Source organism: Gracilinanus agilis, chromosome 1 (genome assembly GCF_016433145.1).
Source record: "Gracilinanus agilis isolate LMUSP501 chromosome 1, AgileGrace, whole genome shotgun sequence".
Lineage (NCBI taxonomy): Eukaryota > Metazoa > Chordata > Mammalia > Didelphimorphia > Didelphidae > Gracilinanus > Gracilinanus agilis.
This window is the reverse complement of record NC_058130.1, coordinates 48187242-48248740: the sequence shown is the minus strand read 5'-3', so window position 1 is coordinate 48248740 and position 61499 is coordinate 48187242. Positions and strand designations below refer to the sequence as shown.

The following is a 61499-nucleotide window of genomic DNA, read 5'->3' as shown; positions in this document are numbered from 1 at the left end:
CAAGTCTCACTCAGTAAACTCAGTAAACTCCAGTGACTCTAACACCTCCAAGATCAAATAGAAAATTACCTACTTGGCATTCAAAGCCCTTCAAAACCTCCACTCTAGTTTGTGTCTGTCTCCGTCCTGCCCTACTCCCTCTCCACCCTGCAAGGAATGTTCCTGCTTCTGATCTCTGCCCTACATCATCTCACTCCCACTCTCCTTGAGAGCAGAGACTTTTTACCTTTTGTATTGAAGTAGACACCTTTACAACTTCTTATCACAGAAAGGTATTAGGGCTTTGAAAAGTTTAGTGACTTGCCCAGGGTTACAGAGCCAGGAAGTTAGACAAGACAAGGAGACCTGAAATGCATCTTCCCAACTACAAAGCAGGAGGGTGGCACAGCTTATAAATAAAAAGGGAAAAGGAAAAAGTAATTCTATAGAATTCATCACATGTCAGGCACTGTGCTAAACTCTACAAATATCTCATTTGATCCTCACAACCCTGAAAGGGAGGTACTATTATCTCCATTTTATAATTGAGGAAACTGAGGCAAAGGTAAGGGACTTGCCCAAGATCACAGGGCTAACAGGAGACTGAGGCTAGATTTAAACTCAGGTCTTCCTGATTCCCGGTTCTGGTGTGCTGTGAGGTGCTTTGCAAACCTATAGTGCTTTGTAAACATTAGATATTAATATTTTGTTGTCCTAGGCCAACTCTACTATGCTGTGGCTACCCCTATAACCTATTAAACTGAAAAAATCTTGGATTCAACCTTGCTGCACTATCATCCCTAGACTTTACATGTTTGTCCATCCAAATATGGCTACTTGACACCTACTAGAAAAAAGGGCATTCCGTTTGGAACCAGAAGGCCTAGATTCAATTCCCAACTCTCCATCAGTCTGGCCAAGTCAAATGCCTTTATGCCTGTTTCCTTACCTATGAGGATGAAGTTCAACTAGATAATTTGTTCTGTATCTAGGATCAAATACGTGAAGTTAAATACTTAAAAATATATGGCTAGACCTATGAAGATACAAATGATACTGAAATTATGTTCAGGGAAAGTCGTTTCACAACTCATTATGATGCTCTTTGTGGCAGACAGAAGGGAGCTAGATAAGGTGGAGGAATGCATGCTGGACTCAATGTCAGTCTTCCATTCCAGCCCCACTTTTGCCATTAGCTGCATAAGCTTGGGGGAACACACCGTGATCCTCAAGTTTCTTCTTCAGCGGAATCAGGCTATTGAACTAGTTTGTCCTTCTGGTTTCCTACAGCTTTAGGACTCTTCAAAATGAGTAGCCACCACCCAGGAGGCCAGAAAGGCTGCAAGGGTTGGAGACCAATGGGAGCTCAGAACACTGGCCTGTAAACTGAAGAGGTCCCTACAAGAGGAATGATAGTATGCGATACAGTGTATGCCCAGTCTCAAGGGCTACAGAGAAGTGGCAGTAGGACAAGGCCACATTCTTCTGTTGATTCTGTTGTAGCCACTACATTCCCATAGCAAAGCATGCCTTACTAAATACCACATAAGTACACATGACTCCCTCTAGAAACCTGGTCTTATATCTGAAGCCCTTAACCCTGCATTTAAAGGCACATTCCCTGCTAGAATTACAGTCAGGGATTTTAAGGAGCATCATCATTCCTTTTTGCTGGATGCTTTATATTGTGACTTAACTGGAACTTAAAATTTATAGAGCACCCAAGTAGAATAGCAGCTATATAGATTAATGACACTGGGCCTACCCTCACTGGAGGACTCTATATTAAACTGTTTAGTTCTCCCTTCTTTCCCCCTTTATCTAAACTGTATCATTTTGAAATGAACATTGCAATGAATGAGAAGCCCCTTAGATTTCTGACTACCTTTGTGACCTTGGTGGTCAAATCACTTTAGTCTCTCAGGGTCTGTGTTCTATTCTGTAAAATATGAGAGTATGAGAGTTGGACTATATGACTTTTAGGTTTCCTCCCAGCTCTATATGCTCATTCAGAACTGAAATGCTGAAATACTTTTTCATATCTAATTCATAAAGGTTGGTTATTTCCCTTTAAAAAAAGAAATAGTGCTCTTTACAACTCCAACTATATTTTATCTCAGAATTTAGGTTCCAAGTCACAAAATATTGGTTTCTAAAATTGAAGCCAAGAATTATTTTCTAAAGTGGGTTATGTTAGCCATATGCTATTTAACCAGCAAAGTATTGTTTAAAAAAGGAAAAGAAAAAGAAACTAAACTGAGTCTCAGGTTAAGTAATTTGTCCAAGTCATCAAGAGGTAGAACCAGGGCTAAAAATCGGGTAATAACAATTGTCAGCATTTATAGTGTGCCTATATCAGGCACTGTGCTTCACCAATATGATCTCATTTAACCCCTGTAACAACTCTGAGGTAGGTGCTATTATCCCCACTTTACAGTTGAAAAACTAAAGTAAACAGAGATGTGTCTTGCCCACAGTCACACAGCTAGTAAAATGCCTGAGGCTGGACTTGAACTGAAGTCTTCCTGAATCCAAGCCCAGTGATCTATCCACTTCGCCACCTTGCTGCCTCTAAAAAGTTGAGTAAAGTTTTGTAGAGAACAGAGGGATAAAAAATAAAACCCTTTAGCATCATAAGACACAGGTGTTCTGCCTAGTACAAAACTCTTGTAAAGTAAGCTATGATTTAATTGCATCATGTTCATCATGAGTTAACCATGAGACAAGAAGTTAATTAGAATTTCAATACTTATCTAGCATTCCTTCAACAAATTACCTAAAACATTTAACTACTGAAAGCAGTTTCCAAAGAATATACCAACTGGAAGACTAGAATATCCTCTGCAAGGGAAGTGGCAGTGATTAAGGCTCTCCATCAGAGCCTTGTTAAAGTACTATCAGAAGACCACCCAAGTCCTCTCATTTGGAGTTCATGTTCACCAAAAGGTTCTCAGACAGGTATTTAGCTTACCAAGAAGCTAATAAGAGAATGAGGATATACCTGCTGGCCACAGGAAGACAGCCAGTAGGAAGGTATACCCTAACTGTAAACATATATCTATTTGAGTGCTAATTTCATCTCTAGAGCTTGGACAGCATGAATCCATTCCTTGGAGCTTGATTATCCCTGAAAGGAAGGTAAATCCCTAAGCACAGAAAAGGTAACACCCGGGACCCAAATTAACTCCACCTAGATTAGCTAGATAAGTTAGGACAGGCCTAAAAGTCCTAGCTATCTTGAATTCAACAAAGATTAGAATTCAGCCAACCAGAAGAGGGGATTGGTTGCTATAAAAGAAATTCTAAACAAATGAGATAAAATGTTTAGACACATTATGATCTATAGGGCTCTATACAAATACCACAGACATTTTTTCAATTTGCTGCAAAATGTTACTAATTTTTTCTTTTTTCTTTTTTTTTTAAATGTGAATGATAGGCTCCTTTGCACCCCTTTCTACAAAAATCCCAACGGTTAAGGAAATTGAAATAAAAATACACCAATAATTTCCTTCCTAACCAATAGTGCTCTGGTTCTATGTAAATGATAATTATTGTTAATGTTATTACAGAATGATGGGTGGATATAGTGCTTAGTTACCCAAGTAGCATTAATAGAGGAGGGCTTAAGTATGGGATTACTGGCCTTACTTTGAATGGTAAGAAGAAAGAGTTCACTATGGAATAGCAATGCATCATTCTCAAACACACACACACACACACACACACAAAAACAACTAATGATGGCTTAATACTTAAGCATAAACTTTTGCTGAAGGGCAAAGGTTTGTGTGCTAATCACTCTAGATGTGTGCAACAGGAATGCTATATAATTGTGACTTGCTGTAAATGTAAAATTTTTAGGAAAGGGTCAGGCAGGTAGCACAGTGGATAATACTAGGTCTGGAGTCAGGACCTGGTTTCAAATATGGCCTCAAGACAGGTCCTAGCTGTGTGATCCTGGGCAAGTCACTTAACTGTCATTGCAGAATCCTTGCTACTCTTCTAAGACAGAAAATAAGGATTTTTTTTTTTTTTTAAATATTTACGAGGGGAGAGTTTGTTACAAAAAGACCTATCTGAAACAGTTATGGTAGGCAACAACCCGAATTACTTAGTCCATTGTTTACTGATGGTATCACAAACTTTTGTCCATCCCCTTTGATATTCTGAAATGAAGCATTTTCTTACCTGTTTTTCCAGCAGTCTTAAAAGTTAGATTCCCTTTCACCCCTTTGTTATTCTGAAATGAAGCATTTTCTTACCTGTTTTTTCCAGCAGTCTTAAAAGTTTAGGTTAAATGTATTCTTTGGAGCTTGCAGTCTCCCTTCTACACTCCCTACCTTTGGTATTACAAGTCAGAGAGAGGGCTCAGGCCATTTGGGGACTAACTATTAAAGATCTCCACTATGGGTTAATAAACTACATAGAAAAAAAAACAATGACAATTTAAAAAATAGGCATTTGCATCCATCAATTATTCACGAACACAGTTAAAGTATTTTATAATAGACAAATATTTATGATTGTACCCACCCCTTTCATTTATGTTAAGGTTTAAATCTAGATACATGTAAATAATGCAGCCTCAGTGACTGCTTAGGTTTTTCTTTTTAAACCCCTACAAAGTGACAAGAAAATTAAGCTTCCTAAAATAAGTGGTTTACTTTTTTGCCTTGAGACAAAGTCTAAATTTTTCTATAGCTCACTTGGAAAATGAACCTTAAAAATGTAGAATTTTAGTAAGGAAATTAAGATCCACAACTGGTTAAGAGCTTAGAATAGTTGGATGGAGCACTGGCTCAGCCAGAAGTAGGTGTGTAAACTTGGGCAAGTCGCAACTTCTCCAGGCTTCGCTTTCCTCATCTGTAAAGGGAGGATAATAGCATTTATCTCAAAATAAATCCTCTGTGCAGAGGGTTTGGCAAACCTGAAAGCTCTACTCTTCCATGAGCTTTTTCCTAGAAATAATCACAGTCAGAACAAAAATCCAGGTTTCCCTACTGCTAGGCCAAAAGCTCTTCCTCTCTAGAGCACCATGGAGCCTTGAGATTTTAAGAATCTGCCTGTCTTTCTCAGCCCATTACCAGATGTATCTTCTTGATAAACTCATTGCCATTTCATTTCTCTAGTCATTTTTCTACTCCTATTCCCAAGAGTTAGTTGTGGATCAGAAACAAGTCAGTGCATGCCTGCACACTTAAAAGAGGCATTTTACACAATGGCTTGTTTTATGATTAAAACCTCTTTTGGTTTCCAAATGGTGATGGGCGTATAGTGTCTGATTGGCCTGAGATTTGACTCAGCAAATATATACCTAACTATGTACTGTAACAGCTGAGATTAAGAAATCTGCTGCTACTTAAAAGTATTAGCTGCTTCTCTGTTTCCCCTAAAAGTGTCAGGTGGAGATTTTCATTCTTTTAAATAGCAGTTGATAAGTGGCAACAAGTACTAAAAACATCCACTTTTAAATAGATGCCCATCTCTAAATAATAAACAAGAGACATATGTACTAGTTATTAAGAAATGCTTGCATCGATTGAGCCTTGTGAGGCTGGGTTCATCAGACAGGTAAGCTCTTGGAATGGAGCTAGATGAGATGATCTAGGGGGATCCTTAATCTTTTTTGTGTCACAGTGTTGCTGAGAGGAAAAAATATGATCTGTAAAGTTCTTTTCAAAACTCAAAACACTACATAAATGAAGTTATTATTACTACAGACCTCTGTGGCAGTCTGAAGAAACCTTTATCAAAATGGCTTAAAATAATTGAAGGAAATACTCAATTTCAGTAAGATTTGTGGGGAGAAAAAAAAGATTTCTCATCCAAGTCCAGATTTATACTCCTCCAAATTTATACATGGACCCACTGGGGGATCCATGAACCCCAGATTAAAAATCTCTAACTAGGCTAAACAAAACTGAGTTTACAAAGGAAAGCATTTTCCAATTCAAAGTCACAATTATAATACATATGGCAGAGAATAGCAATAGCCTGAAAAAGAATCACAGTTATCAGTTTGTTGGGTTATATATTTTAAAAGGTTTATTTCCATTTTTTATTGGCCTACAACCCAATTTCTTGGAGGGCTAACAATCTTTCCAACCCTGGATCTCTGGACCTTGTTGTGTTAACCGTGTCTTTACATCCTTTCTTCAATAAAGTCAGCATCTTCCATCATGATTCACATTTTGAGCAATTCAGCAAGTTAAAATTGCTAATGCAACCCTTGAAACGCAAGTTTATTGAATAAAGCTGAGAAAAGCAGTAAACAGACAAATGCATCCACCTAAATAAAAAAATTCACTTATTTACAAAGTTCAGTAACTATGTAAGTTTTCACATGCAAAGGTTAATGCACAGGGAAACAGTTGATAGTAGTGTCTGAATGCTTTAAAATGCTGAAAAGCAATGATTTCGACACAAACACTTCAGGTTCGGCTATAGGTCAGTTAATAAAATGTGACCTGGTCCCCACAGAGAGATTCACACATTTTAGTTCAGTTTCCTCCTTTTAGGCACAAGCAAGTTGCTAAATTAACTGTCGCAACTCATAGTTAACATTAAAGATGTTAAACTATAGCAGCAAGTTAATATCCCCAAATCTAACAGAACTCACCCAAAATCATCCAAGAAATAAGCAACATGCTTTAAGGAAGAAAAAAAAGGATAATTTCATAAAGCCCCAATATTTCTCTTTTTAAAAAATGCAAATGGAGAGAAACCAAGTAGTGTCTGTGCAACATGGTGCAGTAGTTTGTACAGAATATTAAGGCCATGGCAGTCTATAAATTAAAAGGGTTCTCATTAAAAGAAGTCATTGTTGACCACATTTTAAGTGTTCAACGATTTTGGAAATGCACTGTCTACATTTAAGTGCTGCAGAAAAAAAAATCACACACAGTGTGAGGCAACACATAAGCAGGTGTACCAGAGAGTTTTATCTCCTACAGTGGTCTACACATCAATATTTTACAAATGAACCAGGATTAACATGTGTCCCTTTAAATATACAGAGATCACTAAGCTACAAAAACACGTCCATTTTTAGTTTTAACCCACCCATCTCTACCATAGAAGTGAATCAATTATCAGGATCAATTAATCAGCTCTCTTGTGCTTAGACACCTCTGTCTCAGATGTCCTACAACCTGTACACATGGTGCATGATTATATTACAAAAGCAAGCAGGTCTGGAGTTGTCACAATAACCAAGACATCGGGGGAACCAGGCAGTGGTGCCAGGTTTGACATTAGTAACAGAGACAAAACACAACAGTTTTTATAGGTATCTTTTGTGCTAAGAGTCCTATTATGACTGGATATAAAAATTCAATAGATTGAGAGTCATGCAGCAGCACTGTCTTAATGACATGGAGATAGAAAAACATACAGGGGTTTGAACAAAATAACATTCTTCGTAAGTTTTATTATTTGACTGGAATGCTCTAAACCCTTGAAAATGTTTGAGAAAGTCAATTCCCATCCCCTTAAAAAAGTACTAAACAAAAAAAAAATACAAGTAATGATCTGGACAGATACAAAACAGCATGCCTTAGTTTCTCCCACATTATAACCACTATGTCCGTGGCTATTAAGCATCACCAGAAAGTGGTTCATTTCTAAAAATCCCTGGGTAAGATCTCACCAGTGGAGAAGAGCAATGGTGACACTGACCTCATTGAGCCTTTGGTGCCCCCCTTTCAGACAATTTCCATTTCTATGGCTTAAAAATATACATTTCACATGCATGTGTGAGGAAAGACCAAGAAACTAATAAGCTTCTATCCCACAGGAGTCAGGCTTAAAGGGTTTCTAAATACTGTAGGTGGAGCTAGAATCCTCATGCTGTCTCACTCAGAATCAAGCTACTGAAATCTAATTAAATATCATAAACACTTGCTGAAAATCAATATAAAAATCTGGCCAGAATGACCCAAACTGAAATATGCAATTTTCCTTGATTTAAGATGGTCTAGACTGCTTCAACAGCTCTGTGGGCTGTTGGGGCCAAGCCTTTTTGTGCTGACTTTATCATGACAACTCTAAGTGATGCTTTGTGACAGGTGAAGGATACACGTCTCCAGCAGTGCACAGGAGAAATTAACTCAGACAAAAGGCCGTTTCTTGGATGTAGGGAGGACCATATTTGGGTAGCACGTCAGAGGAACGGACGACAAGTCTGGGATCACAGCCAGCGGGATGGGGAGGGGTTCCAGGGGTTGAAGACCTCAGCTTCTTCTAGATTTCGAATGCTGAATAAGCCACTGAAGTGTGATGTCTACAGGGACAAAAGGAATAATGGTGGTAAAACTGCCCACAGCTAAATAAAACTCTTAAAGGATTCAATGCAAAGTACAAAGAGAACATCAGAATATAGCAGCAATTTCTCAATTAAAAAAAAGTCAAACCTAAGATTTAACCAGAACATCTGAACTCAACTCTTAGAATCATGAAGCAGAAGAGAAAACAACATATGAAATCTTAACTGGAGGCCCTTCCTAACTTTTGGCTCAAAGTCATCCTCCAAAGCCTCAGTGAGGAAGCCTAGCAGCTCCATGTCATCACTGCTCAATTTTCTAGATGTTTGCCAACTATCCTCTTAATAATATGTTATGGGATTTTGCCAGGAATAAAAGTCAAGTTCTCTAGCCCATAGTTTGGAAAGACCTATTCTTTCTCCTTTCTGATAAGTTGGGAAATTTGGTCTTTTCCAATCCTATAGGACATTTTTCACAATCTTTCAAATATCAAATGGCAGTATCTCAACAATCACATTTCCAACTTTCTTTGATACCCTACTAAGCAATTAGTTATGGTCTACTGGCCAGAGTTATGTTCAGAGATAATTCAAAACATATATAAAGTATGTTGAAAAGGGAGGGAAGAGGGCAAGGAAAACAGGAAACAGACTCATCAGACATGTTTATGTTCTCAATATGGCAGGAGGGCCTAATGTCAGGCCTTATGTTATTCCAGAGTCCAAATGCAGAATATATACATCCAACAGTAAATCTAAGCAATGAAGATGTGTCTAACAAATTAAGATGAAGACTCAAGTATTTCATTTTTCAAAACTAAGCACAATCCCTGCCCTTAAAAAGGCTGTGCTATCTGTGACACCAAGATCCTAAAATAGGATCCTAATTACTAAGCTCTCTCTAACTCACTGGCTCCATGGATGTGCTTGGGTTCTTCGAAAGCACAGGCCAACTGTTATGAGTAAACTTGACTGGATTCAAAAATATTTCTCAAGAACCCATTCAAGGGGGCAGCTGGGTGGCTCAGTAGATTGAGAGCCAGGTCTAGAAAGAGGTCCTAAGTTCAAATCTGGCTTCAAACACTGTCTAACTGTGTGACCCTGGGCAAGTCACCTAACCCCCATTGCCCTTCCCTTACCTCACTTCTGCCTTGGAACCAATATACAATATTGATTCTAAAACAGAAGGTAAGGTTTAAAAAAAAATTAAAATGCAAGAATCTGCATTCCCATTTATGGAACAAAACGAGTCACCTAGGATTTACTGAGCACCTGCAATAGCTACGTCCTAGATACTAGGCACTAACTCTATATCAACCAATGGGCAAAGAACCTAGGTTCAAATCCCACTCGCCTATGTCAGTCAGTCAATAAGCATTTTATTAAAGTGCCTACTATGTACCAGGCACTGGGTTAAGTGTTTGGGTAAGTCATTTACCCTTCATGGGCCTCAGTTTCTTCATCAATAAAATGAAAGGGATGAACAAGATAGATTCTGAGATTCCTTCCAGCTAGTGACTTCATCCTAGGATCTACAAAATGATGGGGCAGAACTCTATGATCACTAAGGTACCTTTCCAATTCCAGCTACATAAAAATTTGTATTCAATCAAGCAGAATATTAAATTGAACAGAATACTTCATGCCCTAACCATGCAGGAGAAACATAAAAGTTGAAATCTTTGTGATCAATAACTGATACATATAAGACAAAGTGAAAGTTGTGGGTTTAAGTATAGGAATGTTTTTAAAGGTCTTAAACATTCAACTGGTAATTATGCAAAGCTATCTATAGCCTAGACAACAGTCCAATGGGTCACTGAGATGGAAAAATGGAGAACTGGAATTTGATTAATTGAGGGATGGGGCAACACTACATTAGTAAAACGTGTGAATTTATCTATTTTTAAACTGTTTTTCTCCACATTTATAATCATTAAACAGTGGACAAGCCTGCAAGTTAAATGGGCCTCTAGCCTGGGAGAATAAGAAGAGTCATAAGGATATACATACATTCCTTTGGATTATAAAAGCTAGTAAGAAATAATACCCCAAGAATGATTTAATTATTTCAGAAATAAGTCATTATTGATGAGGATCTGGAAAATTGCTCCTGCTGACATTCTCACAGAAAAGAGTCAATCTAAATCTGGGAAAAATATCTACAACTATAAAATTAAAGCATGTTATTAAAGTATGCCAAAGTGAAGAATAAGGGTGATAATATGGTGACAAATGCAAAGAGACCAGCCATTATTCTGATACAGAAAAGAAATGGGAATTAAGAGTGTGTCTAAGAATGTTGATGTTTCTCTGACACTTGCTAGTGGCCCAAGGAAAAGAAATGTCCTAACCTAAGTCAACATGAGAACTTCAGGTAATGCATTAGCTATTTCTCAAGGGAAATAAAATGACATTTGTAAAGAAGTCTTTTAGTCAGTATTAATGCACCAAGGCCCTAAGTGAACTCAAAAAAAGTTTCTGAAATGTCAAAACTAGGGATCAGACAAACCTTACTAATGCTAATCTGACTTGTGATTAAAAATATAATGCAGTGGAAATTTGTGGGCTTAGATGGCTATCTACTAGCCATCAAATCTACTTCCAATTAGTATATCATATGCAAACATTAGTGTTAAATGAATGAAAAATGTATCTTCAAAAAACAAAGACTGGTACTATCTAGAGCAGTGGTTCCCAAACATTTTTTGGCCTACCGCCCTCTTTCCAGAAAAAATATTACTTAGCACCCCTGGAAATTAATTTTTTTTAAATTTTAATAGCAATTAATAGGAAAGATAAATGCACCTGTGGCAATCACCGCTTCCCTAGATCGCTGCAGCACCCACCAGGGGGTGCTTTGGGAAACATGATCTAGAGTCTAGATAGTACCAGTCTTTGTTTTTTGAAGATACATTTTAGTCTAGATTCTAGACTAAAATAATCATAATAGTAAAAACAACACAAATAGCACAGTATACTGTAATTTACAAAGGATTTTCACACAGATTATCAGGATTGATACCCAAAACAATTAAGGATAAGGAGGGAATGAGAGAAAAAAACTCAAACTTCCCTGAAGTCTACAAGCAAGAATAATAATCTCGGGATGATTTCTGAAATACTATATACAATGATCCTGTTTGTTTATTACATAATCCCTCAACAGACTTAAGTTTAAATGACTGAATGTCAAACACAAGCAATTATTCAAGTACTATACTTAAGTGGAATTTTTGGCTTTTTTGCTCCAAAAGAGTGTTAGAATATTACAGCAATATATTCAGTTTTAGCAAGTGAAAATTTTTTATAGTGCCTCCAAACTGGTCTTTATAAAATCCTATTTCAAAAGTACCATTTTAATATATAACACAGCTGGATACCAACACCAAAAAGTCTACAATAAACATCCTGCAACACTTAACTGCACAGCTTTATTGAGTTTATCTCTTTAAACAGTTGGAAGGAAAGTCTAATGATGTTATATTTAATGCCAAAGGGCTTAAAGTCTACTCTTCAATATGGGGGTGAAAAATGGTATACTGGAAGTCACTTAACCTATAATGAGGAAGGGAAAAAGTACAAGAACAAATAGCAAATAATTCTGTAAGAAACATTAGGCTTTACTTACCTATATTATCCTTTTCTTTGCAAGAAATTGAATAGCAGCAAATTTCTCTGTCCTGAATAGCAGAGAGATTCCTACAAGAAGCAAATTTTTAAAATAAATTTTTTTTTAAGAACAGAGCTATGTTAATCACCCTGTCTGGCCAATTTTTCTGAGGTATTTCTCTTAAAAAAACGTAACAAAGAGATAGACTACTCTTTAACCACCATTCAAACATGGGTATGGTATCTCTAATTGGCTAAGAATTTTCCTCTGCAAGGAGAGAAACACTACATGTGCAAATGCTGAAAAAAAACATCAAATTCTAAACAAAACAGTATACAAGAGGGGGGCAGCTGAGTAGCTCAGTGGATTGAGTCAGGCCTAGAGACAGAAGGTCCTAGGTTCAAATCCAGCTTCGGACACTTCCCAGCTGTGTGACCCTGGGCAAGTCACTTGACCCCCATTGCCTACCCTTACCACTCTTCCACCTATGAGTCAATACACAGAAGTTAAGGGTTTAAAAAAAAAAAACAGTATACAAGAGAACAAATCATGGAATATGAATAGAATAGCATGGTGCTAAAAGAAATGAAAGAATATGGGGAACTGAGAGAAATGAAGAAAGATTTTATATGAATTGATAAAGAGTAATGAAAGCAGAACTAGAAGGATATACTAAATTTCTAAAATAAATGACTAAAATAAACAAGACAGCCAAAGTTAACTTAATGGGATTTAAGTTTTGTTGTCAGTTAAAAAAATTTAAGTCTCTTTTCAAAAGAGAAGTAGGGAAGATTATTAAATATGGTCAATTTTGTCTAATTCATTTGCTGTTTCAAGGGGATAATTCTCTGATGAGGGAAGAAAAATATTGAGAAATGGCTTGCTAAAAATAGTTCTCAATAAAAGTATACAACACAAGTGAATTTTCGGTAGAAAAGAACATCTCATTCATATTCTCAGGTGCCTAGAGCTTCCAGCACTCATGAAACATACATTTTTTCAATTAGCTGTTTCTCATCCAAAGCATTAGGCAGGTCTCTCTTGTTTCCAAGCACTAGCACCTTTAAAAAGAAAAAGGGGAGAATTCAAGTGTTAATATAAGTACCTTAAGTATAGAGTCAATAAAAAATTACCAACTTTCACAGAACTTGATACTTAGAAATGTGAAACTAGTACCTATTTTAACTCTCATGATATATTATAAAGTATCCATGATCCTTTTGGGGGGGTGGAAGGGTGTAGTAATCATTCCACATTGAGGAACAAGTTTCCTACCAAAAGACTCTAAAGTTCTGTTCTCTTCTCTGCTTTCTGCTTAGTAAATAAAAATCAGCCTAGAAATATAATTATCAATAATTTTAAATCTACATGTATATGATGTATATGTATATATGCATGTGTATATTTTTATCTATATATAGGCTTATGTGTATGTTGGGACAGTTAAGCTTTAGTGGCAGGTAACAAATGACAAAAAAAAAAGTGGAAGGGAATTTTATCAAATGTGTTCAATTTTAAGTCATTTGCTATTTTCAGGGGATAGTTCAATGGTGGGGAAATAAACAAATATCACACATAACAAGCACACATATATACAAACATACACCCATATAAAATCCTCCTAACGGCTCTAATGTAAGAATAATCAGACAAATAAAGCAGCCAGTCAGAGCTGGAATTTTCAGTGAGAATACTGAGAACAATTTCTTTAAGGGTATCCTGATGGTTCTTACTTTTCCAGAACTCCACTCATTGCTGCTTCCAGACTCTCCCTATTCCACCATTACTCAGCAAACACTAATCCTCTGAAGTTCACTCTATTCAAATATACCACCCAATTCCATCCTGACATTCTAGCCATGATATTTCCTCCCTCCATTCTTAGGAAGTTCAGTGCCCAGCTCAGTTTCTCTACCACAACTCCAACCCTCAGAATAGGGAACCTTGAACATACATGCTGATGTTCCCTCAAATATTCCTAACTTCCCAGTTCCTCAACTTTCCCACCCCCACGATGTCCTCTTCCACTACATCTTGGCTACATTTAGACAGTCATACCTCCAATCTTGCCTTCACCCACCCATAAGTGTTCCTCTTTTATGATGAAGAGCTCAAAATTCCTTTATCTAATCATTTTTTTTTTACATTTTATCTCTCCTAAAACTATTCCTAAACCTATCGTTTTTTTTCCTCACAGTCACCTCTAATCCTTTCACCCCTCAGCAGTTTTCCAGATCATCCTCCCAGCTCTGGCTATACTATACTCCTTTTCCTTCCCAATCATGAACTATGAGTAGATCAAATCAACTCTACGCTAGCCTCTACTTTCAAATCTCTTATATTATCACATTAACAGATGCCAAGCCTGGATTACTCAGTCTCACCATTTGCCTCATTTGCTGCTAGTCACATGATACAGAACAGAGCTGGACAAAGTCATAGAAGTGCTAACTGAGTCCACTACAAAAATACATATTCTCGAGGGCAGCCGGGTAGCTCAGTGGATTGAGAGCTAGGCTTAGAGACAGGAGGTCCTGGGTTCAAATCTGGCCTCAGACATTTCCCATCGGTGTGATCCTAGGCAAGTCACTTAACTCCCACTGCCCAGCCCTTACCACTCTTGATTCTAAGACAGAAGGTAAGGGTTTAAAAAAATATATTCTTTAATCTCAACTGGGCTCTCAAATCAGCAAAGTAATCCTCCTTATAATGTTGTACAATCCAGAGCTGGAAGTGGCCTTAGACGCTTTGCAGGCCAATCCTCTCAGTCTACAGATGAGGAAATTAAGTCACTGAGAGGTCAGACAATGCCCAAATGCCAGAGATCTAATAAGTATTGGAGGCAAGACTTCAAGCCAGGTCTTTCTGACTCCAGGTCCAGCACTCTATTATATCATTCTCATCCTTAAACAATTTTCTACTCCACTCACCATAGCCACAATTCAAACCTTCTCTTCTCTCTTTAAGCATTCTACAACAGCCCCTTGGCAACCTCTGCAGTGAAGGACTTTACCCTCATACTTTTCCAAAAACTGAGGCAATTTACTGAGCTTCCTTATCTCTTCTTATTTCACACCTAGCTGACATCACTCTCCACCATCTCTTTCACTTGTCTCTGATGGACTCTTTCCCTTGCCACATGTACTCCAAATCCCATCAACTCCCACCCATCTTCTCCAGCAGACTGCTTCTACTAACACCTCCTCTGTAATCTCTAATTTCTCCTCATCTCTTGTATTTCTCCTGCAGTCTACAAACACACATCTTCCTCATCCTTCAGAAAAGTTCATTCCATCCTACTAATCCTGTTAACTAACAACTTCTCTCTTCCAATTTCCCAGCTAGACGCTTGAAAAAAGGAATTTACACTCAGGGCTTCTATTTGCTTTCATTTCCTTCTCTTCTAACCCTTCCACAAATCTTGATTCTGATCTCAGTACTCAACTGAAACTTTCTCTCCAATGTTACCAAGTTGCCAAGGCAAATATCCTTTCTCTCAAACTTGACCCCCTTTTAACTGCCTGTAGCACTTGATACTGTTGCCAGGAGCGCTTCTCTGGGTTTGGGAAAACTGCTCTCATCCATTTCCTCTGCTAGGTCTTCCTCAGTATCGCCCTTACTAATCCCTTTTGTCTCAACTCTCTTCCTTTGTGTTCTTCTCAGCATCAGGGATTCAGAGGCTCAATCCCCTCAGCCCAAACTCTGTCCCAAGTTCCAATCCTATAACATCAACTGCCTACCGGACATTTCAAACTTATCATGTCAAAAATAGAACTCATTATTTCTCCCAAAAAACCACTTTTCTTCAACACTTCCCCATTTCTCCAAAAGGCATTACTTCCCTTCAATTCATCCAGGTTCACAGTCTTGGGTGTCATCTTCAACTCCTTGCTCCTTCATCCTATATATCCAATCTCTAGTCTAATCTCCCTTCTCCCTCCACATCTCTCATAGCTGACTCTTTCTTTCCATTCACAGTCACAACCCTAAGGAAACTCATCAGCTCTTCCCTGAATAATTACTAATAAGGCTCCCTGCCTAATCTCTCTTCACTCCAAATCTCCAGAGCTTCCTAAGTGACTGGCCTAAAGCACAGAACTACCCAAACCACCCTCCTACTCAATCACCTGCAGAAGCTCCCTATTACCTCCAGAACCAAATAGAAAGTTCTCTGATACTGAGAGCTTGTCCCAACCTGATCCCTTCCAACACTTCTAGTCTTTTTCTATGTTACTCACCTCCCTGCAGTTGCCATTAAGGCCTATTTGCTGCTCCTCCCAGAGAATAATCTTGCTACTGTTTCTAGGATTTTGTATGGATGTTCCCCATCCCTCTTCACTTCTGCCTCTTCAGTTTTCCTGGATCCTTCAAGAACCAGCTCAAATCCTACTTTAGGCTGAAGGCCTTTCCCAGTCCCCTCCCCAGCTGCTAGTGCCTTCCCCACTCTGGTTGCTACTACACTATCTACTCTACAAGTAACCTATATACATACAGGTCGTCTTCCCCATAAGAATGGGAGTTGGAGCTATTTTTACCTTAATATATATCCCAATCTTAGCACAGTGCATGAATATTATTTGTTTGCTTAATGGCAAACTGTCATTTGCAACACTTAGTTATTTTTCATCCAAAATTTCTGTCCTAGACTACAGCAACTCATCTTCAACTAACTCCCTTCTCTCTTTTCCCTTCCAGGCTAATGGTGACCTTCTAAGCTACAGATAAAGAAGACAGAACAAAGATGACAAGATGAGGTGAGAGAAGCCACTTGATACTCAAATCCAATGTATGTGACTATCCTAAATGACTTACTTGCTCCCTTAAGCTCTCATCTCCTCTTACTCAAATATACTTACATCTTTTGTGTCACAGAATTTCATGTCTTCAAAAGTGTATAAATGGAGATTTTGAGCCTTTGGACTTCATCCCCCAAAAGTCCCTTGGTATTTCCCAAAATTCCCTTTAATTTCTCCTGAGCCTCCATGTTTGCATGATCACGTTATTGTTTTATAAGTTCAGTAGCTCCTCCTTCTTCCTCTCTTCTTTCACGAGTGGGCTGGGTTTAACTAACAGCTTTTCTACTTTAGTTATTATTAAATAAACTTTTAAAATATAATATTTAGCTTTTGCATATTAATTTTAATCCCTACATTTTTGGTGACCACTAAGGGACAGAATTCTAAAGAATTTTTTAAATCTTTGAGAAAAGAATAGATAGCATGGATAAGTTTTGCAAACCACCCAAGCCCACCTGCTTTCACACCATCATGGCTGAAGTTAGTTTAGTATCTTTTCACTCTATTTTTTATGTTAGTTTATTATTAATAAAACTTTATAAAATATAATACTTAGTTATTGAATATTAATTTTCATCTTTACAAAAGCAAAGTCTCAATATAGAAACTCCTCAAGCCCAAGCTTTTGCTATGAAAGCTAAGTCCCATCTAAACTGAAAGCTCTGAGGGCAGGGACAGTATTTCATTTGTTTTTACTGTCTTCTTTAGCACCCAAAGTGAGCATGCAAAAAATGTCACTGAAGTAAGCTAACAAAATTCTACCTGCCAGATCATCTGCTTTTTAAGCCCACAGCAGTTAGAAGCAGCAAATTTGATAGTAAGAAGTCATGGGTTGACAGCAGCCTGGTGATGAGGACCCTCTAGTGCTGTCCATCACGTTTCTCCTACTATCTTACAGGATTCCTATTGCATGTTGGAAGGTGGCAGCTACCTTCATCATTTCAATATATAACACCAGACATGAGTATGGATCCTTAAGATAAATACAAACCAGTCTCATTTCATTATGTTTACACATTGTATTGTAAGGAACAGTTTCTCCCCTTCCTGAAGCTCTATTCTCCATTGCAAATGCTAGTAAACTGTATTTCCTACTGATGAGAATCAAAAAGCAAACTTCTCACACTTACTGGAATGCCTTGTAACTGTGGTTTGTCCAGAAGATTGTGTAGCTCATTCCGAGAAGCTTCAATCTTTTCCCGATCTGCAGCATCCACCATGTAACTTTTAAAAAGTTGAGGGCAAGATTCCTTAATAATGACATCTAGGAGTCTAATTTTCTTTTAAAAATGGTCATAATTCACCCTCAAACCAAAGTATTCAGAAGGAGAGGGAGTGGAGAGGGGGGAAGAGACAAAGACCAAGACTGCCCAAAGAAGATGCCCAAAGTCAAGGTAAAAATTTAATCATAAAAAAGATTTAATTTAATAATAGTTAATGACATCTAGCATTTATATAGTGCCTACTATGTGTCAGGTATTGTGCTAAACCCTTTACAAATTTATCTCATTTGTTTTTTCACAATTACTTTGTTAGGCAGAAACTACTATTATCTCCATTTTATAGTTGAGGAAATTGAGATAGGCAGGTTAAGTGTCTTGTCTTAAGAACCCACAGCTAGGAAGTATAAGAAGAGGGAATGAAACTCAGATTTTCCTGACTCCAGGCCCAGCATTTTTTCTGCTGCAATGCGTAGATGCCTCTCAGATTTAGCACCCTCCAAAATACTTATGTATGCCCAGTTAGTAGCAGTTAAGGTCACAGTTGTCATTTAAAGTTTTTTTTCTTAAGTAAAAGGAAAAATTCAATATAATTTTTAAGCAATTCTTTTACTAAGTTTTCAAATTTCTATTAAAATGAATTTTTAAAGACTTTTAACTTGGAAGTCTCCACCCTGGATAAAAAAATAATAAAATTTCCATTGGACTTGTAAGAACCTTAGAAGTAGGGATTGTTGTGGTACCTAAGTGGCACAGTGGAGTATGAGGACCCAAGTTAAAATTTGGTCACAGACATTTCCTAGCTGTGTGACCTTGAACAAGTCACTTAATCCTGTTTGCCTAGCCCTTGTCCTTCTGTATTAAGAGCTGTTAGTAGGACAAAAACGAATGGGTTTAATAAAAGAATAAGTAGGAATTAGTTCATTCTGTATGTCTCCAGGGCCCAGAATAGTTCAAGGTAAGTTTTTAGGCACATAGTTAAGTACTTACTAATGCTCATTGATGGAATCCAATGATACAATTAATTTTTCCATAAAAACAAACTGAAAATACCACCTCACACTCACACACTTACACAATAGCATTGACTCCTCTACAGTATCGTTCCCACATGCTTCGGAATCGTGGCTGTCCTCCTATATCCCAGATCTTTAAAAAAAAAAAAAAGATAGTTTTTTTATGAGGAATATTTCTTTTTTTATATTTTATTTTTTCTCAAGTACATAAAAAAACAATTTCACCCTCTTTTCCTTCCCTCCCTTTTCCACCTCCCTGAGAGAGAGAGAGCAATCTGATACAGATTTTACATGTGTAACTGTGTAAATCATCCTTCTATAATAGTCATTTTGTGAAAGAAAACTTGAACGAACAAAAGTAAAATCTGTATTTTTTTTTTGTCTCAGTCTGCATTCAGATTCCATCAGTTCTTTCTTTGCAGGCAGATGGCATTTTTCCTCATGAGTCCTTAAGAATTTTCTTGAATCACTGTATTGCTAAAAATAGCTAAATCATTCATAGATGTTCATCATATAATATTACTGTTTCTGTGTACAATGTTCTCCTGGTTCTGCTCACTTCACTTTGCATTAGTTCATGTAGGTCTTTCAGGTTTTTCTAAAATCATCCTTCTAAGAGGAATATTTCAGATAATAGAGGGAGAAAAGATGGTAAACATTTCAGAAGCATTTCCCAGTTTCCATCTCACCCCCCCCCCAAAAAAAACTCAACAATTTATTACAAGTTATATGAACAGAGTAGAACATCAGATATAGTAGCTTTATAAGCCAAGATTGTAATGGGTTCTTGACCACTTGGGGCACCAAGAATTCATACTGTTACCATTCCCAAAACAGATCCTAAAAGATTCTGCCTTCTAAATAAAAAATAATCTCAATCATTTTGAACCTTAATTTTTTTAAATGACTATTATTAGGACATGCCACTGAAACCACATTAAATCATGTTCACATTAAATTAACAATATCTGAGTGTCCATTATTTCATTCACTCATTTAGATGTCCGTAAAAGTACTTCCAGATTTATTCAAGCACATGATACCTCCATCAAACATATAATGGGAACCTTGAAATTCAAGCAAAAACAAGTATTGATCTCCTAGAAACTGTATTTCTACAGGCTGTCCCACCACTCTGACAGCATATTTAACTGAATTTCAGTTTCCTGGCAGTTTCTTTCTCGCCAATGTTTATACATAACACATCTTTCCTTCAAAGTATTTTGCTTCTCCATAAATGTTAAAACTCCTAAGGCTTCTAAAAGACTGATTTCCCCTCTCATGCATTTCACTTCAACTCTATATTTGTCCCAAAAGGTGAGAAGCAACAAGTGTCATCTGAATCTCACAAATAAAGCAGCTACACATACACATAAGGTAGATGGATGGCCCTGGCCAACTTCCCAATCTGTACTCCCGAATTTTAGGAGATGTGACCACAAAAAGAAGAGGCAAACAAACTGGAACAGAGTTCAGATGAGAACATCATGTACCCTAAACAGAGTCAACTCAAATACACCTTAAGCATCTACTAGGTAAAAGGAAATGGGGGCAGAAAGATGACCAAGGAAATTGAAGAGAAGGGAAAAGAATAAAGCCATGTTCCAAGCTCTGTGCTAAGCACGTTACAAAATTATTTCCTTTGGTTCTCACAACTCTGGGAGGTAGGTGCCATTACTGTATCCATCTTACAGGTGAGGAAACTGAGGCAAAGAGCAGGGAACTGAATTGCCCATGGTCACACATCTAATAAGTGCTTAAAAAATACAGTAAGCCCTACTACATTCAACGAAATGTGTTATGGACCAGAGTTACAAGGACAAAAAGCTCAACAACATCTGTTCTCCAGCAGAATAGACCATGCATACAAGTGAGGTATCTACAACATAATAAAAAAAGGGGCTTGGAGATGGGTAGTGTGCCAGCACTCACACTGAAGGCCTCACCTGAAGGAAGGGAGGAGTCTGAGCAAAATCAAGGAAGAAGCACTAGTGATACAGGGAAGGGAGAAGGAAGGAGACCTGCAGAACAGCAAAAAATAAGAGATGGAGGGCACTGTCTAAGGACATCTAGCAGGTCAGCTCAATAGAGTGAAGGATTTGAAAAAGAAATACAAGTGGAAAGGAGTTGGCAGTGAAGCACTGCAAAGGACATTCTTGAGGATAAGACCTAGCTGCCAGAAGAAATCGTAGGGCGATTATGCTTCATGATATGCTGTGCAAAATGCTCTAGCTTCCTTTATGAATCTCTCTGTGATAGATATCACAGATGTAGAAAAAGCATACAGTGACATAGAGGTTCAGAAGGGGAAACAAAATTTTGGAGCTAGAAAAGAAAATGGAATTTGGATAGTGTCAGTGGGAAAACCAAATCTTCCAAAAGCATTTTACTCTTTTATCTGCCAAGCAATACACAAAAAGGGTCATTTTGGGACACAAGCATTAATTGATGCTGTCAAAAGAACTTGGATAGCTCCAGGAATTAGCACTGTGGCAAATAAAATCTGCTCAGCTTGCTCTGTGTGTGCACAATAAAACCAAAGCATACTTAAACAAAAAGCTTTTGATGGTCATCCACTAGCTCATACACCATTTGAGCATTTACAAACAGATTATATCAACATGCCCAAATCAGGAAATTTTAAATTTTGTCTGGTAATAATGGACCAACTAACTAGATGGCCAGAAGCTTTTCCATCTAGTAAAAACACATCAATCTTTGTAGTCAAAATTTTGTTGAAAGAGATCATTCCAAGATTTGGTATACCACTAAGAAGAGTAGATTCTGACAAAGGGGGCCATTTCACAGATTCGGTTCTAAAACAAGTTTATGAGAATCTGGATATCATGCCAAATTTTCATATCCCGTATCACCCACAAAGTTCTGGGCAGGTGGAGAGACTAAACAGGGAAATCAAAAGTATGGTTAGGAAATTATGTATGTGACTCATTTGAAGTGGCCAGAGATTTCACCTCTAGCACTATTCTATCTGCGCACTAGACCAAGAGGAGATGTGCATAGCTCACCATATGAAATGTTATTTGGACATTCACCATTGCAGGCAAAAAGACAGCTTATGTATATGCTTGGAGGAGATCTTGCACTTGTTGAATATATCACAGAATTACAAAACAAGGTTAGAGAATTACAAGAAATGGGAATTTTATCTCAAGGGGGTCCGTTAGATTATGCACTCTATACAATAAAACCTGGAGATTAAATAGAACTAGTGCAACACAACCTTTATGGGTAGGACCATTCAAAATTATTTTGACAACACCTTCAGCTATTCGTGCATTAGAGAAAGAATCCTGGCTACATTGCTTGCATGTGAAAAAATCAAAAGCAGCAGAAGAGATTTCATCAGACAACACAGCTTCAGTCAAAAAGATATCAGAAGAAATGATTCAAGAAGAAAAAACTAACTTAGAACAAAGAGCAAGATCAAGACAAAGGAGAAAACAACATAGAAGAAACAGAAAAGATGACAGCTGAAAGAATAATTGAACTGTAACAAAGACATTGCAGAAAAAAATCATCACTAAGAAGAGGAACACAGACTGATTATGGACATGAACTGTAAGATTTTTGTGCCATTCTAACATTACACACTTTCACTATAGTTGCAAACAAACACTACATAGTTATAGAGAGCCAGCTCTATATTTTTGGGGGTCCTGAGCAGCATTTAGTGGCGTCGGATTGAAAAGACAGGAAATAGAAACTGAGAATAGCCAGACTAGTGGTTAGCCCATAGCTGCTCCAACTTCATGGAGTTTTGAGTTTATTTTATACTGGTTTCAAACAAAGAACACAAAGAAAGAATCACAGCTGTGAAGGAGTTACAAATAATACACAACCCATTAAAGTCTAAAAAGTAGAGAGACAGACACAGGGTCAAGGGCCAAATTCCAAACACCAATTAGTAGGGGGTTAATTCTGGAAGCAGAAATATATTTCATAGAGATTTTTACTAATTGCATTGTGTCCCCTAGATTTACAGAACTGCACCTGGGCAGATAAGTTCTTATCTAACTTTGTCTGTGTCTGGCCTTGACTATCTAAGTAATACATTTTTTAGAGTTCAGGCTTCTTAATTATCAAGGAGAAAAATGGTTAACTCAGTAGCTGCTGGTCTGCTAAGGACTCAAAGCTTTCCAATAAGAATATTGAGAAAAGGTGGGAATCTAAAAATGAGTCAAAAGAGGAATCTCAGATTTTTACCTTAGATGGTCCATTCTGTCTGCTACCTGACATGCAGTGCAGAAAAAAATCATACACACAGTTTTATTTGCCAATGATTTTGTAATGGGATCCAGATAAAATATCTATTACAGATTCTATTTCTCTAAATGACTCCCAATAACCTCTTGGAGGGGTCAAGTTGTTTTTGGATTAGCCAACCTGCTGGTAACAGAGCTTTTCAGGGCTCAGGTGACCAGGACCAAACACAAAGACTGCTTCAACCTGGATTGGTCATGTAGGGAATCCAGATAACAGGTCCTATCCTGACCCTATTTCTCCAATTGGCTTTCTACACATAGTAACAACACAGAGGCAGAAGACAGTAGCAGAGGAGGTGACTTTAAAAGATTTAGTAAGTCTTCACTACAAAATAACATACACATATAGGACACATTTCTTACAAACTCTACAACAACATAACCAGGTGATGACTAGTTATAGAAATAAATTAATATAGATAAATCACCCTGGTAAAATAATAATTGTACACATTAAATTAATAAGCTCTTATCTCCAGGAACACTTCATATGTTCCTAAGGAATAACATCAAGAAAACATACATATCTTTCAAAAGAAAATCTTTAAGGTTTTCTTAAACCATCTTAAGGGGGGGAAGTTTATTTTCCTCCTGCAACATGTAAATTGTTTGTACATAACATATACACAGGTATAGAAATTGTATATATCTGTATATTTCTATAGATGTATATGTAGTTAAGTTGTTACAAAGTTTTGATTTTATTAGTATAATAAATTGACTGAGTTTTAATGTAGTTAATTTTGGTTTTCTGAATTAGCAATAGGATAAGGTCTTAGCACATTAAAGAATTCTGTTTGAATTGTTCAAATAATGTTTGTAAAATGCAGTTTGCATGAGTGTTGCATAGTTATTATTTTAGACTTTAGTTTTTTGTAAAACGTAAGTTAATTGTAATTGTATTATATTGTTTCAAAATTTTTCAAAAGTTTGCATTTTGCATTTTGAATTTCTGTAATTGTATGTTTTGCCTTGCATTTGTGTAACTATGTTTTCATTGATTATTTGTTTTCTCTGAAATTTTCTTTAATTTATATCCCTAGTACAGGTTAGCATAGATAAGTGTAACAATAAGAATAGGATAAGATAAGCATAAGATTAAAACTATTTTTTTTTTAAATTATAAGATTAAGTATAGCTTTAGAATTACACAGAATAGCAAGCTTATGGGAGAAAGCTATAAGGATGATATTAGAAAATAAGTATTGTTTTATTAGTTTAAAAATAAGAAGTAGAGAAGCTCCTTGAGGAAGAAGTGGTAAATGAATTAGAGAAGAGTTCAAGGAAATCTAAAGCAAGAGCAGTCTCTGCAAGCCAAGAGATCAGGTGCATCTTCATGGAAGAGGCAGCACCTGAACTGATTACAAACAGCAGATATCTGGAGGGTAAAAGAGGACAGAGTCAAGTTTCTACCAGGCACAGAGATCAAAGGATCATCGATACAGAGTTTAAAAGACCTCGGGAGAAGTCAGGAAAGTGACAGGAAACAGAGTTAGGCTGACACAGACTACTTGAACAAAGAGTAGTTTGAAGTAAGGCAGGAAAGGTAGACAAGCCAAACTGCAGAAGATCTTAGTTGATTAAGATGATTAATTGAAGAAATGAAGGGAATCAAATGAAGAAATGAAGGGCATCAATAAAAGGGAAGTTTGGGGTGGGGGCTATTTTTTTAAACCCTTACATTCCATCTCAGAATCAATATTGTATATTATAGCACCAAAACAGAAGAACAGTAAGGGCTGGGCAATGCAGGGTAAGTGACATGGCTAGGAAGTGTCTGTGGCCATATTTGAACCCAGGACCCCCTGTCTCTAGGCCTGGTTCTCAATCCACTGAGCCACCTAACTGTCCCCTTTATGCATGTTTTTTTAAAAGTTGTGCTGAGGGAGCAATGTATTCAGAAGCTGAATGAGAAGGAGGTATAGAAAATGGACTGGAGAAGAAATGGCCTAGAGGGAGGAAGTCCAGTAAAGAAGCTGTTACAATATCCTAGTAAAAAAGATATGAAAAAGTCTGAACTAGGATGATTCAGTAGAATGGAAAGAAGGGAACAGAATATTGCACAAAAGCAGAATAGAAAGAACTTGGTAACTGGTTAGAATTAAAAAGGTTAGAATAAAATAGGATAAAAAGAAAATTTTATCTTTTATTTTTAAAAAGAGCACAAGTTTTAGGACTGAGAAGATGGTGACAACAATAAAAGAAAGAAAAAATAGTACAAGAAGAATGAGATTTTAAGAGCTAAAGATGTTGACCCATTCAGTTTTGCACTTGAAATTTAAGATGTCAATGGGACATCCAGGGAGAGCTATTCAACAGTGAGCTGATGTGGAAGTGATTTGGTTTGGGGAGTCAACTCTATAGTGAAGCCAAAGGAATAAAGGTAATCTCAATCTCACAAAGGGATAAAGAAGATGAGGAGCAAATGAATTTATCTGCTGAGATTAATGCAAAGAAAATCTCCAGAACTACCACAGGCCTTCTTGAGATTCACTTTCCCATTCCACCCCAGATTGTTTTCCCTATTCCCCTGACTTATAAAAGAGAGGTATATCCTGCTCTTCTAAATTATTGCATTTAAGCATAGAAACATTTTAGGAGTATAAAAGTGGCAGTTAGGTTCTAGAAACCTACTATGATCTGGCAATTCAGATATCATTTATAAGACTGAAACTTGAATATATTTTCCAATAAGCAAATGATTTAAATATTAAGTTTTTGAGGTACAACCTATTTATAATTTGGAGACTTCCTAGGCTTAACACACACACACACACACACACACACACACACACACACACACACACGGAATCTAAGTACAGTACAGTGTGATTTTTACATACCTTTATTGTGACGTTACCTTTAGTTACTTTCCTCATGTTAAAGCCCACTGTTGGTATCATATCTTCACTGAACTGACCTGACTGAATAAAAGGAAAAACATATATTACACAAATTTGAATTTATATAGATAACTATAGCATTAAAGCCTAACCCCAATAATTCTGCATCTGAAGTTGTTCTTGGTAATACACATCAATGACATCAGTCTGGTTTCAAAAATACTTTGCATACTCACTGGTTCAAGAGTACATGTCATTAAAAACCCACTTAGACAAGGAAAGGAAATATTCTAGAGATCAGCTCTCGTCTTCCCCAAACCTGACCTGGGACCAGGTACAAAATCCTACCATCGTGCTAACATGCCACAAGAGAAACAAAATAGCTGGTAGATATATGAATGAACAGGCTCTCATCTGATTGGCATTATTAATAACTGACATCAGCCAAAGCCAATAATATTCATTATGTAGCTATGGAGACATTATGTAGACAAACTTTGACAAACTGCAAAGGGCTCCATATTTCAGAGTCAAGAGACCTGAGATCAAGTCCTGGCACTTATTAGTCAGGCAGGTCTCTGTAGCTACAAAATGGGGAAAATGTCTAAAATGTAAAATGCTAAAAATCCCAACAAGTCCCAAGGGCACAATCAATTCCTTGTTACCAGTAAAATCTATTAGAACAAACTCTCAAAGATTATTCTAGTTTTTTGGTTGTATCATCCTCTGGCCAATTCTGAGGAATCATTCTCATACTTCCATTTTCTAATTATAAAGAAAATTTTCATTTTCAAAGCACTTCCACATACATCTTATTTGGGTCACACAACATGCTAGAAATGTAAGAGAAGAGGCGACTCCCATTCTATAGTTGAGAAAGATCCCCAGGGGCAAGGCACCCAAGGCCAAAGGGCTGATAAACAGCAAAGCTAAGACAGGAATCCAAAGGTTCTGTAGGAAATCAGTGCTCATACAGCCTTCCACTACAATAACTATGGTAACTGGTCTTGATTGGCATCCCTGTATCAAGTCTCTGTTCAAAGTTATCATTCGTCATGCCAAAGTGATTTTCCAAAAATATAAGTATATCCATATTAATTCCTACACACAAACTCCATGGGCTTCTTATTGTCTCTGGATCAACTAAATATTCCTCTGGCTCTCTGGCATTTCAAGCCCTTCACAACCTGGCCCACTTACCTTTCCAGCATTATTATACAACAATTCTCTTCATTCATGTTATGATCTAGTTAACAGATCTTCCCACATGCTACTCCATCTTCTGACCCTACCCCAACATGTCTCTATACAGATTATATCCCATTCCTGGGATTCTCTCCTCATGTCCACATCTTAATTTCTTTCAAACATAACTTCTAACAGGATGTTTTTCTAGATTCCCAGTTGCTAATGCCTTCCCCCCACCCCCCACCCCCACAAAAAAATACTTTATTTTAACAATGTGGATAACATATACATATTTGTACATTTATGCATGCAGGTATTTATGTCTCCTCTGATAGAATGTAAGCTCCTAGAGGGCAGAGTTTATGGGCATGATTTATCTCTGTATTCCCCAAACCTAGCAGGTACATAATAATTGCTGGTTGATTAACTGGATCTGTAACTGAGAAAAAGGATAAAGAAAAAGGCCTACATAGTTCTCACTTATCTAGCCATATCAGGGAATGCTTCAGATTTAATGATATCTCAAGGAAAAGTATGACCAAATATGTGGTGGTTAAGCATAAAGGATAAAAACTGGACAGTCCAAGTAATTCAGTGATACAAATGAAATACAAAAAAAAGTCTAGAAAAAGGTCTCTAACACTCTATATTAAAGAATACAAATAACCCATATATACTGCAACAGCAACTTTTATAGTAGCAAAAACTGGAAATAAAATGCATGTCCTCCAACTGGGAAATTGGTAAGCAAATTTATGGCATACAAATTGAATGGAATATAATATTCCACAGATAGTAAAACTGTATGAAATTTCCCATGGACATGGGAGGACTCATTAACTAATATAAAGTTAAGTAAGCAAAGCCCAGAAAATGTATGCAATGATTACAATAATATAAATAGGAAGATGAACAGCAACATCAGCAAAATCAAAATTGAACACAATGTAATTATAATTATCAAGTTTAGTCCCATGGAATGAAAGAGAATATATTCAGGAGGAACATACAGTATATTGATAAGTTGGTTAGCTTTACTGATACTTTCTTCTTTCATTTTTATTCTTTTCTTTACTGAAGGAAATGAATATTTTGGTAGGTAAAGGGAGGGATATACTGGGAAATAATGATAAAATAAAAACAAATGATGAATTAATTCTTTTCTAATAAAAAAATAAAGAACATGGTCAAAAATCACTAGGTTTGCTAAGATATGTAATTGACAGATGGAAATCCAAACCAATGGAGAAAATTCAGATGTGGTAAGATCATAGATGTATTAAAATACTATTCAATGTCATTATACTTTTGCTGTCAGTATGGCTGTATCTGGTGGCTACCCTCTACCTTTGTAGAATGTTGTATTTATCTGAGAGACCAAGATATTCATTAAACACATTTATCAGAGCTGTGTCTAAAACAAATTGTGACTAAGGATCTGGAGACTTAACTGCCTTCTCAGTTGTCCAGAGCTTTTTTACTTTCTATTAAATTAGACACATACAGAAACAAATCTGTTACTGCACAATGTCATATTTATCAGTCAAATGACATTCCTGTTTCTCATTCCTGTTGTAGCCAATTTGCCACTGGGGAAAAAATTGTATCAAACCCTTTCTCTGTGTAAATTCTGAAGCTATAAATACCTTATATGCCAATAATTTTATTACTGAGAAATAATTTGGTTTCATAATATGAAAAATTAATATCAAACTGTGATATTTTTGTAAATTTTTTTTCCCATTTGCTCCCTTCTCAGGGTCAGGAAGAAACAATCTAATCCTAAGAAAGTTTCTCCTCCTAGGATATGAAATGGGTTTGGTTCTCCTCTCTATTTTTAAATCTTGGTTGGGGATGACAGGATTAAGGGCAGGACCAACCAGCCAATGAAAAGCTGATTAAGAGTGCTCTAGGCAACCATTTTGGACAGTCCTGGCAGTAAATGTTTTGGTATTTTCTGGGTCCCGCTTTTTCCAAAGATAAAGCAATGGGGAGGAGTCTCTAAATGAACTTCCTTTGTGGCTGTTTTCCAATCAGAAATGTCCTGGGAAGGGACTGAATGATGATATCACAAGGGATATATGAGACATGTACCAGAGAAAGCTATGCTCTCTCTCTCTCTCACACACCTTCCTTTCGACTGTGCTCTCCTACCTAGTTACTATAGCCTTTCTCTCTTTCTTCTTCCTCCTTCCTTCTCTCCCTCCCTCCCTCTCTCTCTCCCCCACCCCCACCCCTTCTCGTCCACTGGTGTTCTTGAGTATTTGTTTGGACTACAAAAGGAGTCCACTAGATTTCCTTGTGTTGTCTTTTAATAAAGTAATTTTAAAATTTAATATATTCTGTCTCTGAACTTGCCTAATCATGTGGAGAAGTAAAGTGATCTTAAACTTCTTTTTGTTTGTATCCAGAACCACGTTCCATCACCTTATGCAGTCAAAATTATTCTCTAGTCTTCAAAATCTATATGTGAAATTAATTTATTGTTGGTGGATCTGGATATGGTCCAGTAGCTTGACAAAGCAATTTGGAATTATATGAGCAAAATTATAAACTTGATCATACTCTTTCACAGTCACCTCATTCCTAAGTTCATATCCTGAAAATGAACTAATTTTTATAAAGATACACACAGTAGGACTCTGAAACACCAAAAAGCTGGAAGAATTATATGTCCAACAATTTGGCAATAATTTTAAAAAATTTAACATATGAATGTCATAGAACATTACTGTACCATAAGAAATTATGAAAGTGAATTTTTTTAATGCAGAAAGACCTTGCATAAAGTAATGCACAGTGAAATACAGCCAAAATAATATACAAATCTGCACATGAAATATCAAGAAAAAATGTGCCAAACACAACATACGATAGTACTAATTAAATTAACACACACACTTTTAAGAAGAACTTACAAAAATGAAAGGCTTCATGTACTATCATCCACAACTGTTTGTTTATATTGTTTTTCTTAAATTTTCAAGATATATAGCTTATTTCAGGTTTATGAATTTTAGGGTTGATTACAGATGCCAACATAATCTACCAACTTTTTCCATTATACTATTAGTATAGAAAATCTACCCTTACCAACTCCCCTTGAAGCATCTGGGAAATAAGTGAAGGAAGAAAATTTGCAAGTTCTGATCCCTGGGTGCCTCCTACCATAAAATCATTAGATAAATTTCCTCCCCTGACCAAATGTCATATGAAAAATAAAGGTGACTTTGAATTATCTGCATTAACAATAGCATGTACAAATATAAAAGTTCAAAAGTAACATATTTGTTCTTGCAAAGCACCATGAATTTATTAAATTATTTCAGAAGCTTGTGGTGTAGTGGAAAGGGTGGGGGCTGAATCAAGAGAGCTGGGTTCAAACCTCAATTCTCGACAGGGATAAGTCTGGTAGCCCCTGCCAGGTCACTCACTTACTTGTTTTATATTTGTTTCCATGGGCTATTTTTTTTAAGAAGATGTTTAGGGTACTCTTATTATTAAAAATAATTTTATGACAAAATTTAAGCTGAGTTGAGATTGTTCAATTATTAAATTTATTCCTCTGATATTAAGCTGTTAAATTACATTAAGTAGATTAAAATTCTCATGATTAAAACTTTTAAAAAAGCAGAATGGTCAGGAGAAATTCCTCTAACTACTTATTAAATGTCTTTTCTCTGTCATATTTGACCCTTTGTAGCCCCATTTTGAGTTTTCTTGGCAAAGATCTTGGAGTGGTGTGCCATTTCTTTCTCCAGCTCATTTCACAGATGAGGGAACTGAGGCAAATTGGGTTAAGTGATTTACCCAGGGTCACATAGCTAGTAAGCATCTAAGGCCAGATATAAACCCAGAAAGAAGAATCTTTCTGACTCCAGGCCTGGCAGTCTATCCTCTATGCCACACTTCAACTGTCCCAATTAAATGCATGACTGCCATTCAAATTACACTATTCTTGGCTGAGCTAGTTAATACCTGTGGCTAACTAACAGCAATCTATCTACCTTAGCAGCAAATTCCTTGACAAAGAATTTCTCCTTATAGCATCAAATTTCCCCAACTTAAAGCTTCAACTATAAGTCAACCTATTAAGAGTGCTCAAGAAAGTTAATTTTAAAAGATAATCTAATGCCCTAATGCATGCTTCATACTGTACTACATTGAGTACACTTCTCACCTAAAGAACTAACATAAAAAAATGCAACTAAAGTCTGAAAAGCCTTAATGATGGTACAAGAGTCACTTTTAGCATTAAGACATTTAAATATTGCTTTATGTTTTATCAAGTATTTTATATTCATGTTGAGACTCAAAGGTTAAATTTCTTGCCCAAGGTCAAAAAAACTATTAACTTGCAGAACTGTGACTAACCCAGATTTTTGGACTACAAATAGAATGTTTTTCTTACCCTGTTAAAGTAATACTCACATTCAGATCCACTGGGATGTTTCTGGTACTTGACTTTGAATACATCTGATTAACATCCCTCCTAAGAAGGATTAAAGACAATATAAAGGTAGTATACCTTTCATGATGTTTCATTTCAAGCAGCAGGGTTGCTCTTTCTAATGTAGAAAGTGTTGTGTTAAACAGATTACTAAATTAAAGTACTTCACTAGAGTTTAAGCTCCAATTTTTTTTTTAATCTCAGACCACCAGAAATAAATAAGTGCTCCATAAATTTGTGGAATGAATACCTTAAACCAGTGATGGGCAAACTTTTTAAAGAGGGGGCCACAGGAAAGGAAATGTTCATCTGTCAGTCTGTTTCTAAGGCAACTCTTTAGAAGTTTCATTGTTTGTATCCTACTCATTGTATTTGTCGTATTAGGAATAATGTCACGAGGCCAGATAGAACATTTCAGGCAATATTATTGTGCTCAAAGGAATAATAAACTGGAGGAATTCCATGTGAACTGGAAAGACCTCCAGGAATTGATGCAGAGTGAAAGGAGCAGAGCCAGAAGAACATTGTGACCAATACACTGTGGTAAATAGAATGTAATGGACTTCTGTACTAGCAGCAATGCAATGACCCAGGACAGTTCTGAGGGATTTATGGAAAAGAACTCTACTCACATTCAGAGGAAGAACTACAGGAGTGGAAACAGAAGAAAAACAACTGCCTGAACGAATGGGTTGAGACGGACATGATTGCGGATGTAGACTCAAAACTACCACACCAATGCAACTATCAACAATTTGGAAATAGGTCTTGATCAATGAATGACACATGTTAAAACCAGTGGAAATATGCAGCAGCCATGGGGGGGGGGGGTGAAGGGGAAAGTAAGAACATTTATTATGTAACCATGTTAACTTTTCTAAAAAATAAATATTAATAAATGTTTATTTAAAAAAAAGAACATTTCAGGCACCTCCCCCCAAACCCTATGGTTTATAACAGGTCATTTACATTTTTTTCTTTTGGACCAGACCATTGATTCACCTTGTAGTAAGGTCCTGCAGAGGGATTACCTCAAATGATCAGATCAGCTCTTACTCTGCAATTTACAGTTTTAGAAAGCTGCTTAAGGGCACTAAGAAATTTTTGGTTTACTATTCACTACTCCATACTGCCTCTCATTTATTCCTTAATAAAAACAAGCCTTTTTAATTATTAGCATTTTTGTTTTCTAAGCTGGTCATCCCAAGTCTTAAAACAACTCTTGCAATGAATTGTCAATGTTTATCAAATTTGAATAAATCAGCTGTCCCAGAACTCTGCATTCCATCCATCTTCACCTCTGTGACTGAAAAATCAGTGCCACATTCCTGGAATACACTCCCTCTTTTCCACCTTAAAATCTTTAGCTTCCAGCAAAACTCAAAAAAGTGTCACAGCCTCCTATTGTTCTGAACTTTTCTGTCTGGAGGAGTGGTGAACCCTTACTTGGTAGAAGCTTATTGAACTAAAAAGAAAGGAACAATGAGTTGGAATTGGAGAACCCAGTCAAATTCCAATTCTGCTACTTCCTACCTATATGGTCTGCAGTAAGTCATTTCATCTGCCAGGGAGCTCAGTCTTCTCATGTATAAAATACAGGAGTTGGTGGGAGGATTTCTAAGGTCCCTAGAAGTTCTAAAACCTATATTTATCTAAGAATTTAATTTCAGATTCAAGGAAATTATGTGTATTTTCACATGTTAAAAAGCAATTTCATCATTTATGATAAAGTGTTCTGATAATTTGTCAACTGTCTCTTGACAGTAATCACACATTAATAACTGCTAGTGTGTGTAAGCTATCTAAATGTTATTTTTAGCATGGTCAATCTTTTCCTGCTATTTCAATACCATTTCTGTAGAAAGGTTTTTTCTAGGACAGAGGAACATTTAGCATATGATTGGTTCCTAAATTATGAGTCCATAAAAAAACTATTACATGATGGGCTAAACTTCTGGGGATGAGCTTCTACACACAATTCAATTAAACAAGCATTGCATTCCCCTCATTCTGAGGCAAAAATAAAAATTTTGTATTTTTACTGAAAATACAAGAGATTGGCATAAAGGAGTACACACAGGTATCTGACTGACTGGAATAACAAATGACTTGTACTACTCAAGGACCTCCCATTTATTAATATTCCTCAATCCTGAGTCCTTAGCACAGTAAAATATTACGTATTTTGTGAAATCATGATTTTACTCTAAGAGGTAGATATAACATTAAGTTTTATTACAATGAATAGATTATTTTTGATAGATTACTTACAGCACACAAATATACAATATGTGTAAAATTTAAACACCTTATTTTTTTCAATAAAAGCTAAGCTATCTTGGTCATACATCTGTTTAGTGAAATAAATAGCTCACTAATAAACTCCTAACGCTACAAACTCCCAAAGATTTAAAATGTTTATATTCAAAATCCATGGACTTTTAACTGCAATATTTAATTCAAATATGTAATTATCGGCAGGTTAGCGGATAGAGAGCAGAAAAAATATGCAATATAAAATCATGTCATCATGATATAAAACAACCATTCACTAATCTCTGAATAATAGTACTACAGAAGTGGTTTTTCCCCTTCTATCATGAGTACTATCTTATACTGCAACATGTAGGAAAACACAAATTCCAATTAAAATTGCAATCTGTACCATGGCTATGGATTTCAAGCCAAAACCAAAATAAAATAGAAGAAAAGCAGCCTCGGATTGAGTTCTTGTCATATATGTGTGTGTGTACAGAAGCCTTCAATTTTTATAGCTTTCACTATCCTCAATCATAAAAATCTGACAAGACTACTTCATTTGAGAAGTATTTACCTTTGTCTCAGAGCTAAAAGCTCACAGGAGGGGTACAAATTTCCCTAAGCTCTGCCTTTCCTTATTTATTTCCATTTCTGTCCAACAGCCTTTCAAGGTATTCCCTCCTAATTTGTGTACATTGGAGTAAGGATAGCTAACTTTTTTTTTATCTTAAATACTCAGTTCCATGAGTTTACATAGCCTATTTCAAGACGACACATGATTTTAAGTACAAATTCATTTTGTTTAACTGACTGATGTTTGATTTCATCTATATTTTATACAATTTTTCTTTCAATGCCCTCAGACAGTAGGATACTTTGTCTTCTCCTAAAAGTATTCCATTTGAATCAGAACCATTTATACAATGACAAGGTAAAGAACAACAACTTTTAAAGATTTAAAAACTCTAAGGGGAGCAGCTGGGTGGTTCAGTGGATTGAGAATCAGGCCCAGAGACAGGAGGTTCTGGATTCAAATCCAACCTCAACTACTTCCTAGCTGTGTGACCCTGGGCAAGATACTTAAACCCCAATGCCTCTAGGCCTTACCACTCTTCTGCCTTAGAACCAATGCCCAGTATTGATTCTAAGATGGAAGGTAAGGGTTTTATCAAAATAAAAAAATTAAAAAAAAAAAGAACTCTAGGACAGCTAAGCAGCATAGTGCATGGAGTACCAGGCCTGGAGTCAGGAGGACCTGGGTTCAAATATGGCCCAACACTTCCTAGCTGTGTGGCTCTGGGCAAATCAGCTGCCTAGCCCTTATTGTTTTCTGCTCTTCTGCCTAGGATTCTAAAACAGAAATTATGGATTGGAAAAAAAAAAAAGATTTAAGAATTTCAGACATTGCAGTGACCATTCACCCCTTGGGAAGTACAGAATGAGGCAATGAATGAATTTGTTTTCTTTAATTATACTTATTGCAAACAAATAGGGAAGGGGTGGGCAGCTGGGTAGCTCAGTGGATTGACAGCCAGGTCTAGAGACAGGAGGTCCTAAGTTCAAATCTGGCCTCAGACACTTCCCAGATGTGTGACCCTGGGCAAGTCACTCAACCCCCATTGCCTAGCCCTTACTACTCTTCTGCCTTGGAGCCAATACACAGTATTGACTCCAATATGGAAGGTAGGGGTTTAAAATTTAAAAAATTAAAATTAAAAAATAAGGGTTGGCTTTTTACTTTGTTTTGTTTTTTGAAGGTGTGAAGGAGTAATAGGAAGGAATGGGGGTAGGGATATTGATACAAAAAAAAAGAGCATCAACAACATTTTAAAAATGCAAAGGTAAGAGAAATTCAGAAGAAGACAGAAAAATAGGGCTGTTTTGGGAATGCCATGTTCAACTGAAAAGGTACACTTTTTAAAAAACAAACTATTCATAACAAAATTCACAGATTCATATACAATTTCCAAATTCTGTTCCTTATGTATGGAAATTGAATGTTTGCTGGTTTGTCAAATCTAAAATTATAAAAAAATGAACATTTTTTTAAAAAGAAAAATGAAAAAACCTCAAATCCATGAATAAGCTGTAATATATCTAATACACAAACTAATTCGTGGTCTTTTCTAACAACTGTGTACCAATCGAAGAATGAGTTGAAAGTAAAATAATATAGCTTATAAATAAGGTCCTCTTAGCCATATAAGGGAAATAAAATATGGTACCTGACCATGGGCTTCAAATAGTCTCACTTAAAGCTCCCTTAAAAAACTTTTGTGAATTTTCAATTACTACTCCCATATATCTAATCTTGTGCCAGTGATTTTTAAAGCTTTTAAAGGTAAGCCATGTTTAAATTTAACCTTCTTATTTCTTAAAATCACACAAAATGTTTCAAAAAACTGTTTTATATGGCTATCTATGCTTCAATTATAAAATTCCAAAAAGCCAGTATTTTCATGAACTGCATTATGATTAGAAATGCCTGCCTTCACACCAATCATACTTCCCAGAGTTAAAAAGTGGTATCCAAAGCTGTCTCTGAACACTTATGATTCCCTTAATCTGACCCAGAAGACTAAGAGTAAAAAAAAGAGATATTCTGTAGACCAGACCCATCAAACTCGTGGCCCCAAAATACTGAAGAATATCACAATTAATGTATACCTGGATTGCTACATGTAACCTGAAGGACTGCTAGGTCCCACGGTGGTAGAGAAAGCCAAGTCAAAATGGAGAGGATGTGGGTTCAAATCTGGCCTTAAATACTTCCTAGATGTGTGACCCTCATCAAGTTCACTTAAACCCCAATTAAACCCCTTACTGCAAGTCTGCCTTAGAATTGATAAACTATAAAACAGAAAGATTTCTTTAAATGCAGCCTGAATCAGACTAAAATGTAATTTAAAAAAGCTTAATAAAATAAAAATATAATAAAATACAGATGACATTTTAGAACTAAAGATCACACACTTTTATTTGAATATATTTTATGATTCTAAAAATGAATTAATTTACTTGTTTACATGTTTACTAGTTCTCATTTGACATTATTAGTATGATGATCACTGATCTTAAAAGAATAAATGTTCTACTCTCAAATATCTAGTTTTTATTGGTAATTTTGGAAGTGTCAAGGTGATGACTGGTGGGAATAGGTGGGGGAGTGGGGAATCAGCCTGATAATCTGATGGTTAGCTATGAGGAAATTGAGCAGGGTGATGGTGCTGGGAGGACAGGAAGGAGGCTCCATTTGGTACATATGAAGGATACTGGAGATAATTTTAGACACCTGGAAAGCAACAGTCAGAGCCTTACATATTAAATACATGAGCAAAGTGGGAAAGCAATCCCAAATTTGCAGCTCACAGCCAAGTTACTCTTTTTCTAAATCACAATCTGTTTTGGGTAGAAAATGTAGAAAAATGCTTATTATAAAGAACTTTGTGACATTTGTAATATTTGAAATGTACAAATGTCCATTTTCCTTTGCATAGTAACTTTATTGTAACACTGTAAATTATATGTTTTCATTTGACTAAGTACCTTGTAGCACATGGTGCGTAGGTATGGATCCTCCTGTGTGCAGAACTGAAGCACCAAGGTGGGGGAGGGTATAAACCTTCATTTTTAGCTCAAAGTTTCATTCATAAACAAAACAATGTCCTAGAATTGGTATGGAAACTGGACAGATAAACGGCTGTTATTTCTAAAGAGAAGCCAAAATCAATAAGCATGGGGATAGCTCTTCCTCTTTTCCCATCACTCCTCTCTCCATAGTAGGTTTTGTCCCTTTCATGAGCACCAATCTCAGAGAAGTGCCATTCCTCCCCATTCGGAAATACAGGCCCTCTCAGCAGCCTAGTAGAGGAAAGCTTCCTGCTACCTATTCATGTAAATTCTGACCTCGAGCTTTGTTATGCACAGTTTGTGCAGCTGATCTCTAATTTTGAACAGTGAATCAATGAAGCCCAATCTGTGTTAAAGGAATGTATATACGCAGGAAACAATATGTTGTTATTTTTATGTCCAACAGGTCTTCACTACAAGTAGAAAGGGGTTAGGGTCAAAAGAAAGAAGAGTCCTTACTGCAATTCTATATAAGGTGAGAAAATTATAAATTTGTTTGTCACTAAACTTCTTCATATCATCAAAAATGTTTAAACTTTTCCAAATATTTATCATGAAAAATGGTTACAGGAAGAATTAATGAAATTGCAACTGAATGGCTGGCTGCTTGTGCCAATTCTCTAATACCTGGCCTGTTACAGTAAAAAAAAATCAGTGGAAAACAAATCAAAATTGGAAGACTGTCTGACTTTTTGGCTGCAGGCCAGGTATTAGAGAACTAGCACAAGTAGCCATATTTGAGAATGTAACAAATGTAACAAATGTGAATTAAGAATTCTTTGATATTCTTTCTCAATGCTATTTCATCAGGTGAAGATATTTTTAACATATGTGAACTTTTAGAAAAATATAATCTTTCATCATCAAAACTAATGTGTAGCATAGCAATGGTGAAACAGAAATCACAGGGAAGACAAAGGGATTTGTAGCTCAATTACTGACTAAGCAGAATGAAACTGGTCCTAATAATAAATTTCATCATGTCCATTGCATTAAACACCAGCAAAGGTGTGCTAAAAAGGAGTGAAAATGGCCTCCATTTTCCTTGAAGTTTGTCACTACCGCTATTAAGAGGTCTAATTTCGTTAGTTGACAGTAGATCTTTTTTCACTCACTCCAGACAGCCATGGAATAACTAAATCATTAAATGCTAATCAAATGCCAAATTACAGCATCTTCAAGATGCTATATAGATAGCATTTACTCATTAGCCATCTACAATCACACCTGCTACCACTACAATAAGTGTAGTGTGGAATAAAGAACCTGAGGGATAAGGAGATTTCCTAGGAATTATTAATTTTATGGGATCAAAAAATTTTGGAGTTGGAAGGGTCTCTCTGGGGGCCATCTGATCCAATTTGTAAATACAACTATAAGATACATGACAGAAGTTTTAGTTATTTGGCTTCTAAATAAAGACTTTGAAGAAATCCTATACCACTTTTTTGACAACTATCATTGTTGGGAATTTTTTCATGAAGTCAAGTCTAAACTTATCTCTTTCCAACTTTTATCTATTATTCCTAGTTCTGTCCTCTAGGACCAAAGAGAACAAGTCTGATTAATCCCTCCTCCATAGTGTTCTTCAAATACCTGAAGACAGCTAACACTTCCACCACTCCCCTCCCCAATATCCCACTTTTCCAGGCTAAATATGACCTAGTTTCTTCAACCAATTCTCAAAATACATGGACTCAAGATCTATCTTTGACCATCCTAGTATCTATGACCTCTTCTGGATACTCCAGCTTGTCAAGGTCCTTTTTAAACTATGGCATCCTGAAACGAACTCAGATAAGGCAGGGACTTAGGACTATCAACTCCTTAATTCCTGGAACCTCTGCCTCTCAATGCATTATTAGTTTTTTAGCTCCAACATCATACTATTGACTTGTATTGAGCTTGTAGTCTACTAAAACTTTCAGATCTTTTTCAAAACTGTTGCTAGTCATGCAGTTGTAGAACTGATTTTTTTTTTTACATAAAATAACCTAGTTAAGTAGGTGATCAACAAAACAGAGGGTGTGAAGATGGGGCATATCCCACCTCTAAAGCCAATTATGAGCTTGTCTCTAATACTACATCATTCCTTTCAACAACTGTCCATTCTGTACCTTCCTCTTCACCTTTAGAATATCTAAGGTGTTGGACCTTTGAGACAAGAAGCATTTAAGTTAATTTGATCCAGGTACCTCCAGTGTTCCCCACATCTGCCAATGATCACAACAATGGTAGGCTCAGCACTTGAGCTGCTAATAAGTCAATCTCATCACATTCTCTTTCATTTCTCAAAGAGGGTGAGCAGCACAAGATGAATAAATGTAGGTGGGCTGCATGTCCATTATTTATTACCTTTCCCAAAAAAGCCAACTCTTTTGAGGATTTCCTGTTTCCTCCAGGGGAAATCACCATCCTACCAATATCCCAGGTAAACACACTCCTTTATCCTTGATTTTTCACTGACAGACTGGTTTGTTCAATTGCTCTCAACTGCCAAATCTGATCATCTTTTCTCAGTCTCTGAATTCTTGACCTCTCAGCAGCATTTGGCCACTCTGTGCTCTTGGATACTTACTGTCTCTTTTCTGGTTTGTCCCGATACTGTTCTTTTGGTCCTCCTACCTTGTCTGACCATTCCTCCTCAGGCCCCTTTGCTATATGGTCATCTCCACTGTTCCCCCTAACTATGAATGTACCCCAAGGATCTGTTCTGAGCCCTCCTTTCTCAAGGCTGTAATAGCACTTGCTGACTCTCTGTCTCTCTGTCTCTGTCTCTGCCTCTCTCTCTCTCTCTCTCTCTCTCTCTCTCTGTGTGTGTGTGTGTGTGTGTGTGTGTGTGTGTGTGTGTGTGTCTCTCTCTCTCCCACCCCCTCATCAGCACTCATGGGTTTAATTATCATCTCAAGGTAGATGACTGAATCTATTTTTGAATCTATGTGTCTAGCCCTATTCTCCACAAATACAATATGAGCTACTTTATCAATGTTTTGTTTTGCTAAAATTTAGATCAATGTTTGTACAAAAATATTTATAGCTGCATTTTTTTGTAGTGGCAAAAAATTGGAAAATATGGGGATGTTCCTCGATTGGTGAATGGCTAAACAAATTGTGGTATATGATGGTGATGAAATACTATTGTGCTATAAGGAATGATGAATTTCTATAAGAACTAGAAAGACTTACATGAACTGATGTGCAATGAAATAAGCAGAACCAGGAGAACATTATACACAGAAACTGTAACACTGTGGTGCAATCTAATGTGATTGCCTTTGCTACCAAAAGCAATGCAATGATCCAGGACAATTCTGTGGGACTTAGGAGAAAAAAAAGCTATCCACATCTAAAGAAAGAACTGAAAACATGGGATTTATCACTTGTTTATTATGGGTATGTGATTTGGGGTTTTGGTCTTAAAGGTCCACTCTTTTACAAAAATGAGTAATATAGAAATGGGTTCGAGTGATTGTGTGTGTGTGTGTGTGTGTGTGTGTGTGTGTGTGTGTAACCCAGTGGAATTGCTTGTCAACTCCAGGGAGGAAGGGATGAGGGGAGTAAGAAAACATGAATGGAAAAAAATTTATAAATTTAAAAAAATTAAATAAAATTCAGGTCAACTATTTCCACAGGACTTTCCTCATCTACTAACTTAATAATCTTGTTTAAAAAGAAAATAAAGTTAATCTAGCTTGACCAGTTCTTGACAAAGCCTAAGTGGCTCTTCATAATAATTACTGCTTCCTTTTCCAAATGTTTGCCAACCATCTTTTTAATGATGTTATAGAATTTTCCCTGGAATCAAAGCCTAACTAATCGGCCTACAGTTTGCAAATTCTGTTCTGTCTTTTTTTTTTTTTTTAACACTGGGACATATATCCTATTTCTCTCAGTAATTCACCCATTTCAGTGACCTTTCAACTATTTCTATCAGCAGCTCAGCCCTTTTAGTCCCTGAAGCTATGGTTCTCTAGGGCCAAGAGAGAGCAAGCTAGGGCAGTTAGGTGCTCTTACTATCTCTTCTTTATCTTTTGCCTACTTTCAGTATCACTCCCAGTTAGTAATCTTTGTTCAGGTATTTACACAGACAAAAATAATTCTCCTTGACAAATACATACACACACACACACACACACACACGAGAATTGGACAGTTCTCCTTCTCTTTATTTTTGATAATCACTAGCTTACAGGTCCCCAAAAGCTTCTCTCAAATCTGATTCTTCTTCTCATTAATCCAGCTTAAAAAATCCTTTTGTGTCATCTTTAGCATCCACTTGCTGAGTAGTAGCACTGCTGACAGCATTTACCAGTCGCATTCTTATATTCAGTCTCTTTTACTTGCTTTGGTTCCATTCTCCATATGTTTTTGTTCCAAATCCAAAATGGAAGATCAGTTCCCATGGTTCCTTCTCATCAGAATTCAGTATAATTTATGAAACATCTAGAATACCTCTTTCATCCAACATTATGTCCAAAGAATGAGAGTCAGGCATAGTAGGTAGGGAGCAAGTCACAGAACCAGGAAGGTCTGGGTTCAAATTCCACCTCTGATACATACTGGTTATATAACTGTGGGTAAATCACTTAACTTCTGGGTGCTCAGTGGATCTTGCAAAGAAGCAAATTCTCTAAGGTTCAAAGTTACAGAGGAGATAGTAATCTAAATTGAAGTTTCCTGATCCGAAGGATTCACTGTAATCAATGAAATGAAAAGTCCTAGAGGTTCCTATTCCTATCTACATAATGAAGAGACAACATACCATGTTATTAAATAAGAGTCACAGTTCTGTGAAGATCAAGAGTTCTCAGTAGCTCAATACTGCATTCCATTGTGAACCCCTGAAACAACTAATAACAAATCAGCAGCCGCCCTACCCAGTTAAAAACTGCTTAGCAAAATTTGGCTATCAATATAAACAAATACTCAACACTTTTCTCAAACCCATCCCCATCCCCTAAATAGATACCGCAATAAATGTGAGAATTTACTAGTGAGAAAACTTTGAAAGGTAAAGTAGGAATGTGGATTTTTAACAGTTAGCATAACTTTTGTAAAACTTATATACAGAGGCCACTAAAAGCCAAATGAAATTACAGATAGACAAGTTAAAGATATATAAAGGATATAGTTCAGGGATACTTACATCCAATTTATTTGAGTTTGTTTGTTTGTTTAATCCTTAACTGTATTGGAATTGATAGTATCAGTTCCATGGCAGAAAAGCAGTAATTAGGGATCACACTGTTAGAAAGTATCCAAGGCCAGACCTAAACCTGTGTCCTCCCATATCCAGGACTGCTATCTATCCATTTAAAATCATTACATCCAATCTGTGAACTAGGTAATTATTATATTTATGAATTCAATGTATCAAATGGTAAAAACTAGAATGTGCAAATATAACTCCTGGGCTACTCCTTTGGAGGTGACTACTTAAAATCAAGATCTCTGTTCTCAGTGGTTATATGACCTCTAAGACCCCAGGCAAATCAAACTGTCACCTCCAAGATCCTAGAGTAAAATCAGGTCACCAAAACTAAGGCAGTCATTTTAACTCAGCTCTAATGTCACATGTGAACAGTTTAAGAGACAAGAAACTGTCAACACTATCACAGTCAATAAGGGTACAATTAAAAGGGGAGTTAAACTGAATGTTTTATAGTAACTGTTACTGCACAGACCAGCTCTTTTTGAGCAACAAGGATTAGGATGCATAAAGGATTGAAAGAGAGCAGCAGCTCTACAAGGACCAGAGCAATTAAGCCAACCACCATAAACAAGCCAAGTGTGAAAAGGTTTATGGATCAAGCAACAATCTTTCCAGTTAACTAAGTTCAAATGGTAAGATGATTAGAGCTATAATCTAAGTAGAAGGAAAATGAGGAGTCTAGAATATCAAAATATAAAGACCTAAAAAACTCAGAAAAAATCATAAGCATTAAAAAGTTTTAAGTTTAAAATATACATATGTCAAAATAGTCTTCTGTGGAAAGATGGTATTCAAACCAAGCTAGCCATGTTTCATAGCAGATGTAATTATTAGGCAGCTAGGTAGGCTGGAGGTAGCACAATGGATAGGGCACTAAAGGCAGAAAGACCCAGTTCAAATTCAACCCCAGGCATACTAGCTTGGGGACAATAATAGCACCTGGTTCCCATAATTGTTGTGAGGATAAAATGAAATAATTTTAAGCTTCTTTGTATTAAATGTTGAGTGACTCAGTGTCTTCCTATGGGGAGTTTTTTTTAATACCCCATGGAAGACCTGGTTGGAAAAATAGAACACCAGTAGCCTAGTTTATCATCAGGAGCCCACCATGTGCCTAATAATGAGTCTCAGCCCAGGATGATGCACAATGGGACTATCAGTTTCAGAGCCTGCTATGGTCAATCCTACTATAGAGGTCTACTGACCAACACCTATTCCTCTGCAGACTTTCAATACATTTAATTTTATTCTGTAACTCTAAACCTCTAAAGTAATTCATTTCCTATACTCTGACATAAAAGTTGTGACTGTTAGGCCCATCAGGCTAACACATCTTAAGTCAATAATTCACATACCATGAACTTTTTTTAAAGCCACTGGATGGAGAATGACCTTCTTTTGAGGGACAGTATGTCATGATATTAAAATATGAGGAAGAAGTACAGATAGAAGTTAGTCTCACAGGGACAAATTGGTGTGACTGTGAAGAGTCAGGAGGATGGAGAATTCAAATGACTACAGGCGAGCATTTATAAGACATGGAACCCTGGCCAAGACACTTCACCAATCTGCTTTAGTTTCCCCACCTCTAAAATGGAGATAACACTGACCTCCTAGGGTTGTTTGTGAGTATCAGGTAAAATTATTTTTGAAAAGCTCTCTGAAAACCCTAAAGGATTATATAGAAATGCTAGCTGTCTCATCTCTCCTGGTTTCTTTCCTAATGTATATCCATTTTAAGAGGCTATGAATGCTATCAATTTGTACAGGCACACTTCAAAATTTGTTTTAACTGAAAGAAAAAGGGCTCAGTAATCACAGGTCTTCCTTTAGCAGAACTTAAAATTCCAAGGACAGAGAACATAAGCCAAATGGGGGGTAGATAACAAACACTCATGCTCGCCTGTATGTATCCAATTTACATACATTCTAAGTTTTTTCTCCCTACTAACTAGGGAACTTTAGGCAAGGGGTAGAATCTTTGAATGTCTAAAGGTATAAAATATTTGCTATCTCCTAAAGTGTCTCACAACTTTCAGCCTGACAATTTTTGTATGGTTGGTTGGAAATGGCCTTGATCAGTAGTTTAATAACATTTACACAGTGATTTAAGATTTGCGAAGGAATTTACGTATGTGTATGTATCTTATTTGAGTCTTCTAAATTACCCTTTGACATTTGTATTACAGGTATTATTTTACAAATGAAGAACTGAGTGCTTAAGTGAGTTTCCTATGATCACACAGCTAATAAGTAGTTTCAATATGACTTCATTTCTGTAGTTAAATCCTTCCATTAATGAAAATCGCATCCTCTTCATACAATTAGGAAACTGTCTTCAGGAATTGTTCTTGCTGAAAATACTTCAACACCCTGGCCAGGCTGGACAACAAACTCTGGGTCTCAACCCAGCCAGATCATTTGCTCTAGCAGGAACCCTTCAATTGGTCAAGCTCCCCTACACAGGATGCTGGAACATTAATAGAATAAGGCCTCAGCACAAAGATTATGAGGAATACTACAAAAGTTGTAAATATCTATTCAACATTCAATGAAATAGCTGTTTTGAGGAAGGAAAGTTTTCCACTAAAAGCTCAACATTATTTTCTTATTAAAAGGTATATTGTAGGAGCAGCTGGGTAGCTCAGTAGATTGAGAGCCAGGCCTAGAGACAGGAGGTCCTAGGTTCAAATCTGGCCTCAGACACTTCCCAGCTGTGTGACCCTGGGCAAGTCACTTGACCCCCATTGCCTACCCTTACCACTCTTCCACCAAGGAACTAATATACAGAAGTTAAGGGTTTAAAAATATTAAAAAAAAAAACACTTAAAAAAAAAAGGTATACTATAAACAAACACAAAAGCCAATTCTCTGAAGAATCTGAATTCTACAGGTTCAGTTGAACACCTCCAAATGTGCTCATCTTTCAGTGTATCCTCTAAAATAATTTAACTTGGGCATTACTCTTGGCACAAAAATGTTTGTTAAATATGAAACCTCTAAATTCTACTTCTTCTTAGCTTCCCCTTTGAAAGAGATACTGAGTTTGTGGTCCAGAAACTGGAATCACACACAGTATTAATAGTGTGATGGTGCTATGATTTTACTGATAAAGAAAGATTTTACTACTTCTTCCCAGTCACACTAAAATAATATAAGTACTCCAATTGGAGTTATTAACAAAGTCTTAATTAACTTGGATTATCAGTTATTTACAAATGACACTTTGGGGCAGTTAGGTGGTACAGTATATAGAGAATCAGGCCTGGAGTCAGAAGGACCTGGGTTCAGATTTGGCCTCAGAGATTGACTAGTTGTGTGACCCTGGGCAAGTCATCCAAACCCCATTTGCATAGCCCTTGCCCTTCAGATTTAAGAATTGTTACTAAGACAAAGAGAGGAGTTTAAAAAATTAATGAATGAAGCTTAAAATTTGGAGTTTAAATCATTTCTCCCAAATTCTTATAACCAGTTAACAAAGAGAATGAGAACTTTTTATTTCACTAATTCAATTCAGAGAAAATATTCAATAAAACAAGTTATTATTGGAATAACCAATCTTCCAATAATAAGTATATCAAGGCTTATTTCAGTCTCTAAGATAATCAAATTCAGCATATAATTATGTGCTTCACACAAATTACTACCACACCTTGGCATATAATTTGTCTATCTTTTATAAATTACCCAGTGTTAAGTGTATACACACTCAGAAATCTCCTAATTAAAAAAAAACTAAAATAATCCAATTCATAGACCTAAAAGGTAAATGCATTTAAAAACATCTAAACTTTCAAGACTAATCAGTCTGAACAAATCTCATTATTGTTTGACATTTTCCAAATATAGCCGCTCAAGAATCTTTACATTCTAAAATTTTGAAACCCAAAATAAAAATTCCTATGCATCCTTAAAGCACTTCAATGTTAACTGGGGAAAAAAAAGACTCCAATAAGAGCTAGCTGGTACCATCTTTGCCAATCATCTTGTAATGCTACAGAAATGAGGTTATGGCAATGCAGACTCCTCAGTAGTAAAGTACATTTTTCATCCCTTCAAGTAGAGAAAAATTTTCAAAAGCAAAGAGATCTAGCATCTGAGCCTCTTTCACCAGAAGTTATTTTAAAAAGGAAGGATGGCAGGAAAACAAGATTATTTTAAAAGGAGCACAAAAATTTATTTTTAAATTAAAAACAAAACAAAAAGAACTATCCACTGCAGGACATCAAAGGGAATATCATCTTGTTGAAAAAGGCTGGTCAAATGCTGAAATCAGATCCAAACACGAGAGCCAATATCTAATTTAAGAAACAGTGTAAGCTTAAGAGCATAACAAAATGGAGTGCTTGTGTTATCACTTTAAAAAACTGACACTTAAACCAAAAAATTTTAACCCAAAACAAGATTTTAGTGCAGGTTCAAATACACATTCGGAAGCAGAATCTAAGTTTAAGTGTCTCATTTAAATCTAAATGTTTTTGTATACAAATGTATATTTTTCCTCTTAATAGAGAAGAGAAATATTTTTACTTACTATGTTTCCAGTTTCAATGTATTAATTTATTTTTAGAGTTCAAATGCAAGTAATAATCTAGCACAAATTAAACATAACTAATGCTTTAATGCTCCATTATCATACTGATGGGATAACTTCCTCCAATAGTACAGATTGCAACCCATCCATGGCTTCTTATCCTGTTCATGCACTTTGTTAAATCCTCCATGGCTGATCTGCCCAACATGCTGAGTGATCTTTCTCTAGATCTCTATATTTTGTGGGGATACCAATGGAATACACAGGTTGTTCATCTGTTAAACTTCATTCTCCATACATGACTGGCCCCCTCCTTTTCAGGTTGTACAGCTCTCAAATATCTTTTGACAATCTTTCTAATGTGCAATCCTTCAATGGTAATATTGTACAGTTTGTTTACTGCCCACTGGAACTCTCTCCAATGCCCCTTATGGATCCATATTTTAATCCTTCAGAAATTATTATATTATAGGATTCCTAATTATATGATCATCACCCAAAGAAAGCAAATGAAAGCTTAGTTTAGCAATCCCAAATATTTTCAGAAATCATGTCTGTTTTGTGAAATTACTTGGAATTCATCAAAAACTATAGATGCTCTTATTATAGATCCCCAAACGTGTCAGTGTGATGCTCAGACTCCACCAAACTGTATGATATCAGGTAAGGGCTGCATTTCAGATCTGAAGGATGAACTAATATAGTCTATTCCACTAATAACTTTAAACCAATTAATGCTAATATAGTACCACAACAACCAGAAAGAGTAAGTTATATTTACACAGATTGCCTGCCAGCTTAACAAAGAAATTAAAAAAGAAAAATGTTCTACTTTATAGTCCTAGTCTTATTAGTAATAAGCTTTAGAAGAACCAATTTAACACAAAAGAGTGATATTCTCAATGAATTCAAAAATAGTCACTGCTCTGCTACTGGGCTTTCTCCTAGAAAAGTAAGCAAATTTTACCCTAAAATTTGCACAATGGCAAATTTAGTCTAACTTTATAACAGCAAAATCTGCTCAGACAACCACCTAAATAGCCAAATTTCCTAAATATCAATTTTATTTTCTATAGAAGTCATGCATTTTTATTAGTTATCAGTGGATCATCCACTTAATGTGACTTTGGACAACTTATAAGGAATAATGGTGAAATTCCCTCTATAAGAAATATAATGATTTTAAATGCAATAAAAGCCATTTTTAAAAAAATAATACTTTGATTTCACTGATAGGCTAGAAAATATGTCAACCCAAAAGATATGCCAGTAGATAAAGTGAGGTAAAACCCTTGGGGACAAGGGGTATTTCATTCTAGCTTCTGTATTCCCAGCACATTCAGAAGTTAGGACATAGAGGAGTTCCAATACAAAACTGGCACTGCACAGATTCTCCTAATTGCTATGACATTTCCAAGGAAGAAGAGAACTTGTAGCTAGGTATTTTCAGTTACCAACTAATCCTAAAGCTGCACATTGCAGACCCCAGGACACCCAGAAGTAAAATATCCTGAACTTCTATGAAAAGTCAACTGTATCATAAGTAGTACACTCTCATCAACAGACTTCACTCTCTGGTTACCTCTAGATTTGTGCATGTCACTTAAAAGTAAATTTACTTTTTAAATTGCTTTTATCACTTTTTTGATGAAAAAACTGAGCAAGCTATTCAATCTATAATTAATTGCTGCTTTAAGGATATAAAGATAACAGAGAAACCCAATTATATTCAGCAATTTCTATCCATAGTATTCTCTATCTTCTTCAGACTTCCAACTACCTATTCTCTTCCTTAATCTTCTTTAAATGGCCTCTCTAAACTTCTCAATAATGTTTTACCAAAGGATATGAAGATATGAAATATCTAGATTTAACATGCTACAGAGATTCTAATAAGCAGTACTTAAGGGTTTAGAGAGCAGGTAGGTGGCTCAGTGGATAAAGCACCTGGGCCTGGAATCAGGAAGATCAGAATTCAAATATGATCTCAAACACTTACTAGCTGTGTGGCCCTAGGCAAGTCACTTTGCTCTTTTTTGTCTCTTTCTTCATCTGTAAAATAAACTGGAGAAGGAAATGGCATACCATTCCAGTATCTTTGCCAAGAAAACCCCAAATGAAGCCATGAAGAGCCAGTCACAACTGAACAGCAAATGGGTATGTAGAAAACAATACAGGGGGCACCTATAAGGCTCAATGGATTAAGAGCCACACCTAGAAATAGGAGGTCCTGAGTTCAAATCTCACCTCAGACACTTCCAATGATCCTGGGCAAGTAATCCTCTTAACCCCCATTGCCTAACCCTTCTTGCTCTTCTGCCTTGGAACCAATATACTGTATTGATTCTAAGATGGGAGGTAAGAGTTAAAAAAAAACAACACTCCAATTAAGTTTTTATATTTACCTAATATTTCTTACAATATGCTTCTTGAGCACAAAAGCAAAACAGAAATGTCATGTCACTTACGTCAGTCAATTGGTAGAGAATGTTTGAAAACCAACTCGAAAATAGTCCTTTGATAGTTCCAAGCTCAACTAGAGCCAGAAATGCTAAATCTCTCCTTAGATCTCAGTAGGAAACTTTCCCAAAGATTACCTTTTACTATCGATACTATCAAAGTGCTAAGGAAGATACAAAGGTAATGAAAGATTAAAGAGTTTATTGGGCACACAAGGCTCTCATATTAAACAATATACCTCATGTGGAATTTGTGAAGTCCAGTAAGGTTCCTAATACATCCAAGAACTCCAATTAAAAGGTGATTACTCAACCTACATCATATACATCACATTGCAAATAGCACATGATTTATTGTGCAATAACTGTTTAAACAGAAAACTTTGCACTGTCTTTGAATTTAGGAGTCTTTCATTCCTTAATATCTTCATTAGAAAATTAAGAAATCAGTAAAACTTTTATTCTATATAGAAAGAAGATGAATTTTTTTTTTTTAAAGAAAGGTAGGAAAATGACTAGGCAACATTTGTTTAAAAATCAGTTTTTAAATTCCTAATTTAGAAATTCCCTCTAATTCAGAGGTTTTTAAGCTAGGGTCTATTAACTTTTTTTTTAATAAAATGTATTTCAATGTAATTAGTTTTCTTCTGCAAGCCTACATATTCTATTTTATGCATTTAAAAATATAATCCTGAGGCAGGATCCCAAGGCTATACCATATTACCAAAGAAGTTCATAACAAAAAAAGTTAAATAGGCCCTGTTCTAACTATATTATTGCTTTGCTTTAAAAATTGGTAACAACAATTATATTTCATCTTTACCAAAAAATTATTTAATCTTATTTAAAAGTTTGTCAATTAAAACATTCTGATTTGACTAAAAGCTGATTCAGACATTTAATGACTTCAAAATGACAATTAGCTTCAACTTAAAGCATTTAAGTCTTATGATAAGTAAGCATTTAACATAGGACTGATGAATAAAACATTCAATTTTTACTCATAATAATTATGGTTCAAATACTGGGTTTAAGTCTGATGTCTAAAAATTTAACTTTTTAAAAATCACATAACAAACAAAAATGGACTCCTAAAGTTAATTTTAAATGTCTGAAAGGCTACATAACATTTTTAATAAGAAATTGTCCTTTGAAAATAAAAGTTCTAAAATTTATTCATGCTAAATTTCACATTTAACTTAAAAGGCCTTCTTTCTTAAAGGGAATGGTAATAATATGAACTAAAGTTACAGTCTGGTATTGTATTTCATAACATGGCACATCATCAGTATCCAAATACTATCTGGTATAATACTGACAGCATTCAAATGATTAATTTTTTCTTGCAGAATTCCAACCTCATTCAAGAGCTTCTGAAATACTGTAAAACATACTTATGCAAAAGTAAAGGATACCATTAAGTGACAACCAATCAGGTAAAAAAAATCAACTGTGAACTGAAAAAAGAGTGATGCTCTTTATTTTTCAAAAGCTGTTCTGCTGTTACATGAAATGTCTATACAGAACATCACCAGCACTAAAGGAAAGTTTTCAGAGATGTGAAACAAGCTGTCATAGACTTCCCAAAGTTAGCTATTTCTTTGCCACAAGACTATCATAAGGAATATGCCTTTTTGCAAAGGTTTAATAACCTTTTCAAAAAGAGAATTAAAAATAAATTCCAATTTCCATCAATCAAAACAAAGTTTAGGATGATCAGAAGAAAGGTCAAAAAAGAATTAATCTATTTTCAGCTGACAGGACACTTCATTTTTTTAACAGCACATTTAAACTCTGTGGAACTATTATTTTTCTAAGTAAACTAAATGTTTACTCAACTTTACTAGTTTGAATGGCATTAAGATACATATATGCACAATAAAGAGTGATGGTTTGAAATTAACTTTTATCACTATAAAATGAGGTTTTTTAAAGTGCTTTACTTCTGCTGGCAACAGTAACTAATTTCCTCAAAGGAATTCCTATTGTTGAGTTTTAAGGAATTTCCTTCACACACTGAAAGACTGTGTTTTATTTTCAGCTAGATGCTGAATTTGAATTTCCTAAGTGTTATTCCTCACAGTAATATGCTAAAGAGAATGATTAAGAGTCACAGGTTACCTAGCTTTTTCGACATAGGAGAGGAACTATTGAATCATTCTTGTTGCCAAACCAGTTGAGCAGCTGGTATTCTGTCAAATGGAGATTTCTAAAGCCAGCTGAAAAGTGGCAGGTCTACTACAGTTTCCTTCAAGATCTTTCCAAAGCTCAAATATCTGATCATAGTAGGGAGCCAATGACCCTAACTTCTCAACCCTACAAGGATAACAAACAACATTCATTCCCACATCTTTTTCCCTCATTCAGGACCACTCTTGCTTTCCCCCACCAAGTATAAACTTCACCAGCAAGTATTCTCCTTCCATACATCTAAACATTTATGAATACACATCATGGCTCCTCATAAACACTCCCAAGGACTACTCCTAGAGACACCCACCCCGCACCCCGTGGGATGACACCAAGGATCTAAATGGGCAGGCTCCACCTCCATTTCCCCCCTCCCCTCACCGAGAGCAGCCAAATCCCAGACCCACACCCTCTTCCTTCGCAACAAACATTTTTGTAGATAAGAATTTCACAGAATTTGTGCTATCTTCCTCATTTTAACCAATAATTTTCAAGAGTCAAGACCTTTAAACTCATGAGGTTCCATCAATTCTTGGACAGATGGATCCAATGCTTTCACTGGCATTCTCTCGACCTCCTCATAGCTGACTCCGGATCTCCCTGGTTCCCTTCAAGTTCAGGTAAAATACCTCATGTTTACAGGAAGGCTTTCCCTAACTCTCCCTTAATGCTAGTGCCCACTTCCCTAGGTGGATTACCTCGATTCATCCACGTCTCTATCTTCTTGTTTCACAGTTGTTTGTTAGCGCAAACAAGGTTTGCCTTAGTCCTCACCCCACCCCCACCCCAGAGAGCAGGGCAGGGCAGGTCTTTAGTCTAGTTTGGTAGATCTTAGCACATCGGCTAGACAGCACGTAGTGGGCGCTTAATTACAGTTTAACCGGGCTGCCAACATCTCTCCCCCAACTACCACAGGCCCTAGGAGGACGACAGCCTCCAGCATTAAAGAAAGGCCGAGGATTCCAGGGACGTGGGGGCTGGCCCGTGGAGATGTAATGAGGAGGAGAAGATTCCACCGTTTCCACCCCCATTTAGGGAGCGCTTACTAAGTGAGGGGAGTCGGACCCCGCAGTTTCTACTAGCCCGGCGGGATGGGGCTCCAGGAAAGGGCCCTAAGAAAAGCTGGAGAAGAGGGGGCGCTGGTGTCCACCCCCTGGGGGACTTCACGGGGCGCTTACCGCGATGACATTGACGAAGGTGGTCTTGCCGGAATACTGCAGCCCAACCAGCGTCAGCTCCATCTCCTCCTTCCAGAAGAGTGAGCGGAACCAGTCCAGGAGCCGGGAGATGAGCGCCAGCATGATGGCGAGGTCGGGCGACTTCCACGCGAGTGACACGGACCCCTCACGCCAACGGCTCGGCGGGCTCCGGGAGGCGACGCGGACCGGGACTGGGACACGGATAGGGATACACGCAGAGGCGGCGGCAGCGGCCGGAGCCAGGAAGCCAAGAGAGCGGTCATATGACTCGGCCTCCCCCTCCACGCCCCGCCGGCCGGTGCGCACGCCAAGAGCGGCGCGCTTACGCTAGCGCGTCTGCTTCGGCGCCCACAGCGTCCCCTGCCGGAAACCCTGTGGAAGGAGGCCAGAGAGTCTTCCTGAGAGTCCCGCCCCGCCCAGCCCCGCCCCGCAGTGAACGACTGGGTGGTAACTACTGCCAATCATCCCACCCTAGCTCCGGCAGGGAGTGTTATCGCTCTCCTAAAGCCTGAACCCCTTCTTTTTAAGAAAGCAAGAGAAGGAAGAGGAGGGAGGGGAAGAGGAGGAGGCAGCTAAGATTGAGGACGAACCAGCAAGCAAAACTGCCCAGCTGCAGTACTCTTACTTTAGAAGAGTAGTAGCGCAAGTTGAGAGGTTGTTCCTATTTAAACTCTGGACCATAATTCCCAATTGCATTCCAGAACCGCGGCAGCAATGGACGACCCAGTGAGGCGATTTGTTCTCTTTGCCTTTGAACATTTGTTCCAAGGTTTCTCCTTTTCCCTTTTTTTCCTGGACTGGAGGGATAAGAAATGGGAAAGAAAAAAATAAGTACTCATTGAGAAAAAAATTAAATGCCCCCCCCCCCCAAAAAAGTAATTCCTCATTGACAAAAGGTAGTATGGAGAAATGGAATAAAAGAGTCCATCAAAGAAAGGGCGGGGATGAATACAATGGAATACAATGCCCTTTCCTAACATACTATCTTAGTGTTTTTTAGATTTTTTTTTTAAGCTAGCATTTAGAGGGTTTGTTTTTTTTTTGGTTTGGTTTGGTTTGGTTAGCCCTTACCTACTGTCTTAGAAGCAATACTTAGTATTGGTACCAAGAAAGAAGAGCAGTTACGGGATAGGAAGTTGGGGTTAAGTGATTTGCTTAGGTGGTCTCACAGCTAGGAAGCATCTGAGGTTAGATTTGAACCTAGGACCTCCTGACTAGAGCTGGAGCTTTATCCTCTTAGCTACCTAGATACTCACCCAGACCCTTCCCTCCTTACTTTCTTTGGGACCTTAGGAAAGTTATCCAACCTATCTAGACGCAAGTTTCTACATCTGTAAAATGAAGAGATTGTAGTAAACAACTTATAAAGTTCCTTCCTTCTCTAAATCTAGCCTATGATCCATTCAGTTCAAAAACTACACTACATAGATATAAACAGGTGCTGCCCTCAAGGATATTATATCTTACTGAGAAAAAGCAATTCTTAATTAATTCTAGTACCCTGTTTATATTCTTTTTTTCTTAAAGGAAATGACTAATTATGAATTACTGATCAATTAGTAAAAATTAATAAAAGTATCCATTGCTGAATTAACAAACTAGACAGATTTTAATACTGGAATGGACATTAGATTTTACCTAGTTGAATCCCATCATTTCATAGATAAAATTTTTTTTAAGATATAAGAAGCTAATTCCCAGACTGGTAAAGGGATTTGTCCAAAGGCACACAGGCTATGAGTACTAGAGCTGAGATTGGAAATTAAATTCTCTAACTCAAAGCCCAAGGCTCTTTCCATTACCATCTGCTGCAAATTTAACAAATGCTGATAATAGAATCACAGTATTTTAGATATGGAAGCAGGAGTGTGCTGCTAAATGCTTAACAGCCAGATCTCAAGGAAATAAAATGTATCCTGGACACACTTTTAAACTCAATCTGAATCTGAATTATTAACATCACTTTCTTAAGTCTGGACAATCAACAAAACAAAAAATGAAACCCCAATTGTTTGCCATTTCAGAAGTGTAAATGTTCACTGAACATTTAACAATAGGCTTTTGAGAGCCCAATCTAGCAAACTCCTGTTTGTAAGGGATCTTGACAGCCCACCTAGTCCACAACCCATTCTGATAAAGATATCTACATGACAGGCCTCTTCTTGAAATCCTCTGATAAGAAGAACCCTATGATCTCCCAAGGTAACCCATTCCATTTTGGGGGTATACTCATTGTCAGGACATTTTTCTTGCCATTAAACCCAAATTTGCCTGTATGTAGATCCAGCCTTGCTCTTGTTCCTTCCCTATGGGACCAAGCAGAACAAATCCAATCCTTCAGCTGTATGAACTCTTCAGTGTGTTCTGTGCTTCTGGGGAATGACCCATTATCCACCATTAAATCTGTTTCCTTTTAACCCTTCTTAAAAGAAATAGAAGGTGATAGGGAGACAGCTGGTGGCTCAATAGACTAAAAGCCAGGTGGAAAGACAGTTGGTCCTGAATTCAAATCTGACCTCAGGCACTTCCTAGCTGGGTGACCCTGAGCAGGTCACTTAACCTCCATTGCCTAACCCTTACCACTCTTCTGCCTTGGAACCAATGCACAGTATTAATTCCAAGATGGAAGGTAAGGTTTAAAAAAAAAGAAAAGAAAAGAAAAGAAATAGAAGGGGTAGGGGATAGGAGGGAAAAGCTACAAATCTGTATATATGGTTAAATATGTGTTATATATTAATAGGTCATAAATAAAAGTGCCTTTATAAAAATCCTACTTAGATGTCTTATTGAGATTGGGAAGTGCTCTGGGTTCTTTGAGGTTATGTTGGAGGAGCCCATGTTCTGGGCTCTGACCTACTGGAAAGGCTACTGACCAACCTGTTTAGGAGGCTATTATCCTACCTGGCATAATGAGAAAAGTGGTGAATTTGGAGCCAAAGGATTTGAGTACAAATCCAGTGTCTACTACTTATTAAATCTGTTATGGGGTATCTGGTGCATGCACAGAGGTTTTGGAAGAATGTTTAAGAAATGGCAAAGGAGCTTTCTCTAAGAGAAAGTCAAAGTGATGATCTGTAAAGGAAGTCCCTTGTGGAGCATGTGTAGATATTCTGTAACTGGTTGTGGTCTGCTAACCACTGGGTGGAGAGGAAGCTCTTTGATGGGCTTAAGAAATATTCAAAGAGGCCTGTTAACTTCAGTCATTGCCTTTTGGTCTTCCTTTGTTTTGGGGTGATCCCAATGATTCCTTTGCTCACAACATCCAAAGAAAGACTGCTATCAGGGGAGAGGTGTTCAATAAATATTGATTACCTGATTGGAGGCCCCTAGGATCTTGCCCCGTCTTGGGCCATTTGGCCTAAGAAATAAGCCTTGAAACTTTAGCTTCTGTCTTTGTTTGCATTTTGGGTGAAATTTGTGTAGGTTCCACAGTCTAGAGAGCTATGAAAAGACTAGAAGATGCCCGACTTCTAGAGACTGAAAAATCCCTAATGCCACAGTCATCAAGGAACAGCCTTTAGGAATGACCCAAGGCAGCAACAGCTAAGACAAAGACTCATCAGGCAGAGATGCCACCTTTATGAATAACCTTGGTGCTAGGTAGGAATTGGGCTAAGTTGAGTCGACTTCCCCAGAAGTCATTATGGTATAGGAGAATGTATTGTTACAGATAAATTTGATATAGATGGATATATTCAAAAGTATTAATAGTTTATTTAAAGGCATATTGATAATTAAGAAGGCCACCTGCTTGCTAAGATCTAATTCAAATCTTCCGCCATTACCTTCTGCCCACCTGGCTGCTTTGTACAAAAGAGAGTGTCCCAATCAAGTTCTCTCTATTTAAGCTTTGCTTTACGTTGGCTCACATCACCACATAAGAAGGAAGCCCGTTGGATCATGGGAAATGTAGTTTTCAAGTCCCCTAAACGTCCACAGGAAGTTTATATCATATATCTAAATATTAAAGCTTAATGAACCCCAAATTTCCAGTATCACATTCTCCCCTCTTGTAAATATAACTACCTTTTAAATTACAGAAATTTGGGGATAAAAAGAAAAGAGGACAAAAACCAATGAACCAATGATTGCTAGCCACATTGACAAAAACCAATTAGGGGCAGTCCCCTTTGGCATAAGAGAAGATTGAGTGTCCATGTACCTTCGTGGTTGCCAAAACTGTAAGAGGGGAAAGCTAGATATTTAAGGTATGGTCGCCAGAAATCGATTAACTCAATTTCAAAATAAAATAGACCCAAGTCAGGATGACTTTTATGGTGGTTTAATTACAATTAGGAAGGTTGAAGATAGGGAAGTTGAGAGAGAGAAACTCTGGCCCAGACCCGAGGTCCAAACCAGGTAGATATTTAGAGGCCCCAGCAGAGAGGCACAGAGGTTAATTAAACAAGGCTTCTAGCCACAAGGCCTCCTCCAATAAGAGAGGCCTCCTTAAGGCTAGAGCCTCCAGAAACACCAAAGAGAAAAGAAAGAGAGTCAGCCTAACTTACCCATGTGACAATTCAAAGGGAAGCAGTCTGAGGTCTCACCAGAGATCCTTCAACACCAAGTTCAAAGCGCCAACCCCTCCACAGGAAGTTACCATCATATTTAAAAACTAGCATCTTTCATCACTTCTTGCATCCACCTTCAATTTCAACTGGACAAATGGCAGCCTTAACACTGTTTTGGACTGCCCAAAGGGCAGTCCCTTGTTTCTGATTTGTTACTTATTTTCATGTGTGGGTAACAGACCTTCCCCTCCCAACATAATTCTAAGTTCGGTGAGGTGACATTATTCCTGGTGGCTAAGTCTGCACAAATGAATGAGGGTGAGCTACTTCCATTCACATAGTATTACTGCTAGATCTTGGAAGCCACCTTTGTTTTTGCCATACTTTTGAAGTAAACTTTTGCAAGTTGGCTTTTGTAAATTGTAAAATTCATAAATTTGTAAAAATCAAAAAATTGGCTTTTGTAAAGTCAGTCACTGTTAAACATTTAAATATATCTAGGGCACTAAGCATCCATCCCTAATAATGTAGGAGTATAGCTTTTAGGGGCAAGCCATTAGTGGTAGAGAATGAAGAACCCTTGACTACTTGGGCAATCCAGAGCCTTGAGGGGTTGAATTCAGCAGGCCTGGTTGAGAGAGAGAGAGAAGAGAGAAGAGAGAAGAGAAGAGAGAGATTGAGAGAGAGAGAGAGAGAGAGAGAGAGAGAGAGAGAGAGAGAGAGAGAGAGAGGCACTTACACCTATTTACCTTTGTGGCCTTGGAGAACCCACCAAGCTTCTAAGAATCTCAGTTAACTAGTCTATGAAATGAAAAAAAAAAAAAAAAAAGATTGGACTAGATGGTCTCTTGGAGTCCTTCAAGCTGTGAATCCTATAATGCTGTGTCTCTGATGGTGAGTACAAAAATTAACCAGCAGGAAAAATTACTATTAAAAATGACCAACCTAAATAAATGCAAAGAGGTTCAAGAAATTAATTGTTTTGGCCATGGAGACCCAGGCTTATAGACTACTTACAATATCCCCATGTGCCCATCATGAATGCCTTCTTCAAAAATAGAATAGAAGGTGATGGAGCTGGTGGAAGTCTAAGGATATCATGAAAAAGTTGAAATGGATTGTGTTTTAATAGGCAGGAAGTGACAGGTTAAAGACACAGCTATCTTTTCATAACCATCTGTCTATGGGCAATCAGATCCTTGGCTGATTTGTCCAAACATCAGCATAAATTCAATATTGGAAGAAAGAATCAAGATAAGAAAAAATTGCTTGCAATTATAGTAGTTCTAGCTTGATCTGTTTAAACAAGCCCTCAGTATTTGCAAAGGCAAAAAGTTGGAAATCAGTTATGTATCTAACAACTGGGGAATCATAGAATAAATCATGGTTTCTGAATGTAATAAAATACTATTATTACCCTAAAAAAATAAATGCAAAAAAATTCCAAGAAATGGGAAAATGTTTATAAAGTGTGTATAAAGTGATTTGGAGGGAAGAAAACAGATCCAAAAGTACAATATATACACTAATTACACTGTCATCAAAGGCAACATTAAATAAGGATAAAATTAGAATAAATAATTTGCGACAAATATGTTTCTTTTAACGAACAATAAATGACAAAAGAGAGGGAGCTCCATGTGTGGATTAAGCCCAGGACTTGAGTCAACATGGCCTGGCTTCCTGTCCAGCCTCTGACACACATTAATTCCTATTAGACTATAAACAAGTCACAGAAACACTCATTGTACCAGGTGAACTCTCTAGGACTGTAACTTGCAAATACAATACTGGATAAATAATTTCTTATACAGGTAAAATAACTGTTTCAGACCCTTCCAAAAATGACAAAAGGGTACTGTTGTGTGTACCAATCACAATCATTTTTATGTTTTATTTGTTTTTTAAATCCTTACCTTCCATCTTAGAATCAGTACTATGTATTGGTTCTAAGGCCAGAAGAGTGGTAAGGGCTAGGCAATGGGAGTTAAGTGACTTACCCAGGGTCACACAACTAGGAAATATCCCAGGTTAAATTTGAACCCAGAACCTCTCATATCTGGGCCTGGCTCTCAATTCACTGAGCCACCCAGCTGCCCCCCTTTTTATGTTCTTTTGATTAACTTCAGGATTCTCCATTTTATTCTTGCCTCTATATTTTTTGTTTTAAAACAAAAAAAAATTTATTTAGCTTTCCACTCTGAAAAGAGGGAAATGGATAAAAGGGAAGACATTAATTAGCTTTCTACTTCTTAAAGAAATTTAACTGATATGAAACAGTTGCCACAACAAGGAAACCAAAAAAGCCTAGAAGGTGCCTTTGCTAGAGAGACCTGGCAGGCAAGGACAACACCAGTTTAGTGTCTAAGTTCATTTGCAGAAATTCATTCGCAGAAGACTAAAAAGCAATACCATCTCATTAAACATCAAAAAGAAAGCTGAGGGGAGAAAAAAAGAATGCCCAAAGCAAGTTAACCAGATCATGTCAAAAGTTTGTGTGTGTGCACCAATACATATGTGAATGTGTAGTTTGTATGTATATGTACATACATGTGTATGTGTTGTGTGCACCTGTGTATTACATGTATGTGTATATATACATGCATGGTGCTGGAAAGACTAAAGAGGTAAAATGAACTCTATCCATCAACATGTTAAAGTAATCTTTTTTCATCCGTAATGGGAGCAGAACTACTATGTATAGGCTCTACCACTTCAACTTCTAATGGACCATGTGTGAAAGCAGCAATGGCACTGAAGACGAGATTGAGAAGACAACTGGACTTAACCAAACACAAAGAAAAGAAACCTGTCCCAAAGGGAACATTATTTTAAAGGCATTCAGGGAAAACATTTTGTTAAAATCATGAAGAGATGATGGCAAAAGAATAAAGGTCACAGATGGTACTTTCCCAGAAACTACTGTCTGCTTTTTCCATTTGTATAAAATCTTTGTGAAAATGGTCTATGCACATATTAAGAGTATCCTTGATGACAATATGAAAAGGGAACAGGTTGGCTTACACAGACAATTTTCTCTGGTAGAAATCATCTTTATGGTCATAAAATAGAATGAAGTATTCTACTATGGTTATTATGAGGATCACTTGAGATAATATATATAAGGTACTTTACTCCCTTGTAGTTATTGTTATTGTTAATCTTCAATGATTCACTAATATTGTTACTATTCGGGGATCTACTGCTATTGTTACTATTCAATGATCCACTGTTTATTGTTACTATTCAATGATCCACTAAGTGTTGACAACAAGCAAGCATAAAATGGAAATGTATTCATCTAAGGTGTTCACTAGTGTCATGAACATCCTCTGTTAAGAGCTGAAAAAGAATGATTTCCTACTGATGGTGAAGTTCTTCAAATGTTCCAATTTGCAAAATTCTATTTCTCTGACTCATTGTCCCAGGACTTCAATTATCTGACAATCTCCCAGGGGTAGCCACCAGTTTCCCTTATAATCATTTAGTCTCACAAGGTTCACAACATCAACTGGTTTTATTAAAATATAAAAAAAGACACAAAAGGATTCTCATCTAAGCTGAATAGGATCAAAAGGCACCTGGCTTTCCTATCTCTCCCAATCCCTATCCTCCTTGCATATACACACACCAGTGGATGATCCTTTTCCTAGAAAGCTATATTGACTTTATGTCTCAACTAATGTCCCACCTTCTCCAGGAAGTCTTTCCCAATCCCCCTTTAGTACCATCTGAGACTGCCATTTTACCCTATCTGTATCTTATTTGTATTTAGTTATTTGAAAGTTGCCTCCCCCATTAGATTCTGAGCTTCATGACACTGGGAACTATTTTTGTCTTTTTTTTTATTCCCC

At 36.9% G+C, this 61499-nt stretch overlaps 1 protein-coding gene across 1 annotated transcript; it reads right to left on the bottom strand.

Annotated features, from left to right (window-relative positions):
* Positions 1 to 6012: 6012 nt before the first annotated feature.
* ARL8B (ADP ribosylation factor like GTPase 8B) lies at positions 6013 to 53361 on the bottom strand. Its single transcript, XM_044662941.1, has 7 exons — positions 53114 to 53361; positions 26014 to 26094; positions 18947 to 19020; positions 17782 to 17875; positions 12849 to 12916; positions 11874 to 11944; positions 6013 to 8263 (listed from the first exon to the last, which is right to left on the bottom strand). The coding sequence occupies exons 1-7, from the start codon at positions 53234 to 53236 to the stop codon at positions 8214 to 8216; spliced, it is 561 nt and encodes a 186-aa protein (XP_044518876.1). The 5' UTR covers positions 53237 to 53361; the 3' UTR covers positions 6013 to 8213.
* Positions 53362 to 61499: the final 8138 nt, after the last annotated feature.

Excerpts from the sequence above, each read along its gene's own strand:
- ARL8B (XM_044662941.1), bottom strand. The coding sequence starts at position 53,236 with ATGCTGGCGCTCATCTCCCGGCTCCTGGACTGGTTCCGCTCACTCTTC. Across the intron at positions 12,917-17,781 it reads CACAGTTACAAGGCATTCCA|GTGCTAGTGCTTGGAAACAA; the intron begins GTAAGTGTGAGA and ends TTCTTTTTAAAG. Across the intron at positions 11,945-12,848 it reads AAACAGCTAATTGAAAAAAT|GAATCTCTCTGCTATTCAGG; the intron begins GTATGTTTCATG and ends TGCTTCTTGTAG.